Below are 72,089 nucleotides of genomic sequence, written 5' to 3'. Positions count from 1 at the left end.
TTTTTTATAAAATACGGTGTAATGTATTTATATTCTAAATAAAATTTTTTTCAGATGAATATTAATAATGAAAATAAAAAAATGTTGGAAAAGATCATAAATATAAATTCTTTGGTGAAAGAAAATTGCGAAACTTTAACTGACGACGAAATAGCATCTATAATTTTTGTTGAATGAAAACGATGGTGACTTTTTATTTAAAATACGAACAAATTTAAATTTTAAACTTATTTTTTTGTTCTTTTTTATCAAGTATACTTATATGTACTTTTATTCAAAATAAAAATACGTTTTTTTTTAGTAAATAATAAAAAAATGTTATCTTTGCAACAACAAAAAGCACTTCAATGGCTTGATGAAGGAAAAAAATTTTTTAATACTGGTGGCGCTGGATGTGGAAAAAGTTATATTGTCAACCAAGGTGCTCAAAGTGAACAAATTTATAAAACAATACATATTACTGCGAGTACAGGAAAAGCAGCTTTTTAATCAATGGTGTCACAATACATGCTTTTGCTGGTATAGAAACTGGTGTTCAAAGTGTAGATTATTATAAACGTCATATGCATCCTGACATTAAAAAAACGTGGTTGGAAACTGATGTTTTAATTATTGATGAAATTTCAATGAATAACGCTTCAACATTTGATTTATAACATTAAATAGCTTGTGAAATTAGACAATGTTACGATGAATTATTTGGTGGTGTACAAGTTATTGCTTGTGGTGATTTTTTTCATTTGCCATCTGTCACACTTTGTTTTTAAATCACAAATATGGCAACACTATATGAAAGAAGTGTTGGTTTTAACTCAATGCTTTAGACAAAAAGAGGATGAACAATTTTTTGGAGCTTTAAATGAAATACGTTTTAGTCAAGTTTCAGACCAAACTATTGATTATTTTATGACGCATTGTTTTGAAAAAGATGAAAATTTAAACAGTAAATATACGAGATTATTTTTTCGAAATATTGAAGTGGATGTTTATAACAATCAAAAAATGGATACTATCAAACAAGAAGGGTATTGGTTTTATGCTAAAGATGTTATTAAAAATCGAAATATTCCATGCGCGTTTCAAAATCCAGCAGCTGTTTATCTTAAAATAGGTGCTATTGTTATGCTTGTAAGAAATATTAATGTGGAAGAAGGTTTGTGCAATGATACTACTGGTACCGTCATTTTAATAGAAAATAATGCAGTTTGGGTGATGATGAATAAAAAAGAAGTCAAAATTGAATGTGTCAAAGAAGAAATTTTAGATTGCTCTCATGCTGTCGTAGGCTCAAGATTTGGTTTACCTTTAAATTAGCATTTACTTTTACTGTTCATAAAGCTCAAGGAAGTACAATGAATAAAGCCGTTGTTCAATTTAATTCAAAGGCTTTTATTAATAGTCTTTATTATGTTTCTTTATCACGAGTTTGTAATATTAATGATATATTTATAATTATTAATAATAAATTTGATTTACGAACAATATTTAAAAGTATTTCTGTTGATTCTGATGTTTTGGAATTTTATAAAAAATACATGTAAATTTTTTTTTAGCTCATAAAAAAATGAAATTTGAATATCAAACTGAGGAAACTCAATTTAGTAATAACAGTATATACACTGAACATTTCTTTTACATTAAAGACGATTATAAAGATAAAGATATTGTGGAAGAATCACAACTTTATTCAGAAACTCAAAGTCCTGATGAAATTGTTTATCACGTTGAACAAAAAACAATGGAAGGATTTGAAACAGAAATTAAAAACAGTATTCTTTTTGCAGACTTGTTCCAAAATTTCTTATTGGGTTATAATATTGTTACTTTGTGTTGCAAATCTATTGGAAATGGATATTGTAAAGTAATGAAACGTTGTTACAATTCACCTGTTTATTTTATTAAACCTTTAGAAGGACCGACTAATTTACGTTTTATTCAAGATGCCAATGTGCAAGCTGTTTTTAATATTTTAGAAAACAATAGCGGATGGAGGTTGATACGATTATGTAATATTAAAATTAAAACTCTATCCAATTTAACAGAAAGATCCATGATGAAATTACAAAATTTTGAATTGTCTGGTTTTAAAAGAAAAATGCTCATGACAGATGAGCAAATTAAAAAAAAGAAAAAAATCAACAAAACCTATTCCAAAAAAAATAAAAAGTTACTAAATCAACGAAAGAAACAAAAAAAACAACAAAAGAGAAAAGAAGTCGACGAATGGTTTGATGAATGGTATAGACCTCATTCTATAACACAATGGGAAAAATCGCTAAAAAGTCTATCTTTTACTAAACTCTCCTATGAACAAAAAAGAAAAATGTTTTTAGATTATAGCATTTTGTTCGAGTCAGGATTATGTTTTTATTCAGCTTTTCTCATCTCTTTGTTGATTCGACAATGGAATGTGTACACCGTTAAAGAATGGAATAAAAAAGTGTTGGAAAAAAATGCTACTGATTTATATTCTGAAGAAAATATTTTACAGCTTCTGTTTGAAGATCAAGAAGAGCAAAATATTGTAGCTTGGAAAAACGTTTTACAACAATTAAAAGAAAAATCTAAAAATATGTCATTTCAAAATTTGATTGATTTGTGTCATTGTTTTGCTTACGAAAATACTTTTGATCGTATTAACATTAAAATTTTTGCCTTTAACAAAAGTAACACCAAAATTCGTTTGTTGCATTATAAATTAAAATCACAATATAAAAGTTCTCTTGCAGAATTATTAAAAGTGGTTTACGAAAGCGCAAACATTACCAAAGACGATCAAGATTCTTAAAGAGTTTTTATTAATGACGAAGAAAGAAATAAAGCCAATCAACGGAAAAAAACAATCAACATAATCAAAATTTGTATTTTTCAAAAAAACAATTCTTTTCACGCTATAAGCATGTTGAATAAAAAATTTTCTACTAGGTATTTTTGTTCTAACAACTCACGTGTTTTGTTTCAATGTTCAGAATGTGGACAAAAATTTACTACAGAGAATCGATTAAATGATAAATCGAGTAATTCATTAAGGAACACATCCAAATACCTATTCGGAAACCAATAAAACTTCCATTTAAACGTGTTGGATCTAGAAAAGACGAGGTTATAGCTGCTTGAAAAATATTTATTACAGAAGAATTTACTCAGCCGACACTGTTAAATTAGAAATTATTGAAAAACCCATTATAAATGACAAATCAATGGAGGAACAGGAAATTTTTCTTTCTGATAATGATGAGGAATTTTTTGAAGCAAATGTAATTTATAAGACTAATCTTTCTGCTGATGATTTGAATGATATTAAAACCAATCAGATGTTATCAGACACTGTGATTCATTTTGTCCAAAGTATGATTAGTGGTGTTAGTAGTTTACAGGATCCAGTTTTGGGTCAAAACTTATCATTTCATGCCGTCAAAGAATTTTTTTTACAGGTGTTGCATGATAGGGATGCACATTGCCTAACAATTAGCACTTTTGGTTGTTCTGATGGTGAGGTGTGCCTGTTAGATAGCATGTTTCATGGTAAAGTCAAAAACTATGTTATCAGGCAAATTTGTGCAATAATGCAGTGTACCAAGGACATTTTAACTGTGCAAGTTTTACATGTACAGCAACAGGCAAATGGTGTAGATTGTGGTTTTTTTGCACTAAGCATTTGTGAAGCACATTGCTTTTACTGGTTTGAATCCATTTTATATTGGATTTGAAGATGTTGATATGCGAAAGCATTTACTTCAAAGTATTTCGGGAAACCACCTAAATGAATTTCCTAAAACTTTAAAAAAAATAATGTTTTGCAAAGAAAAGAAATTTGTATTTAATCTATATTGCATTTGCAGACAAGTTTGGACGGCTTCAGATAAATTTGTAAAAGATAGGTTAGTGAATTATCTATAATGGTGTTGTAGGACTTATTGTTTCAGTATTTCTTAAAATTATATTTTTATCTAGTCACCTTATTATAGTTTTAATTAACTATATTTGTACGCAAAGCAATATTAAATTTAGGCATATGGTACAGTGTGAAAAATGTGAATGCTGGTTTTATCGTGCATGTGAAAATATACCAGAATATATGTTGCAGCATGAAAGTGCTGAATGGTTTTGTTCAAGTGCTCAATAACTTTACAGTTTTATGTCAATAATTTATTTGCATAATAATTTAATTTTTTTTAGAATTTAGCAATTTAGAGTGTTACTATTTTGCCAGTTTACTAAGGTATTAATTTAGTTGTTTAGAGTTAATTTTATTTCTTTTTTAGAGTGAATCTTATTAATTTTAATGTTTAGAATTAATATTATTTAGTTGGTTAAAGTTATTTAATTGTCTTGACATAAGTTTATTAAGTTGACTAGAGTTTATGTTATTTAGATGATTAGAGTTAATGTTATTTAGTTGCCTAGAGTTAAGGTTGTTTAGTTGATTAGAGTTAAGTTTATTTAGTTGTCTAGAGTTAAGTTTATTTAGTTGATTAAAGAGATTTTATTTAGTTATTTAGAGACAAGAATATTTAGTTTGTTAGAGTTAATGTTATTTAGTTGATTAGAGTTAATGTTATTTAGTTGCCTAGAGTTAAGGTTGTTTAGTTGTCTAGAGTTAAGGTTATTTAGTTGATTAGAGTTAGAGTTAAGTTTTTTTAGTTGACTAGAGTTAAGGTTATTTAGCTGATTAAGAGGTTTTATTTAGTTGTCTAGAGACAAGGATATTTAGTTGATTAGAGTTAATGTTATTTAGTTGTCTAGAGTTAAGGTTATTTAGTTGATTAGAATTAATTTTATTTAGTTATCTAGAGATACGGTTATTTAATTGGTTAAAAAGGTTTTATTTAGTTGTCTGGAGACAAGGATATTTAGTTAATTATAGTTAATGTTATTTAGTTGATTAGAGTTAATGTTAATAATGTTGTTGTTTAGAGTTAATTTTTAACTTTTTATTTAGTTTTTAAACTTTCATCTAAAAATGTTAAACTTTAAACTTGTTTTCTTATTAAGCTTAGGACTTAAAATATACTTTTTATTGTTGTAAAAATGATTTACATTTTTTTATAGAGGTATTTAAGGCAAGTGTCACATTTGCAATTTTGATTGGCGTATATGGTTTTTCTAAGTTATATATGTGAAAAGGTAATTTTGTATTTACTACCTTTTACATTATTATAAAACGTTGTTCTATTATTATTAACGTCTTCAAAAACATATATGACACCTTTTGGATCTTTAATCATCCTTCTAACATGACAAAAGCCCTCGTAACATAGTTGCACGATGAACGGTATATTGTGTAAAAACAGTATGATGCATTAATTAGGCAATGTGAAAACACACATCCTAAAGGTTGCTTTTGTTGTGTTTTGTTGTTGTTGGTTTTTATTAGTTTATCCTACTGTTAAAATAGTGTTATAGCATGTTTTTGTTTATTTTGAGTTTTTTTTTATCATTAAATACCTTTTAATTACCTTTAAATACATTTTCTTTTAAATATTGTTATACCCTGTTTAATTTGATAAGTTTATTGTTAAAAAAAGTCATAATTTATTTACTTTTCGATTTTTTAAATAAAGATCTAATATTAGACATTTAAAAATAGAAGTTGTTTTTTATTTAAAAAAATACTGATTAAATTGAAATTTACGTAACTTTGTTTTTTATAGAGTGTTGAGGCTACGTTTGACTGTTTTCGGTTGCGTTTTAATGTTTTTCGCGCCAATTCCGACACTACCGATTGTTAAGTCGTAGGTAAAAAAAAAAATAAACAAGGTTCTTAATGCGTCCGCGGAGGTATGATCGGTATGCTCAAAAAATTTTAAATACGTCATTGTAGCTCAAGACCCTTTGAAAAATGGCGGATCCTTAAAATTTTGAAAAATAAGTTATTTTGAGGAATATTAATCTGGTACTCAAAACAAGCAAAACTATATAAAAATTTCAAAAAGACTACTAATTTTTTATAAAAATTGTTATTTTAAATTTAATTGCTTTTTAGATTTATTTGGTTTTAAACGATTGTATGAAAATGTTTTTTTATAGAAAAAAAGTTTCAATCCAATTTTTACTATATTTAGCACATTCAGGGTGTAGGAGATGATGTTTTTTAAAATTTCTTGTTTTAAGTGCCAGTTGTTAATTTTTAGACTGCTTACAGACGAAAAATAAGTTCTTGACATTTGTTTGCAAAGTGCAGCCTTCTACTCGGTCTTGTAACATGTGGCCTTGCTATTTTTAGCCTTATTTATAACTCTGGTTAGAGCCAGATTTACCAATAGACAGACTAGGTAAATCCAGCCCAGGGCTTTTCTAGTCTAGGACCAGATGTATTAAGGAGTTTGATAAAAATATTAAATGTTAAAAACGAGTGTCTTTGTTTTATTATGCAATTTAACTACATATAAATGATGCGGGCCCCAAATACTAATTCTACTGAAGGTCTTCGAGAATGTAAATCTGGATTTGATCGTTGATCATATCTAAGAATGTCTGAGTTAAGCAAAGCTCTCTGTATTTATATAAAATTAAAGGGAAATAGAAAATCTAGTAGTAGTAGTATAAAATTAAAGGGGAATAGAAAATCTAAGGGAATAGAAAATCTAGGGGAATAAAAAATTAGTAAAAGTCCGACTTATCCAGAGTCCGTGTTAACTAGGTTCTACTGTATTTGCAAGGTGTTCTGTTCTATATAACATACTAAAGAAAAGACAGTCGAATATTCTTCAAAATTTGGATTACTAAATTGACTGAAAGGTGAAGTAACTAAACTAGTTAACTTCGGAGTACATTTATGGTTATAATTCTTCTTAAATTTGTTCAGATTAGCCAGATCAATTCCGGCCTTAAAAAGCCAAATTCGACTGTGCTTATGCTGAAGAACTTTTTAAACCCAAGAATAAACAAAAAGGGATATGCAATTTGATTCTTTGAACTATTTCCATTTTTTTTAAAATAGCTCAAATTCAGTAGCGTAGAGAGAGAGGGGCCGAAGGGAAAATAGCCCCGGTCGTGAAGGCTTAAAGGAGCCGGAAAAATTATAAAGACCACATGATAACTACTTATAAAACGAATAACTCTGCTCCATCACTGATTCTGTCTACACAACACATTTACGCTAGACACTAAAGACAATTTAGTAGAACAACAGTAAATGACTCAGTGCAGCTTCACTAAAATGCATTGCATTTTATAAAAAAAAAAAAGTTATTGTTAAAAAGGCGCATTTTTTTCATCATTGCCAAGGCGCAAAATTCCTTGCTACGCCACTGCTTAGGCAGGAAATAGGGAACCAACATATTAAATCTTAATCTTATAAATCTGGATAAGACCATTTGGTTACTTTTTTTTTTCATAACATAGATGCAACTTTTAAATGTTCTTCTCTTTTTAAGGATCTCAGCTATCTTAAATTACCGACTTTCACAACAATATGACTTTCTTAACTGTTATAAATGGTTTTGATAGTTGAACCTCAAAATCCAATGTTTAACTATATAATTATAAACTAAGAACTAAGTTGAATTCAAAAACATTTTCATGTTTCTATAGCAAAGATATGCAGCATTATTTTATGGTAGGTTTTGATCAAATTCTTTATTTTGATAAAAAATACGAAAGTTTTTATAAGTTACTTATTTGTGGTTGTTTATTTATTCTTTTTTCTAATGTGTGTAAACTTTATCATTATTTTCATTATTTTGTAGTATTATTTATTTATCATGGTATTTTTGTTTGTGTCATTACTTTTTTCCAAGCTGCTATGTATTTTTTACACTCTCTAATTCGCTCCTAATAAGGCTGCAAACAAACAGGTTTAAGTTGGGAGTTTCTAGAAAATAAAGAATAGGATTAAATAGCAAGAAAATGGTTGACAGAAGACTTTAAAAGTTGAAGATTGTATGAGTTAACAAAAGAAGATGTTGGGAGAGAGTCTTTAAGCTTTGGTGAGCAAAAAAAAAGTTGAGTCCTCGACAAATAGAGTCACTTAGATGAAAGATTGTCAGGAAAATCATTAATTTAGATTAAAAAAGTAGGACAGATTATCTCCCTGTAGTTATTGGAAATGAAGAGAAGTGTAGGCTTTCAAAGATAAATAATACTGCGATTAGAAATGATTTAATAATCTCAAAAACGATCAGCATGTCTCATTTTGTCAAAAGTTTTTGATATGTTAGCAAGTCAGCCATAGAACCAGACGATTGAAATCCATATTGATTGTCAGAAGTAAGATATTAGATTTGAGTTAAAATGTTAGCTATTTGTTGGTTAAAAACTCAAAGAGCTAAAAATAAAAAATGAAACTTATTGAATGATAGTTGGATAATCTAGTGTTCTCTAGAGTTTGTAAAAAGTAGATCCACAGAAACCATTTTCCAGCAATCAGGAAACAAGATTCAGTCAAGTCACTTAATAATATTTTAGAAAGGATTATAAAGAGTTTTGGAGAAAAAATTTGTATTACCCGTACAATTTAAATAAGTAGATTAGGTAGTAGAGTTTACTTAGTAATGACTGAAGCAACAGAAGCCCTAATTATTTAGTGTGTAAGAATGGGTTAATTGGTTCAATATGAATGACAGAAAAAGGTGTGGCCATTAGATTAAGAAGGAAATATCTTCGCAAATACTTCTGCCTTATCCCGGGAATAGGTATGAAGATCAAATCTACAATTAGAGTTAAAATACTAGACTTACCTTTGTTAATCGCCCTGTTGAAGTTTTTCCAAAAGTCTCTGGAACCTAACTTCTGAGATAAGATACAAGATTTTGCATACTGAGAAAAATGAATCTAAGCATCACACTGTACCTTTTTATTGATTTTTTGTAATAATTAAATAAGTTTGTTTTTTAATCAATTTTTCAAAATCTTTTTCACTAGGAAATTGTTCTTTTGAAAAAGATCAAAAAGTTTGGATTTCTCGTTTGGATAAGGAATAAGATTTTTTGTCATGATTAAGAAGGTACTAGAAAAAGTTATTATCTGATGCATTTATAAGTAGAGATGGCCCGATTCCGAAAAATACCGTTTCCGATTTTAATTCCGATTCTCTGTTGCGATTCCGATTCTTTAGCGATTCTTACTATTTTAATTAAAATTGCTAGTTAAATTAATAATTTAACCGTTATATCATGTTAACTTAATACTTATGCAGATTTTAAAAGTGAAAACACCAAAATTAGTTATATTGATACAGGTGAAACAGGACCAAAGGCACCAAGGCCCAGGGGCATGCCTTTTTTAAAAAAAATTGAACTATAAATAGACTTTTTTTTTCAAGTAAGGGAGTGTTGCCCCTCTATTTTGAAAACCGTGTCGTCGGCCCGTGAAATAATAGCAATGAAACAAGTAACGTAATATTAAACAATATATATGTTTGTATGGAACTTATTATTATTAAGAAACAAATAATATAGTCATAAGTAATGGTAAAAGTGATCAGATAAACAAAATGTTGTCTTTTAAATCATCTTTTACATATGATAGTAGTACCGTTAGTACTGATAGTTGAGAAACGGAATAATTCCGTTGAACACAAGCATTTGCACTCGTTCCGGAGTTAACCGGCTTCTTATGCGGTCGCAGATAAGACCCGCAGTACTAAACAACCGCTCCGAAAACACTGTACATAGAGGCGTCCCAAATATATCTTTGTCGATGCAAAGATTGACACAGAGATTCATTAAAATTTTGTAGTCCTTGATGCGATCAATTGACATGTTAACTGCATTTATTATTGGGATAACTTCTGATGTGGTCACTTTCGATGAACTTGCAGTAGTGTTACCTCTTCAAACACTTTTAAAGCAGCAACGAGAGGAACCAAACTATCCCATTCTCCGGTTGACAACTCCTTGTTTTGTCGAGTAGCTTTTGGGAAATGTGGCGTTACCAACAGAACCGCATCTTTTGTTCAATTAAACGGTTCAGCATGTGGAAGGTGCTATTCCATCTAGTTGGCTCATCTTGAATAATGCTATGTTTAGGCAGTCCCAGAATCTCTTGAGATTGTCTCAAAGGTTTGTATGACTTAACCGAATATTTAAAGTGTCCTACTATTCTTCTACAGGTAGCAGTAAGTGAAGATATGCGTTCATTGTCGAGGCAGCGGCTTCTTTCATAACCAACAGAAGTGTATGGGCAAGACAAGGAATATTTGTCAACTTCTCGACTTCCATAGCAGAAGCAATATTTCTGGCATTATCTCTTACTACTACATTGAGTTTTTTAAGTAGTCCCCAACGCTCAAGTGATTCATTTATAAAGTTAACAAGATTGGTTGCGGTGTGGACGCATAAGGAAAAGGTACCACGTCAAGAAAAAATGTGAGTTTGTTTCATATCTTCTGTGAAAATGTGCTGTTAGGCATCAACATTGGCTGTTCAGCTCCACATGTTGGTAGTAATACTAACATGATTAGCTTTTTTTCGTGAAGAACTAAATTTTACTTGATACCTTCTGATAAATGCTAGGAATTTCAATAGTCGAGAAGTATTTTCTGCTTGGTATCGTATACCTTAGCTCCAGAAACTGTAGTAATCTCTTGAAACCGGGATTTTCTACTATGCTAACAGGTTGGTTATCTGTGCATATCATTTCAGCAATAAGCCTTGTAATTTTTATTGCCTTCGGATCTGTAGATGTGAGAGGCCTGGTCTTTGCAAACACTTGGTGTATTGTTGGTTGTTTAGTAGATGAAGATCTAGGCTTCATTTTTATCAAACTAATTGTGGAAGAAGAGCTTCTAGTATTACTTCCGCATCCTCAGACTTAGGGTTGAGACTTTTGAATGCGGATGCGATTATAGTAGATCGAGGTTCCCTTGGCATAGAAGTTTCAAAAGCAGGGTTAGGACTGGATTTACAACATGGTCCTGCGGTATACTCCTTGAATATTAAAATTGATAACGCTAGCTTTATCATGTTTCTGATTTTTAATTTCAGATTTATGAAAGGTTTTTAAATGCTTTAGCATGTTTGATGTTGTGTACTACTGACAAACTCTGCCACCACCCCTGGATATAACAGTTTTTCAAAAGTTGCATATTGCAGAGTTAGTGTCATTTGAATTGATCACAAAATAGTCCCATACCTCGCTTTTTTTACGTTTCGGCATGATAATGACACTATATATACATATATGTTTATATTCTGAAAATAAAACAGCATTTATAATAAAACAAAATAATAATGCTAACAATAATAATTATTATAATAAAACAAACAAATAAGATTTTTATGAAAATACTTACCGTCGGTAATTAGTTTAAAATAAATCAATTGAAATTTAGAGTACAAACTTTTATTTTTATTTTCAACGTTTACTGTTGTTAAGGTTTTCTTTCACAGTTACTTAACTTCAACGATGATATTAAATGCGAAAGTGAAGATTTAATGTAAATTAAACAAAAATCTCAACGACAAAGAGTGTATATATTAACTTAAATTATCAAGGGAGTATTAATAAAAGAAGTGAAGTCGTTACAAAGTCTTTTAAAAAAGAATCGGAATCGTTAAAAAAAGTTGAGAATTGCAATTCTTCGATTCCTTGAGAATCGGTGGAATCCGGGAGAATCGGAATTGGAATCGGACCATCTCTATTTATAACGCAATTCAATAACTTACTTTCTAACGATTAATATTGTTTCTGGTCTTAAGGTTCTACTGCTGATTTCTTAAGTTTTGGTAACTTTTAAAATCAACTACTTTTCCTATATCTTATATAAAAAAGGTAAGAAAGTTTTGGCTCCAAGTGTTCACAAAACCTTTGCATTGCGCATTAACAAAAGTTAGTTTTTTCATAAAAATCTCTCCATTTTCAGCATTAAAGTTATCCTAGGTAGACAGCACTCTTCTTTATCCAACCAAGAGATTTTATCTTTTAACCAAGAACACCTATAAATACCTCTGAACCTTTCTGACCGCTTTATTAAAGTCATCCTCAAAGGGCGACATTCTTCTTCATTCATTAACTTCTGGGTATCTTTAGTGATCTTTTCTTTGGTCCTGTTTTTGTATTATCTACATTAATAGTATTCCTGATTACCTTACATCTAAAGTGGCTCTATTTGCCGATAACTTAACTTTATATGTCTTGACAAAAAGTCTTCTCTTTTCTATTGGTTAAAACAGGCAGCGGATTTTGAATCTGATCTCACTTCTGTAACAGGTTGAGGCTTGCAGTGACTTTTTATATTGAAGAATGGGAATCTCTCACTGAGTTTTCTTCTTCACTGAGTCCTCTTCTTTTTTCTTGGATCATTGTTCACTTCTGACCTCTCATAGAAACCGTATATATGATCGGTCGCTAAGTTAGCATCTTTTAATGTTGCTTCTCTTTATCGTCATTGCCATTTTTTACTTCTGATTTCATCTTTACCTCTACAAATTTCTTATTCGCCTTATTGGAACTCTCTTCCATTTTAATGTAATCCTGACTCATACAACCTACAACTTTTCAAGTTATCTTTCAATCGTTTTCTTGCTCTTTGTCTCCATTCTTTGTTTTCTTGTAACTTATCACTTAAAAGTGGTTGGTTGCAGCCTTGCTGGGAGTGAATCTGAACAAAAAAAACATGATTCATTTGTTGCAGTGTTTCTTTATATTTTCTTGAAACACTAATATGGTGCTCAAATGAGTTCTCGACGTTTCAGCACTGGTTTTTTTATGCAAAACTTTGAATACATTTTTTTCTCTTTAAAAACAAGCAATTTAGAGTTCTCTTTCATTGTTGTTTTTTCTTGATTCATAAAAGATTTTAAGCAATTCTTCTTGTTAACTGTTTTTTGATTTGTAATCGTTTTTCTCACTTTTGTAATAATTCTTTATTAAGATGATGTATGATTACCTTATAGTTGTATTTTTTTACTTGCTGTTGACACAAGAGCATGTTTAATGAGTTCTTCTCTTTTTTTTGCGTCGATTTAAAAAATAAACTTTTAAATAAGTGCTGTAAAATATCCCTTTCTAAATATTTAATCCTAATTGACCTATTTGTCAGGGAGGGCTAGCAAGTTTTCATTCCGTCATGATGCAAACATTTTACAATGTTATCCTCAAGTTCTAAGAAATATATATAATAACAATATAACTGGGGCAAGTAGAAGACACAATGTCTTTTCATCAAAACTCATTGTGAGATAAAGAAAAATAAATTTTTACAAGTTATAATATTAAACAAAAGAGTGATATTAAAAAGTTTGGAAAAAAATACTAAAAAAGTTTGAAAAAAAGTGTAAAGTTTGCAAAAAAAAAAGAAAAATATCTTTAAAAAAAAAGTTACATATCGGGACATATACGTATTGTAATAAAAGGTAAATATAAAAATGAAAGCCTTAATAAACTGGTATTATCAGACTTTTAACCTAAAGTGGAATTGTTTGGTAATATTTGTTTTAAAAACTTTTTTTAAAAAGAAGCTATTTTAGCTTAGACTTTAGGGAATAAATAAGGGTTTTTGTTTTATTGCTAAGGCGTTGATAAGTCTCAAACGTATGAAAAATGCAATTTTTAAATATTTTATATTATCAAATAATACAAGAGTACAGATCGTTATATCAAATGAAAGAGGATAAAAATCGGAAAAAAATGAGTCCAAAAACTAAACTTTGACATTTTACTCCCAAAATTAGTATTTTTTTCAAAATAAAAAACAAACGAAAGTTTTTTAGAAAGCTGCCAGATAGAGTTATATGAAGTAGTTTATTTAGCTCTTTATATATATATACACTTACATACATACATTTATATATATATATGTATATATGTATATATATGTGCGTAAAAAGGCCACAACTACGCGTTAATTAATAAAAATAACATATAAAAGAAAAAAACACTGATTATTGTAATTGTAAACAAAAAATAGATTGCCCTCTAAATGGAAAATGCCTTTCGAAAAATGTAATTTACAAGTGCATTGTTAAAAATAACCCTGTTAAAAATAAACAATATATTGGCTTAACCGAGGGAAAATGGAAAAAACGTTATGCCAACCACAAGCAATCGTTTAAACACAAAAAATATTCAAAAGAGACTATGCTGTCAAAATATATTTGGGATTTAAAGAAAAAAATAAAAATTTTAATTTACAATGGTCTATTCTAAAATCTGCCCCTGCCTATAAAAACGTTTCCAAAAAATGTATGCTATGTTTGCAAGCAAAATTTTAAATAATTACTCATTTAAATCAGGAAAATTTATTGAATAAAAAATCTGAATTAATTTCCAAATGTAGGAACGAAAATAAATACCTCTTAAAAAATTATAATAACAAATGAACAAATTAAATTATCTCCATTCCTCATATAAATTTATTTAATAATTACTTTCTGTAACTTCCCGTTAATCAAAAAAATATACTAAAGAAAAAAATTCTTTTATTTTTATTTTTAGTTATAATAACCATATAATCTTTTAAGAACATTGACCACTCTATATATATATATATATATATATATATATATATATATATATATATATATATATATATATATATATATATATATATATATATATATATATATATATATATATATATATATATATATATATATATATATATATATATATATATATATATATATATATATATATATATATTTAAACAACTTTAAAATGTATTCTAAAAAATAGAGTGGTCAATGTTCTTATAAGAACAGAGCAGTCATAAATTAATAGAGAATCACCTAACAAATTTTTTTTTCATTTAACACTGTTTTATCAATAAAGACTAATTATTTCTAATGAGTCTTTTTTGATGAAACACAGTGTTAAATGAAAAAATTTTTTGTTTGGTGATTTTCTATGAATTTATATATATATATATATATATATATATATATATATATATATATATATATATATATATATATATATATATATATATATATATATATATATATATATATATATATATATATTTGTGCAATTTCTAAAGTGGCACTGAAATTGGTCTACCCATAAAGTCTTCCGATGAGTTTTTTTCTGGCTACGGACTGCAAAAGCCTTAAGCAAAACTCAGCTGTTGCTGTTGGATCAAAATTCGTTCCTATAGAGTGTATTTAATTATTATTATTATTTCATTTATTTAATACCAAATGTAATTTACAAGGTAAAAAGAAAAATAAGAAAGTTATTTCTCGTGATTTTCACTTAAGAGTTTTTTCTTCCAGAATTTGTTTAAAAATTCCTCTTTTTTCTTTTGCGAAAGCCGATAAGCGCGGTTGCTAGCTTTTAGCATTTTTTTAAGAAAATCAACAAACATAAAGTAGTTAGCAATAAGTCCAATCAACTAATCTGAATCTGCATTTAACTGAAATAGCAATAACTCGGAAATCAACTCAAAGTCCAAGCGGCTCAACTGAAACAAGAACTTCACTCATTAGGCCGGGTATAAAAAGCAATTGCCTTTACTCAGCGTTTTTAGAGTAATTCTTCAGCTTTACGTCAATAAAAATTTAAGGAAAATTAATGATATTTTCTTTTTACGTAAAGCTGACCAATTACTGAGTAAAACAACTGCTTTTTTTTATTTAATAGGCCTATCGCTTGGTATAAGTATGTTGGTCTGGGGTTAACTTTGTATTCTATACTATAGTACTTGAGGGAGCATGTTTTTTTCTAATGACCATTATAGACAAAACACTGATCAACTGAAAGTCTAACAATTCCCTAAACTGTCATCTATGACAAAAGTTTTCATGAATAAAATCATTTACTGTATTAAAATTAAGGCATAACTCTGTAGGCTTTCTTCCAAATAAAGATATCCATGTATCTATATATAAAAGCAAGTTGTTTTAGCAAAGTGAAAAGTTTTTCTAGACCACTGCATGTAGTTCTCTGTGCGTTTACAATTTTATCTGAGATGCCAAAAACATCATGTGTATGTAAGTCATTTTCTGAAACAATAATTTCACATTGTACATCATTATACCAAGTATGTATATCATATTTGCAATATGGGAATGATTCATGGGAATCGTGTGACTTAATTACAACTAAAAATTCAGAAACATCTGCAAAATCTTTAGCGTAGCTATAAAAAACTAAATCTTTTACAGATTTCAAACAGAATATAACCGCTATTGTCGTGAACGGGTCATTAGACGCGTTTTGTGAAACAAATGCTAAATGGTTTTAGTCAAACGCCGATGTCAAATGTTGTCCGCGTCTCGTTGCTAAATCTCGTCCTAAAAAATGCATAAACAAATGATTGAAGCCAAAATTGTTAATTTCATAAGCTGTGACTGTTTAATCAAAAGAGGTTAATTTCTTAAGCTGATGTCGCGTAATTAAAATGATTAATTATATAAGCTTTTAATGGCTGCATTTAATGAAAGTAATAATAAAAAAATAAACACATAAAAAAGCATGAATTAATAAAACTAGTATGAAACAATTTAAAAAAACAAACATACAATTTCATGAATATCTTCAAGGTTACTTACGCACCGTTACATAAATAATACGCTAATATAAATTAACCGCAATTAACAATAGTATTCTAAAAATTCTTTGAAGTTCATTATCGTTGTCAAACATCTTATTTAGCATTTATTCTTCATACTGCTTATTTCCCAAAAATAACTTTATGATTAGATTACGATAAGATCTCACACAGCCATTTGTTGTAGATACAAAACATTTAAGTTGAACGACTAAGTAGAAAATTAAAGAACTAGTTACTAAAAAAAAATTGTACAAGTTAAAACTATCTATTTTGGAAATACTATAAATCATCTGCTTGTGTTGATCCAAATAAACAAGAAAAAAAACAACCTTGAAAGCAAGAATTTTAACAACCAGAAGATTATATGTACCAGTATAAAAATACTACAACTCACACACAAGTAATCAGAAAGTTTCTGTCTGGAAGGTATTTCTTTTAAAGCACATGAACCACGTCAAGGTTCCTTCCTATTCACATGTACGCTTTTTTTTTATGCAGAACGATTGAAAGCATATGACAGAAAAATACACAAGCAATTAGCAAACTGCTTTTTCTTGCACATTCTCATTTCTATTTATAAAATTGAACATATTAGAACAGGGAGTGTAGTAAAAATGGACTCTAAAAAAAACTCTAAAAAAGTAAGCATAAACTTTTAAGCATATTAAAAATTAAAAATCAAAATTTTGGCAATGATATTAAACTTCGGATGGCAATCTTCTAGGAAGATTACTATGCAAGGTTTGCAAACAGTCTATATTGAATGTGATCTCTCTTATGCGACAGTTTAGGGCTCATTTTGATAAGAGAATTTTAACCCAAGCAAAACTCAGATGTTTGCTGCTAATAATTATCTCAAATTGTTGATATACCTATACTGATAAATGGACAACTCTCTCTCTCTCTCACCAAGTTCCTCCAGAGTTTATGTTCTTTTTGATTACCTTTTACTACTCACCATTAATGGAAACTTTAAATCTAATTCTTTGCTCATATTTAAAAAAATGTATACACAATCTATTTCTTATCCACTCGTGTATGGATAATTGTTGTCTTTATTAAATGACTCTTCTAAGATACCTTTATATTTCAGACTTATTTGAAAACCGCATTGAAAATGTAGTTGGACCAAACCAAGCTCCTAATCTTTATAGTGTTAATAGCCTCAAAGACCTGAAGTCTATTACTATTTTCTACAAATACTATCATGTTTGATGCTTAGGAGAGCTACTATCTCTTGTTCAGTCAAAAAAACTTGAGACCACCTAACTCATTTTCCAAGTCTTGATCCCTTTACTGTAACTGTTTTTTCACTGTTATAACACAAACATAAGACACAAAAAAAATGTATAAAGTATTCAGTTGAAAACAAATAACATTATGGAAAACTGTTTTAGCCACACAGGTGTGTAATAATGCAGAAACTTGCAAAAATTTTGTCCATTATTACACACCTGTGTAATAATGGACAAAATTTAAGTATAAATAATATAATATAAATTTTCTTTTTTTTATTATTTGTACATTAACACACACAGGTGTGTAATAATGGACAAAATAGTATTATTGCAACAACTCTCAAACAGGGTAAAGTAATATTCGAAAATGAAAATGTGCAAGTTACTTCTGTAAGCGTTACTCCATCAGGAAAAAGAGAGCTCCATATATAGCATTTTATCTGAAAAACTGTATTACAAGTGGATATATTATAGTGGACTAACTTGACAGTCCTTAAAATAACAGAGCACCAGAGGTTTAAACAGAACACGAACATACATATAGTAACTTACCAATGAATTTGACATTACTTTATATTCTTGGTTTTTCCTTCATTATATCTTTATAGTTCTCTAAAAATTAATAATTGTGAGCTCAGGGGCAGTTACCAGATAAAGCTGACCTAAAAATGAATTTATAAAAAGCATCCAAAAATTTTTCTTTGTTTGTTTTGAGTCTATTGATAAATCTACAAACTCAGTTAAACATGTATTATTAAGACAACTTGCAGTTTCTTTCCAAGCTTATATTTAAGTTCCAGTCTCATTCTGTTATTAACAACATGATTAGGGGGTTGCCACAAACATTATCATAAATAAGCATTTTAAAAACCAATTTATAATATGTGAAAAAACATATTATACAAAAATATAAGGTAATTGGTAGTTGCGTTTCAACAATATATATTTAAAAATAGGGAAAGCATATTTTAAATAATAAAAGTCTATTAGGTTTGATTTTTCATTTATTTAAAACAACTAATTTCTACAGTTGTTTCTAAAATTTTATTTTTTAATAATAATAACCTAACCTCTGATTAAATAATAATATTATACCCTCTGATTAAATAACATAAAGAAAATAATGCTGTGTAAACAGTTTATAACTTACTGAATAAATACAGATTTATCAAGTTTCACATTTTTGATAAGGTTCGTTTCTCCATTAATTAATTTTTTTTGAAGATAAGAACGAATGAAAATTGTTAAGCATTTAGACTGATTTTTGATTTATGACTAATTTTTCATTCATGTTAGTGAATACAATTCTTTTTTATTACAAGCTAAAAAAATCCATGACTTTTCAGCATTTATTTAATTGAATATCTTATCAGATACATTTTCAGGTTTTTTATGGTACCATTCGCTGCACATATCAAACTGTACCACATGAAGATTGGTATTTTTTGCATGATACCATTATTAATTTGAACAGCATGAGCAAGAAATTTCTAAAGTGATTAATTTTTCTTCATTAAAACATGATTTCGATTGGCTAACTGGAAAGGCATAAAAATGCCTTTTATTAATGTATTCAATAAAATGTTTTCTAATTTTGTCTTTGTCAAGAGATAAAGCTCCAATATCAAATTTGTGAAGTATGTTTAATGCATTAGCAATTGCAAAAACGCCACAATCCACACCATTAGTTTGTTGTTGACATTTGCGTACATGGATTGTTAAGATTTTCCCTTTTGTTTTATATATATTGTGTATTTGCTGCTTAACATGATCCTTCACTTGGTCATGAAAAAGACTGTCATAATTGTGAAAAATTGAAAATTGTGTTCGCTGGACAATCTACATAAGAAATGTTAATCGAATGATAATGTCCAGTATATTATACTTCAACAAAATCATTCTTTTCCTCACGAAACTCATATTTTTCACCTAAAATCTTGAAACTCAATTTCATATGAAACTGATTCATAAGAATTTTTTGGGCAGCATTGATACTTACATCTGTCAGCATATCATTGTTCTGAATAGCATCAATTTCAGTTTGTAATAACACAGGCAGGTTGTTATCAAGCATAATCCATTCAATACTTTCTTTTGTATTATCTTGCTGAAGAATTATATTTTCACTTGCATCTATGTGTTCAGACTTAACTACTACTTTATGATTTTTATTTGATTCAATTTTTAAACTGCTTGAGGCCCTCAACTTTTCTGCACCAACTCCATGCCTCCCCAAATATAATGCAACCTTCTTTCTTAAGGTAATGCCTAATGCTTGTAACTGATGCTTATTTTTTTGAACAGGCTGCAAATGAATACCTTGTTCATTTGGGATGCATTCTTCAAATGATTTTTAAACTTTTTTTAGAATATTAATTCCATTAATCCAATTTCTCTTTATTTTCAACAAGATATGACTCATTAATTAACTGCTTAGCTAGTTCTCGAAACAAGGATGCCTTAGTGATTAACCACGTTTTTTGTTTGGGAAGTGATTCCAATGTTTTTATGCTACAGTCTACTTCTCTCTGTCTTCTTTGTTGTTTGTAATAAACAGTTCATTTTGAGGCAATAAAGGTTTTCTTCAAAAAGAAATTTCTTTATCCAAGTTCAAAAACGGGGAGTAAATGTATAATTGAGATAAAATGTACTAAGGCCATGAAAGAAATTTATTAAAAACTCCAAAGAAATGCTTGCAAAGATACCCAGTTCTTTATGTATAAAGTTAGTTATTGTATAAAGTAACTTATTAATATCACAAAAAAACTATGTTAGCCATATCTTAGCAACTGACCTACTTTTTCTAAATTTTTTTATTTTTTTTTTTTACTGCCTAAATTTTGTCATAGTTTTGTATCAAAGCAAGTATTTCCTCGTATAATTCTGCACATATCCACTTTTCCGCTAAAAGATATCATAACAATAATGACTTTAATAGTTCAAAATAATAAAAATAAAATAAAAGTATCTAATTTGGAAAAATTACAAATGCACAAAATGCGTAAAATTATATAATATATATCAGAAATTATAAAATACCATAACATTATCAAATTACCCTTAATAAGACTTGAATCTTCTAACATACTTAAACTCTTTTCGTCTCCCGATATCTTATCATATGAAAAAGTAAATTTTATCCATTTTGCAGTTATTGTTTTCTACATAATCCTTTAAGTTAATATAATTCTTTCGGTTATATAGAACAAAATTTATAAAATTATTTATAAATATATTTATATCAAATAAAATAATTATTCATGTAAAAAATAATTATGCGGAATAGACAAAACATCCGGTTTGTGCAAAATAACAAAATAAAGAAAAGCTTTGATGAAGAACCTTTTCTTGGTAAGCTCATTTATATATATATATATATATATATATATATATATATATATATATATATATATATATATATATATATATATATATATATATATATATATATATATATATATATATATATATATATATATATATATATATATATATATATATATATATATATATATATATATATACATATATATTTATATATATATATATACATATATATATATATATATATATATATACATATATATATATATATATATATATATACATATATATTTATATATATATATATATATATATATATATATATATATATATATATATATATATATATATATACTAATCTCAATATTATATATCCATATAAATTTTACTTCTTTTCTTGACTTATAGGAAGTTGTGATATGTGATATGTGTTTTAAGAAGATCTTCAGCCTAAAAGCATATTCACTTATAAGATTGAACATTTAAAACAATGGTTAATATATCGTAGAGATACATTGCAAGGTGTTAATACTCTCAAAGATGCGCAATGAAGGATATATATATATATATATATATATATATATATATATATATATATATATATATATATACACTCTCGTACAAGATGTCAACATTTAAATCATATATATATTTATATATAAATGTATTATTATACATTTATATGTTTCCCAAATATATATCACATCAGTTACAGTGCAGAAACTTCCAGAATGGCGGACGCTTTTTTATAACGAATTATATAAATAAATTTAAAAAAAGAAAGATAAAGAAAAAAAAAAAGAAAAATAAATAAAATAAGTAAAATAAGAAAAATAAGTAAAATAAGAAAAATAAAAATAAAGAGAATGAAGAAAAGAAAGAGAAAGAAATAAAAAAGCAAAAACTAAAAAAAAAATTAAAAACCAAATAAAACAAATTAACAAAAAAAGAAAAGAGATATGAAAAAGGAAAGAAAAAAAGCTATAGTTAAAAGAAAAAAAACGTTCGATAATGGAAAGTAATTAAAAAGAATTAAAATAAAATAAAAAATTTTTCCGCTTTTGAAGAAAGCAAAAAAAATATTTTTTAAATTTTATTATTTTTGAAAGACTATATGTGTTTGTTTGATGACTTACTTTTTTATTTTATTATCTTCATTTATTATGAAAACTCTATACTTTTTGTGACTAAATGTTTGCGTGTGCGTGTGTGTGTGTGTGTGTGTGTGTGTGTGTGTGTGTGTGTGTGTGTGTGTGTGTGTGTGTGTGTGTGTGTGTGTGTGTGTGTAGGTGACACGTTTACTTATTGTTATTTTTTGATGAAATATTTATATTAATTTAATTTATATGATTATTGATATTAATATTATTACAGTATTGTGAAAAAGTTAAGAACCACTAAATAAAAAAAAAAATTTTTTCAAATAAATTTAATTAATTTTTATTCTAAAGATAATAAAATAGTCTTTTTTTTTCAAACATATTAAATATAGCATGAGAAAAAAGAAAATTTTTTTTTTTTTGAAAGTTAGTTAATAGAACCTATAAAAAATACGGATTAAATATTATGTGTTAATTTTTTTTTATTTTTTTTTTGTGAAAAAGTTAAGAACCACAAAGAATTTTTTGTGCTAAATGCGGCGGAAACGTCTTTTTAAATTTATTTTTCCTTTTTTTTAAAATATTCTTTTAATGACCTGAGTTATTACCAAAGAACCAATAAAAACATTTGAAAAAATTAATTTTTTTAAATACTTTTAAAAAAAGTATTTAATTTTAAACAAAAAAAAATTCTTTCCTTTTGAAAAAATGAGCAGAAAAGCTAATACCTATGAAGATCGTGTAAAAGTGGTGCATTTTCACCAGGAAGGTAAATCCGCTCGCGAAATTGGAAGAATAGTAAAGCGATCACATAGTTCGGTGCTAACAATCATCGAAAGATTCAAATCTTCAATTCAAATCAATGACGACGCCCAATGATGATCGCCTTTTAATCAGGTTGGCAAAGAAAAATCGAACCATGCCGTCGAATGAATTAAGAAGGGAATGGAAGCTTTCAAATGGACGTCAAGCCTCGGCATCACTTGTGCGTAGGAAACTATTAGCTAACAATATGTTATGGAAAAAAGCTGTTCTAAAACCGCGACTTACCAAACGACATATAAAAAAGCGAAAAGAATTTTGCCAAAGAATGGTCTAAACAAAAATGGAGGACAGTAATGTTCAGTGATGAGATGAATATCGAGGTTGATAACCGAAAAAACCGAATTATGATTATAAATAAATATGACATATTATGGTCTCGGTATGTTTAAATTATTTGATGGTCGACTCAACTCTACTTATTATGTCGATATTTTAAATAACAACTTGTTACCGTCAATTGATGCACTTGAGCAAAGCGTTCCGTTCATTTTTCAGCAAGACAATGCACCATGTCACAGGGCTAAAATTGTCTCTGAATGGTTCGAAAGTAAAAATATTGAGCGTCTAACTTGGCCACAAAATAGCCAGGATCTAAATTGCATTGAAAATCTTTGGAGTTGGCTTGATAAAGAGATTGCCAAGAAAGCACCAAGGAGCCTTGAGGAGTTGCGCAATATTTTACTAGCAATACTTGGAAATGTTCCCAAACATATTTTAGAGAATTTAATAGACTCAATGTCAAATCGTATAAATGAGTGCTTAAAAATTCATGGTAGAATTACGCGGTATTAGGTGGTAGAAATTATCGTTTTTTATTCTGTGGTTCTTAACTTTTTCACAATTTTTTTAAAATAAAAATTACCTATAAAACTTTAAATACATTTTTTATATTTGTTTAAAAGTTTTTATCACTATTATTATTTTTTATTTTGTTTGTCTATTTTCTAAAATTTATTATTATTATTATTTTTACCAAAAAAATATATTCGGTTAAAAAAAAATTTAAAAATAAAAATAAATTATGATTTGTTTTTTTTGTGGTTCTTAACTTTTTCACAATACTGTATATTTATTAAATCATTGTTACTTTTTTTTTGCAGTAATTGTTTCAGTTACATGGTAGGTTGTTACGTTTTGTCAGTACATAACTGTTTGTAACTTTCCTGTCTATGCATTATATTCAATTGTTGTTTTAAAATTGATATTGATTTATTATCATATAATTTTCTTATTACTCTTATAATTTATCATTATTATTATTATCATTATTATTTGTATTATTAATGCTATTTCATGGTATATACTTAAGATTAGTTTTAACTATTTGTAAATGACCTCGACTGTACGATCTTTTTATCGAAAAATATATTGATATATAGACACATTATAAACATACTTTATTGAACATAAAACTATTCAATTGAACTTAATATTGGGAATTTTTTTTTCCGCTTTACACTAAAAGATTTAGTTGCAACACCTTACAGCTCATTTAAATGTAGCCACATACAAAAAAATATTATGCTAATGTTCCCAATATTATTCCCAATATTAATTCACTTTGCTATGACATCGCAAACGGAGGAAACATTTTTTTAACGGTGAAAAGTAAAAGAGCAAAATAAAAGAGCAGGTAAAATAAACGAGCAAAAGAAAAATAAATTAAAATTGTTCAGAATAGAAAATTTGAAAAATAAAAAAAATAAAGTTAAAACAATTAAAATATTAAAGAATAAAAATCGAAGAAAAATATCAAATAAACAGTAGAACTAAACGCTAAGTTAAAAGAATAAAAATGTTCGTGACAATTTCGAAAATTAAAAACGTTATTAAAAGAAAACAAAAATAACATTTTTTAAGTTTTATTCATTTATGTTATTTGGATTGTTTATATTATTCTGTGGTTTTGTGTATTGTTTACAATGCCGTCTGATTATGTGTACTTTTTACACATAATCAGACGGCATTTTTGTCGCGAATTTCTATGTTTTGTTTATACTGTTGTGTAATTTTGTGCATAATTTATCTTACTCACTTCCTATACGGAAGTAATTACATTAAAAAACTACTTTTTATTGAACTTTAACAAAAAGTAGTAAAAATGGAGTTAAATGGAGTAAAAATGTGTAGTTGGGGCTCTTTAATCTATGGGGCAGCTTGATCTTTTAGCGCTACATCATCTATTTATAATTATATATGCGTGACGTCTTAAGTTACTATCAGCATAAACTTCTGGCTATTTATTTTCTTTGTCGTTTTGTCAAAAAATCGATTTAACGAATTTTAAGAAATAAAAGTTTGATTTTCACAATAAATGGTAAATTTGATAAACAGGAGAATTATTCATATATTTTTATTACTATTTTAAATATTTGTAAAATATCAACTGCAGTCTCTTGGTATTTCATCGGCGTATATTTTATGGTATGATTTCGCCGTTGAATGTTATTTATCAGCGAGATACAGCCATTATTACATGATGTATACCTATAGGGGTTCCTTGATCTCTCTTACACGGAGCTGGTTGATCTGAGGATCAAGGTGTCCCATACTAAAACTATGATAAGTATAATTTGTGGTATTTAATTACATTCGAATAACTATTGAAATGCATACGTTGCACAAAGAAAAAATATTTCCATTTGCTAGATAAATAAAATTAATAATAAAAAATAAAAAAGTAAATTATTTTAACAAGATATAGTAATAATACTCGATTTAATTTTGTTAAATTTTTGATAGACATAAACATGTAGCAGCTGCCGCTGGATTTGAAACTGTCAATACGAAAGGTCAAACATTTAAAGAAGATAATTGCGAACAAGAGTAATTTTTTGTCTCACGTTTTCCATGCCGTTCTCATTGAAGAAAAAGATCGGGCTGATGAGCAGTGTTGCACGCTTGGTGTCGGGGTTCGATACCCGTGCGTAGCAGACGCTTGGTCAATTTATTCTAAGCGTCTGTATTTGTAAGTAGCTGCTAAATTTATGTCACTTTTTCTCGTTCATTAAGTTTTACGTTGTTTTTCTTCATGTTTAGTTAATTAATACTGCTTCATTGATTGATATACAATAGTTATTATTTGCTTCAAGCTTCGAAGATGAACTATGGCCTTTCAACGAAAACAATTCGCTAATTAGCATATGAAATGACTGTTGCTAATAATAAAGTTTGTCCGGATTCATGAATTAAGAACAAAGTGGCAGGCATCGATTGGTTACAGAACTTTATGAAAAGAAAACTAGAATTATCTTATCGAGCTCCAGAAGCCACCAGCCACCGTTAAACGGCAATATTTAAAAACTTAAGTTTTAGATATAAAACACTTTTCGTATAAATGTTATTAGGGGTGTTCCGGACAACACTTTTTCATTATCCGACCGGATATTAAATACCCGGATATTTAAAATTAACTGACCGGATATCCGGATAACTTAATTCAAATCCTAAAATATATATTTTATAACGACAAAATATTATTGTGATAAACCTTCAAAAAAGCGATCTTTGTTTGACAACTTTTCTAAATTAAAGATAACTGTGATTTCAGAGCAATATGCATTGCATGTTGAAATCAGGTAAGCAGGGGTGTAATAAATCTGGTCAGAAGTCATTTTGCACAACTCCGCCGCATAATCACGCAAAAAAAATTTCATTGTAATTTGTATGAAGAGGAAAAAAAATCTATACTGAATCTTCTTCAGTTACACAAAGAAGTCCAAAACGTATTAAAATCTGATCAAGTCTCCTTTTTAAAAGCTGTTCATGGAGATGATGTTTTCATTAATCACTCGATTATAGAAAAAAATAATGACTAAAGTTTTAAATTATTGGAAACACGAAGAGAAGTTTCCACTGCTAAAAGAGTTAGCACTTAATTTACTAGCACCACATGCATCCTCTGTACTTTTATTTTATTATTTATGAGAAAAAGCAATCAAGGCTAAGTATGTTAGTTTCTCTACATTGAGGTAAAAAAATATAAATGAGTGATAAACGAATGTATTTATTGCGCATATATAATTTTAGTAGTATTTTAAATAAAACGAATAGGGGAGTGACCTAAAACAGGCCCCTTTTTAAAAAAAGATACAATCAACTAGCTGTAACCAACCAAAAACAACATAAAAATTTTCCGGATATTTAACCTATCTACAACTTAACATCAGAAAATTAAAGGTATAAATCTGCCTTATGTTAAGAAACAACCGTTGAACAAAAAAGCGCTAGGAGCCCATTTTCTGAGGAAGTAGCCTATAATCGGCCCCTTAATTTAATTTCTGAATAAAACCTGATTATTAACCAAAAATTGACTATAACTGATTTGTTGATGATACATAATCTTCTGTTCATTATCTACATTGAAAATTAACACTCTGAATAGAGAAAAATTGACAATAATTTTAACTATAGTCAAACTAAAAAAAACTTAGCTCAATAAAATTTTAAAAGTTGTGTTCTTAAATATTCATTTTGCCAAAAATTAACAATAAAAAAACTATTTTTTGGATGGTTCACTTAAATTTTTATGGTCAGCCGAACAATATTCTAAAGCCAATTTTGTAATAATCTATGTCCAAGAAAGAGATTTGGTAGGGGCCTATCTCACCTTTGGGGCCCGTTGTGGCCCACTTTGTCTCAATAATAACAATATTATAAAGAAACCATTAACATTAGATTATTTAAAAATATAACATTTTTAGGTTTCTTTCAATTTTCAAATGATATTAACATGAAATATCCATAACATAAAAAACCGGATAAAGTTATTATCCGGCCGAAAAATGAATACAGTATAAAATACACCCGAGACACCCCTATTATATATTATATAAACAACCTAATAATTCTAATATTACATTAAGGAATCGCACAATACGGATCGAAATAAGGATCAAGCTCTAAAGAACTTGAATACATTATCAATTAAGAAATAACTTTTTTGATTTTATTTTAAAATAAATGAAAATTCCAACTCCGAGAAAAATCAAAATTTTTTAAAACTATTAGGTTCCGAAGAAAAGCTCCGTGATTAGTTATAAGAAATCTTCCAAAATTTAAATGCAACATATGTTTATGAACAAGATCGTAATTTCTTAGGTCAAATTTTTTTGGGTTTCATTGCGTATAAGTTTGAAAAGGATATAGGCATAAAATTTATTTTACAGTGTATATAAAGCAAAAGATATTAAAAATATTTAGTTGATATATATTAAGAACATTCATTTCCGATAAAAGAGGTCTGGGATAAGTTTAACGGTCTTTAAAGTTTATTAATGGTGCGTGATGCTTCTGTTGGTCTAATTTTTTTATTTTTAGTACTACCTCATGCAATATCTGCATAGTTTACATTGCGTTGAATAAGCGAGTAAAAAAAATTGAATTAATGCATGTCTATTTAGAGAATTTCTTTCTTATTACAATACTTTATTATTTTTTAAAACTTTGTGGCTTAAAGTATCGATATGACTTTTACTTTTAAGATTTTCACCAATAAAAACACCAAGGAAATGTATAACATTTGATTGCTTTATTATTACTACATTAGACTGCCTAATTTTTGAATCACCAATATATTCGGCTAGGATGCTTCTAACGAAAAAAATACTATTAAACGCTATAAAAATAAAGGACTTTTTTCCACATTTTGTTTGTGTCATCATCATCATTTATTTGTGTAAAGCAGCACGTGATATATTCAGATGCTTTTATTTCAACTTCTCATGGTCTTGATTTATATTTTTTCAAAACTCATTTATACCAAAAGAACTATAAGGATATCAAGTTTGAAAATAAAAGAATATTTTATTTCCAGACCTGATATGAAGAATGTATTTTCAAATGCGGTATATCCATTTTTGAGATAATTGACTTTTGTCGCTACACAATGATGACTCATATGTTTTGAAAAACTATTGTTGCCTAATTTATATATGCATAGATAATATATTAGATAATGTTGAAAGTCAAAATATAGGTAAATAAAAAACATAAATAGTTTACAATGCCCAAAGAAAACAACGGTTCCTATTAAGAACAGACATTTCTTTGATTAGAAAACAATTGCCTAACGTGCATTCGATCTCTCGATTTGCAAAAAACCATAATTCTCTATGTCCGTGCTGAAAAAATAGAAAATATTTCCTTTATTGGTTCTAAATCTACTGCGTTTAGTTTATTGCACATTGGTGGTATCTTTATCAACATCAGCTTTTTTTAAAATATTATTGAGGATGAGAAAATTAAACCTAGTGACTAAAAACATAATCACTGATAGTCGACTTCAATCTTTTGCAAATGCAAAAAAAACTTACAAAGACATCAATAACCGAAAGATTTGGAGTATTGCTTCAAGCCACTGTTATGCTTAACGTAAGCTAATTCACTGAATTGAATACATCTTTAGAGATTGATAATAACAAATTTGCTAGGGAGAGGTATCGAACCATGGAAGAGTTTAAACTTGAGAGTTCGAAAATTAATAATAATTATATACCAAGTCTTTCCTTTAAAGGACAACGTGACAGAATATTTTCAACAGGAAAGAAGGTTGATAAATACTATCAAAGAGCATTTGAAGAGGAGTTATGATACATCAATTTCTAAAAAAATGTCTACCCTTTGCTGAAGCCTTTGCCCAAAGGTTAAAACCACGTTTTTGTTTTGTGGTGATAAAACTGTAATAAAACTGTGAAAAAACTGTTGTAAATAATGGAGTTTACAGTTGTCTCGAACTGAAGATTAGCAAAAAGCAGTAGAATGGGCAGTATGTCAACTACATTTTAACGATTTTTTTCTCCAATATCTATTCAAGAACTTCAATGGTTCCACTTCATAACGTACTTTCTACACTGGTTCTAAGCCTGAACTCAAACCACTGCGCCAAGGACGCACATAATGATGTAATTTAACAAATTGATGTTTATTATCACAAAACAAATATTTTGAGGCAAAGTATAATTGCTAGTATACGTAGACCAAGCTGTGATAAATGGTAGTGAGCTGTATGAATAATTGCCGATAAAATGTTGTATCTGCCAACAATAATAAAAAACGCTCTGTTACTGAGTTTTTCTTTTTCTTGTTGAAATAAAACAAACCTGGTTTAAAATTTTCTGGTTGTCAAAATAAAAAATCACCAATAAAAAGTCTTAACTGAAATTTTTCAGTCCTGAACTGCAAAATCTATAACCGCCCGACATCAAGCTGAAATAAAAAGTCTGAAATTTCTCAATTTGTTTTTGTTGTATAAAAAATAAAATGGCTTTAAAGAAAACTGTGTAATGTGTATTTTCTAAATGTTTGTTTTCATGTGTGCATTTTTTAAATAAAAAGCTTGACATAATAATATAATATTTTTTGACGATTTCTACTTATTTTAATGTCTCTAGTTATCGAATCGTATTAAAACTTACTAAATCAAAGTGGAAGTTATAAGTGAATGTTATTGATTTTTATAGTGATAGACCACGTCCATGTATATAATATCCAAGTATTTTTGGTTCGACGAGCAATATTTTTTGATAGTTAATTTTTTTATGCAAGTAAGCGCTGTTTGTGTTCACTTTGTCTTTGACCTGCTAATCCTTTAGAAAAAGTGAAATTTTTTTTCATTTACAGTGATTTTACCATACCTTTTACTATTTTGACTTTTTTAATTTAAAGTTAAAATAATGAGTAAAAACAAATTGTGTACTTATTAAGTAGGTGTCAAATTTTAAAAACTTGCATTAGATAAAAAATCTTTTAAATAAAATACTGCTTTCCCAGTAATTTTATCAATGTATAACTAAAACCTTTATCAAGGTATGTATAAAAGTTAGTTGACTGTACATATATTGTGAAAACTTAATCTCTGGAAATTTAAGTTTTTGAATAACGAAATTGAAAAACTTAACCTATTGAACACTTTGATTTTTTTTAAGAAATGTTGTGGTTAGGGATCAATATATATAGATAATATATAACTGATTGATATACTTATGATATATGATGATATATACCTGATTTCTCGATTTTTATTATTTAGGAATTTTATACAATTTTAATTTTCAAATTATAAAAGCTTTAAATTTTTCAAAACTTATTTTCTTACCTTAAACTTGCATCCAATATTTAAATATTGACATGGAATAATTGTATTAGCGCAACTATCAGTAATATGGGAAGACATCTATGAAAAGTTTCAAAATAAAGTTTTTACCCAAGTAAATTAAATGTTCAGTAAACACATGACGTTTAAAAGACGTGTTAAAGACGTGTTAAACATGTCTAGAAGTAAAAAGACGTTGTTTAGACGTTTTTAACGAGTCGAGTGTTTACTTCGGTAAAAAAAGGACACTTTGAATATAAAACAGCTATTTCACTTTTAAATCAAACCTCTTTACGCATAATTTTCATGCCACATTGATTTACACAACAAAGAGGTAAACATTCGCAATTTTCTTCATGAATCTAAATATAAATTTACGAGAAAGTTTAATTTTTTCTTTGATTTTATTAAACTTGACATATCTTTTAGCACATTCATCAATAAACATTATCTTCATCATTACCATCATCATCGTCATCATTATCATAAGGGCCGTCCCGAAGAGACGCGTCGGAGGTGTCTCACCCCCTTCCTTTCCCAACAAAAATTTTATTTAAAAATTAGAAGGAAAATTTGGACATTCGAGTCAGAAAAAAATAGCCATCAAGGATCTTTTTTTTTTGTTAATATCTTAGTTAGCAAATCTTTTTTCTAAGCCTTAAATGGCAAAGAACAGACACGTCAACCCCCTCCCCCACCCCTTATCAAGAACTTTTTGGGAAGGCCCTATTCTATTCTACTATTACCATCACTAATTACCATCATATTCTTGAAGTTTTATTACTTATAGCATATATTATTTTATTATGGGTGTTCTGAAACAAAATATTTGAGAATCGTAAAAACTTAATAAATATAAAACATATTTTACATTTAAAATCACATTTAAACCTTATCTTTTAAAATATGTATTTATGTTTATTGTATACTTTTTATTATTATTACTTGTTGTTAATTGTTGTTATTGTTATGTGGTGTTTTTCTATTGTTAAATATATTTGTAATTACTTATATAACGCCCTTTCAATAAAAACTGAAAACCAAATTTCTTTTATTAAAATAATAAAGCCATTTACTATTTTTATTTAATACTCAAAAACAACTTTTTTTCTACTTCTACCGCCTAACGATTTTTAAGCATATTAACCAACTTTAAAAATCTAATATGCCTAAACACCTTGTTATTATTTTTATTTTTTTAATACATAACGCAATATTTTTAATTCTCAAGATTTTTTTGCTTTTTGCATGCAATTCTTTAGTGCGATATTAATATTCATTAAACATGCATTTGGTAAAATAAATTGAATTATGCGCAGAACATCGTACATAGCTATAGTAAGACGTCACTTGAAAAATGATATACTAGTATGGTCACTATATTTGAAAAAATATTTAGAAATACTCAAAAAGATTTAGCACTGCTGCACACGTTTATGGACATTAATACAGTTCGAGATTAAAATTATTTCATTTAACAACTCTCGAAATAAGACGCGTTAGAATCGAATTAACTGTAATCTTTACATTTTTTAAAGGAACAAATATTAATAAAAATTAAAAATTGCTAAGTTTCAAAAAAGCACTAGAGGTCATGCATCAATATCCCAAAAAACTTGTAAAGTTGTAGTCAATGGCATAACTGTCTACTAAACCGCATTTGAAATTTTTTACAAAACGTTTGAAATCTCTCACAAAAAAAAATAATTTAATAGCAAACGTCATCAAAAGATAAATTTTAAATGCATGATATTTTGTAAATAGTTCAGTGCTAATAAAGTGGGATTTAGTATTCTAACTCAATTGTTTGCTTAGTAACTTATGCAACAAATTAATAATAATAATAAAAACAACAACTACAGGTAACATGCAAAAAGCATAGAAAACTTAAATCTTACCACCATATTTAACATTAAATATAACTTTATTTTTTTATTTGATATAGAATGATTGAAAACTTTTAAAAATATATTTATCAAAAGAATTCTTTAGAAGAATAATAAATTCAGATAGGCCTTTTGTTTTTTATAATTTTTTTAAAAAGGACTTATTTTTATGTCTTCAATATAGAAATATGTTTAGTTTTTTTATTTAGTAAACTTTCTTGATGCAAATAAGTAATAATTTCGAAATTTTCTTGTAAGTATGCCTTTTTTGGAAATGTTATTATAGGCAGGCGCAGATTTTAGAATCATCATCAGAAGCATTTAGCACGTTAAAAAAATTTTAGTTAATGTTTTTCCCTTGCAGAGCGTAGGAAAAATGAATGCACTAAATATATATCAACTTATTTTCAAACAAATTAAAGCAAGTTTTCCATTGCTTTTTGCGGACCATTTTTATGGAACAAAATAGTTTTGAAAATTTTTCTCAAGTTTTATTGAAAAATGTATTGATGATTTGTTAATATTATTTTATATATATTTTTTGGAGATTCTATTTTACCTATATATATATATATATATATATATATATATATATATATATATATATATATATATATATATATATATATATATATATAATATATATATATATATATATATATATATATATATATATATATATATATATATATATATATATATATATATATAGGGGAACATGGGGCAAGATGACGAACATTTTGAAAAGCACTTATATCTTAGTCAATAAGTGTTCCAATAAGTAAAACTTTATCCAGAAGTGATTAAAAACTATCATGCGCTACTGATGTATCAAAAAAATCTTATAAAAATTGAAAATAGTCTGGAAAAAACTCATTAACCGATGTTACCTCAAATCGTCATCTTGCCCCGTATGCGGGGCAAGATGACGATTTTAAGATAAGTTAATTCCATGATACCATTACTGTTTTAAATATCACGGTATCATAAATTCTAGTTTATAAAATAAGTAATATAAATAGTGGTGTAATTTTTAATAAAAATTAAGTTTATATATTTATATAGGGCTATGCCAAAAAACCTGCTAATCAGTTCATAGTAAAATCCAAAACAACAAAATAAAACAAATGTCAAACAAAATATTTTAATGCGCAATAAAACAATGTAATAATTGCTAAGCTACACAAGAGTAGCATACAGTACAAGTAAATTTACGTTCAACATATTGCCCACAAGTTAAATGACACCAGTGTTCACAGGATTTACACATATCCCAGTCATCATCAAGCAATGGATCATTAGGATCACCATAGATAACTTCACAATACCAACATGAAATTTCTTCAGTTTTGTCAACTATTTTTGAAACTTGATTTTTGGATTTTTTTTTCGCTCTTTTTTTGGCTTGGTCATTTTTCTTTCTATTGTTAGTTACAGCTGTTTTTTTAAGCTGGCCCTTCTTTTCTCTAACAGCTTTCTTTATTTTTTGATTCATCGATTTTTCTTTTTTCTCGAGTGCAGCTAATTGAACTGCAGCTTTAAAAGGGGAACTTGTTGCCACTTCTGCTCGCTTAAATTTTCGTTTACGGCTAGCACTATTTGTAACCCTACAAGCAATAGGATAAGGTCGAATATTCTCAGGTGATACAGTTTTTGGCACATCGTTTAACTCTATTTGGGTTCTATCAATATTTGCATCTGCATTCGACTGAATGCATTTTGGTTCAGTGTTAACAGTTGGCAAGGATAAAGAGTTGTTGTTGTTAAATGATATGGTCAATGCTGATGTAACTGCATTAAGTTTCACCTTTGATGTTGACTGTTGCTGGCGATCTTCAACTACTGGAACAAAATATTACAGAAAAAATTATATAACATATGTCATAAAAATGATCATAAAATTATTTAGGTTAATTTTACTTTATTTCATATTCTATTATTTAGCATACACACACACACACACACACACACACACACACACACACACACACACACACACACACAAACACACACACACACATATATATATATATGTATATATATCTATGTATATATATATATATATATATATATATATATATATATATATATATATATATATATATATATATATATATATATATATATATATATATATATATATATATATATATATGTATATATATACATATTGTCCAATATTAAGCTTATCCTTAATATTGGACAATATGTATATATATATGTATATATATACATATTGTCCAATATTAAGGATAAGCTGAAGTTATTAGCTTATTTAAATTATAAATTGTCAGGTAAAGAATTGTAGATAAAAAAAAAGAAAGCAAACATTTTTTAACTAGTTTTAAGAAACAAATAAAAAACCGAACTGTCTAAATAATATATAATTTACATACTTATTCCTGATTGATTATTTGATATAATCTAATTTTTTGGTATTGGGCTATCACTGGTCAATGATGGTGCAAAGTCAGTTAAAGAAAAGATCTGCGGATTGAAGGGCCAGATTCCAGTTTCTTCAAATACTTTTCTTGCAATGCCAGTTGTTGCTGATCGGTCATATGCATGTCTTACAAGTGCAGGAATCTGTGCTTCAGTGATTGGTCTACTTGGGTGATTTATCATCCAGTTATCACAAACTTGACCTTAGTAAGTTTTGAATGGTGAAAAGAAGGTAACATCCAGAGGTTGCATCATATGGGTGGCATGTGGTGGCAATGTTAGCATTACAATTGAATGTTTTCTGCAGTATTCAATGGCTGAAAAACTTATGTGTGATTTATGGTCATCCACAATTAACAGAACAGGATCAGCAATAGTTGGTTTTGTGTGATAAGCAAAGTGCTTTAAATAATCTACAAAAATTTCCTGCGTCATCCAACCAGAGTTATTGGCAAAGCCAACTGAATCAAGTAGAGAATTGTCCAGAAAATCATGCCGCATTCTTTTTGGTGGAAAAATAAAAGCTGGAGGTATGTAAGTTCCAACAGCATTCATGCTACAAACTATGGTTACGGTTTTTCCTCTTTCAGCAGAAACAACTTTGCCCACTCTTTTAATGCCTTTGACTAAAAATACTTTTGGGATTTTTGTTGGTACAGTGGGTAACCCACTTTCATCAGCATTGAAGATTCTTGAAGGTAAAAATTTATGCATTATCTCATCTCAAGAGATCTCGAAGTAAATCAAAAAATATTGCAACCTGTGGGGAGTTAAAACCTTGAATTCTACCCAAAGACGTCATTTCAAGAGTTCGTTATGAAATATTGTTGTGGCGTTTCAAAAATCCACTTAACCAATCAAGACCAGCAATTTTTAATTCCCTGTTAAAATTATGTTGAACATTATTATGTTCTGCAAATTCAAATGCAAATTTTCTGAGCTCTACTTTGGTCATACCAAAAAATCTTTTGCTCAACTCAATTAAATATTCTGCAAGTAATTTTTCCATTTCCATTGAAAATATAGGACAAAACCTTCCATTGCTGATTGGAAATTTGTCCGAAGATTTTCACGCAATGAAATGCGTGAAAATGGAAAACCTAACTCCATACGACTGTAATATTTGATAAATTATATTTCGATAACAAATTACGACTCTGTATAGCTAACACTATATCTGCGTTATATAACAATAGTAGCGAAACTCATTTCAAGGTTGTAAATCAAACTCTTTTCTTCTAAAGCTAGGAGTGAGGCAAGGATCGATTCTTTTACCTTACCTCTATAACAATTACACTAAAAGTCTTCTTAAAAGTATTAAAAATTGAGGTATTGTTGGCATATCTATAAACGGAAACATTACGAGTTTGGTAGCATATGCAGATGATATCATACTTTTAAGCTCTACTCTCTCTGGTCTCAAAAAGCTGATAAAAACATTCAATACTTACCGTAATTTAAATTTTATTAAAATAAATGCCAAAAAACTGAGTTCTTTATACCAGGTAAAAATACAAACCAATACGATAGCGATTTCTAGTAATTAAATAAATCTTCATAATAAACTTAGTCATCTGGGATTTACATGGGAAACTGAACATTTAATTTTTGCTTCTTTCAGTTATACAAATGTTGATAAAAAATCTTTAACTTTAGAGCTGTTGTTTAAACTCATATTTAATCTGGAATCCTGTTTGCCCACCCAAGTTCTATTTCCTGTAAATATAAGTTATTGGCAGTCCCTACCTAAACTTATGAAATGAAGCTATGTGAAAATAATTCTGCTTTGATGAAAAAGCTAGTTGTAATGCGAAGGAGTGCGCTAAAATCGCGTTTAAATGTTTCGAAACTCAGTAAGAATAATACCAATTCGCAATTTAAAATCCAGAAAATTTCAAAAAGTATTCATCAGAATAAATTAATCTTGTTGCTTCGTCTTCTTAATAATAAAACAACTGCACGCATTATCTTTTCACTACTGAAACACCCTTTATTTCAACATTCGTTTGTTGGCAATATCCAGGACCTATGATGTTTTCAGATGTTAAATTTTCAAAATTTAATTTAAAAAAAAAAAAGGTAAAAATACCACTTTCTAAAAGTGAAATTCCCTCCAAAATTTAACAAATTTTAAAGTATGCAATAGAGTGCTGGAATGCAAATAAATAAAGAGGAATTTTTAAACAAATTCAGTAAGAAAAAGTTCTTAAGTGAAAATCACGAGAAATAATTTTCTTCTTTTTCTTTTTACCTTGTAAATTACATTAGGAGTTAAATAAATGAAATAAAAATAAAGAAATAATACACTATAACAAACGAAACTCAGAGAATTTTTAAAAAAGTCTAATATTTATAATACCATAAAAACATCGGCAAAAAATTGTTGTGCATTTGCTATGATAGAAATGCTTAGGTAATAAGTCCTAACAAGCTGCGGATGGTCTGAAAAACATTATGGTCTGAAACGTAATAAATAAAAAATTTAATGAAAGAATGTATATTAAATAAAAAAAAACAGAAGCTAGAAAAAAACTTTTTTTTAACTATTGAAATTGTTTTTTTCTGTATGTTTTTTTTTTATATATATATATATATATATATATATATATATATATATATATATATATGGTTAGATTTCTTTAATAACTAAGTAACTGTTTAGAGACAAAGTTCTACAAGTTTTATTCATCACAAAGTTCATTATTTGTACACGAAAATCAATAAATTAATCAAAAGTATTAAAAAAAGTTGATTTCTTTCTGGATAAAACAAGTGCAACTCGACAAACTGTTGACCAAGCTGTATTTCGCTATCAATATTTTGTGGCGATTCCTTTGTTGTTGATTACAGCCTTGCATCTTCGAGGCATAGATTCGATTAGGTAATCAATAAAACTTTGTGGAATCACTGCCCAGGCCTTTTGGATTTGTTCAAACAGTTGATCCTTCGTACGAACACCTTCACAATTAATTCTGCGGTTGACGATCTCCCACAGGGTCTCGATAGAGTTGAGATCCGTAGAATGAGGCGGCCAATCCATCACTGATAGGTGGTTGTCTTGAAACCACTGCTTGACTACTTTTTCAGTGTGTTTCGGATCGTTGTCTTGCTGAAAAACCCATATTATTGGCATATTCCATTCAGCATGAGGTAACATAACATCTTTCAGGATATTTTTATACAAAAATAAATTTAGCGTAGCGTAATTTTTGGACGATAGGTTATATATTACTACAATATTTTTTTAAAATTGTCATGAACATTTTTAATGTTTTTTACATTGTTTCTTTTTAGATAATTTAGTTATCATTAATTGGCGGTAAAAATCCACCTGATACAATAAAAAATGTTTTGCTAATTATAATAAATATTATAATTTTTTATAAATTAAATTAAAAATTCGAATTTTATAAGTCATATTTGACAGAATGACATTTATCATCTTTTTTCCATATATGTTTGTGTGCCACAAAATTTGAAATCAATTTTTGAAAGCTTTTTTCTCAACTAATTTTGCTCAAATTTTGCTCACTTAATCATTTTCGATGATAATACAAGGAAATGGAAAATTTTGACCAAAAAAAGTTAATTAAGTTAACAAAAATTTAATTTGTATTTCCCCATACATTTCATTTATTTGATATGAATTGCGTATTACGTCACAAAAATCATTGATTTGCAAATTATTTGCAGTTTCGGAGACGTTAAAGCGCAGCGATTTAAAACCTATTGTTTTTTAAGTCTTAAGTTATTAAGTTAAAAAACAAAAATTTAAACCGCGCTACTTTTTTTCCACGCTTTATATAAGGTTACTTTCTATATATATATATATGTTTGTGTGCCACAAAATTTGAAATCAATTTTTGAAAGCTTTTTTCTCAACCAATTTTGCTCAAATTTTGCACACTTAATCATTTTCGATGACAATACAAGGAAATGGAAAAATTTGACCAAAAAAAGTTAATTAAGTTAACAAAAATTTAATTTGTATTTCCCCATAAGAACACTGAATTAATAAAAAAAAATTTAAAAACGTAACAGTAATTTTTCCTTCTACAAAAGATAACAAAAAAAGAATTTCTAGGCCCAATAGAATTCTGCTTGCATAAAGCATGGATTTGAAAAAAGAATTTTTTTTTGATTTACTAGTTATATTTGTAGACTGACAACAGACATAATTTTGTCGGAATACAGCATGAATTGTCTCAAAAAGAAAAAAAATGTTTAAAGAGTTGATAAGACTGTGTAACGCTATTACTGGTATTCTCATTAGCTTATTATTGTGTTTGATTAGCTTTTAAAATTACAAAGGATGATTTGATAAAAAAAATTTGAATTTTTTTAACATTTTTTTGGCTATGGAACATGACATGTATTTTAGTATATTTTATTGTATGATTTTATTGAACTATGAGTTGTTTTTATTATATGCTACTTTAAAGCCATTAAAAACTTAACCAAATAAATGCCATGCAAACTATTGGGAGGGTAAGGGTTCGTACATAAATTATGCCACACTGAAGGGTAGGGAGGGGGGTTTTCAAGGTTAGGTGACGACTCATATAAAACTTGCTACTTAAGAGTTACGATTTTGTGACAAGGGATGAGGGGGGGTGGGTTAACAAAGGTAGAAAATTGCGTTACTTATTTTTTGGACAACCTCTAATTAGGCGTTCTTCTGAACGAATAAAAAGAACATTTACTAATACTGATATCGATCAATGATGAAAGTGAAGATGTTAAAAAAAGTATATATATATATATATATATATATATATATATATATATATATATATATATATATATATATATTATACACTATTTTGACAATTGAGTTGCACTCTTATTTACAAATTTTATATACAACTGTTGAAATTTAGCCCAAAGAGCATAATTTTTGTTGTTTTTAGTTTTTACCGTTTAACCTTTACAAGCGTTATAGAGCATTGGGGCACATTTGTTTGTACAACTCTAACATGCGTTAAATTATTCGCTCATTCAACTTGCAAGAACTATCCACTTCAGTATCACTAGTTTCAAAACTTTTTTCTTTTTTTCCATCAACTTATGGTCAAATTAAGTTGCGTGTTCATCTTTTTGATTTAATATTTATTATCTTTAGAGTATGCATTACATCCCAGCTAATAAAATTAAAATTGAGTTTTAATTGAGGATGGTAAGACTCAATCGTACGTGTCTAGTTTTAAAATATCGTCATTATGTAAGATATTATATTCTGCACTTTAAAATGACTTGTTTCTACGATTCGTTACTAAATATATATCAAAGCTATGAGCCATAAATGCATTTTGATGTCTTGTATTGAACTGAAAACAAAATATATAAATGTCTAGATTTGCGATATATTGTTGTTGTCATTCTTATTTTATAATTATGAACCAATCATTTCTATAGTTTACTGAAAATCGAAAGATTATTAAATTTTTTTTTTTTCTCATGGTTAAATTACAAGAGTTGCTTATAGGTAGAACTAATTAATATAATTATGTGCTAGTATTCAACAATTACTAAGTCATTAGGTATTGCTTTTAGGTTGAGTTTCTTAAGATTATCTCTTGCACAATAAGTTCTACTAACTTTCTTTAAATTATATCAGTGTGTTTCTTTTTAAATGGGAGAGAGTTAGGGTGTTTGACTCAACAGTAGTATGTCCTGTCAAATCTTGCGACATAAGAAGGCTTTGACGGCTTAAGAGTGTGTTTTATTTGTTTATTTTGATGATGAGATACTTACGAGGATTTATAAAAAAATATGAAATTTTGTTAATTGTTTTGTTAATTGATTGGTTCATTACAGAATCCTTATATTTTATTTTTGACAATACTTTGAGAATTCCCGCCATACGTTGAATAATAAAAAATACTATCGCTGCCCAATCCCAAACTCTTGGTTGATGAGGTAGCTACTTCTGCTCACCCTAAAACAGTCAAATAGTATATAAACTATAGTTGTATAGAAACTAAGTATAAAACGATTATATCCACTAAAACGGTATATCTTATAGTTAAATATGTATTATGTTAAAAACAAACAATTTTACGAAAACGGTATAAATGCTGATTGAATAAAAACTAATTATATAACGAATATTTTCAGTTAAAGGGTGTTAATTAAAGTTAAATATAAACTTTATTTCCACTATTACCAATATTTCAACCAAAGCATTATAGAACAATGAACAAATAATATGAAACAATAATAAACTTAACCCTTCAAATATAACATACGTTTTTTGGTTATGAATATTTTTACGTCTAAATTTTATGCTTTCTGAACTTTTGTCCTTTTTTTATAAGTACTCGGTTACTACATACTTCAATATAGACTTTTGCATTTTCACTTAGAAGTTAACGACCGATGTGTTCCAGATATTGACAAGACTTTTGCTTTAGTTACAAACATTAATTAAAAAGTGCCGCGGTCAAGGATAACACGGAGTTAATGTCGTGAATGACATTTAATTAGAAGTTAAAAATTGTGATATTCAGCCAACTGCGAAATATAATCATTGCACGAATCTTAATTTAAATCTGGTTGAAAACTACGCTGTTCCTGGTCTCCGAGAAGAAAATGAGTTTTTTCTAATTTTACAAGACATTTACTTCTTTTTCAACCACAGTTATAAATAATAGGATATGTTATTAAATTTCAGCAGGAAGTTACAGGAAGTAACATGAAAAGAGCTTCTATAAAGTTATAAAGTTTTTTAAAGCTTTTTGGATATAGTTTGAACTTTAACAGAAACTTCTTTAAAGAAGTTCGAAAAGAGAGAAAAAAATTGAAGCTCTAAAATTAAGAGACAAAATATCAAACTTTGAATTTATTTTTATTTGGCTGATTTTGTATCAAATAATAACAAATGTAAGTTATGCGTTTAAAAATTTAAAAAAGTAGTCCGTAAATCTAAATAAAGCGGCCAAATTAGTTAATATGGAAATCAAGTTTATTTATTTAATAATGACTGTGTTTATATACAATAACCATGTACGTTCCTAATCTAGGCTTTAACAGCCGTTTTATGCTAAAAACAAATACAACTTTGATTTAAACTATTTAGCTGTTTTAGAATATACAATGTTTTGATCTGAGTTCTTATTACTGTTAATAACACTGTTTGTTAGGAAGTAGTATCTCTTTGGATTTTTTTTATTAATTCGCGACGTTAGACTTACTTTTAAAAATAAAAACTTTATGAGACGGCATAAATAAATATTGTTAAAAATTTATTTTTCTCTACAACTTTTTTACTTATAAATTAGGTTTTAATATAGAAGAAAAACATTATTCTGGGGAAACTAGAGCTATGAATAGCTCAATTTTTTCAATAAGTAGAGAAAGAACAAGATAATTATGTCGAGAATTTTTTTTTTTCTTTTTTAAGTGCCCCACGAAGACCTTACGGTCTTATCATAGAGCACCGCGGAGAATCATTTAATGGGAAGTTCACTCCTTCTTCCCAACTGTTATCTCAAAACTTACCCAGAGGTGGGGTTGGAACCACGGATCTTACGTTTCTGAGGCATGTGCGCTACCACTGCGCCACGGCTGCACAAATCGTCCACAATGCCTAATATTATGACCTCTTGTATTTGAAACTATTAAATCAGGTTGGTATTCCGAGTTAAATTATCTACATGAATTACCCTTACGTAAAATATTATTAGATCATGACGGTCTTTTTTTCAAGAGTCGTTAATTTAAAGTAGGTTAGTCTTGTTTCATAGTTTTTCCCTTAAAGACACTTTGTTCGACATGCTTTCTTTTGTATTTTTTCCGTTTTTTTTTATCTTGTCTAAGTAAACTTACCACACCGATGTTGTGTTGTTTAGATGCGCTCTTTCAAGAGAGGTGTATAATAGTTTAGACGCGTTTATATCTACGTTTTTAAAAGAATGTTTTATTATTGTTAACACTTTATAAGCTTAACTGAACATATAACTAACATAAATAGACCATTTTAAGTCGTTTGAAACCAGAGTTCCTAAATCTTTTTCAATTTTTGTTTCAGGTTTCTAAACTCTGGCTAACACCTAATAATACATTGTATATATGTAAACTACTACTTTTGCTACCGATATGCGAGCGTTTACATTTGCTAACGTTAAATTTTATTAGCTATAGTTTTGACTTTTTCATTAATTTGCTTTGAATTTTTTCTATATCCAATTATTTTGAGTCTTATCCAAAAATGATCTAATTATATTAATTAGTTTTAAATAACCAGCATATATTATACACTTAGTTGAAAACTAATTCGGTAAGTCGTTTATCTAAACAGTAAACATAAACGGAGCAAAGACAGAGCCTTGTGGCACTCCACCTGCAACTTTGAAAACCGATTTGAAAATTCACTGTTGCAGATAACACGTTGCACTCTTTTTCATACAAAATTTCAAAACATGCAAAACTTTATATATCTATTTTTTACTCTTTTTTCATTTCTTAAAATGCTTTCTGATATTTTATGATATTACGACTTTATTATTACTACGAATTTATTATTATTATCATAAGGAATTATTTTTTAGAGAATTTTTATAGTTTTAATCTTTGTCACTACATATTTTATTAAGTTTTCATCAAAACTATTCATAATTTTCGTATACTAAATGACTTTTTTTTATATATAAATTCAAACATTATCTAATTAAACTATTTTCTTTTATAGATGATTTTGTAATTGTTTTATTAGTTTGTTTACTTAATTATAATCATGTTAAAACATGATTTTAATTTAGTAAATTTATATATGATTTTAGATTTACTGAATTAATCAAAAGTCAGCTGTTAGATAAAAATAGAATTTTACATAATTAAGGTAAAAATAATTTTGTCTACTGGTATCATTGCAAAACTAACTTTATGTTTTTTTTTATCGCTATTTTTAACTACTTTATTTTATAATATACGAAAAATTTACAAAATTAGTTATTATGATATTAAATATTTTAATAAGTTTTAATGATTTGTTGTGTATCTTTTTAACTTTTTTTAACGCAGTGTCTTAGAAACGCCGTCAACCTCTCTCTCTTTCTCTCTCTCTCTCTCTCTCTCTCTCTCTCTCTCTCTCTCTCTCTCTCTCTCTCTCTTTCACTTTGTCTTTCTCTCTCTCCTCAGTATTCAGGTATTTCTTGGTATTTACTGATTTAATAACTGATGTTATCTAGTCTCTATGTCGTCATCTAAAAGCATGCAAAACTAAACAGTTTGTTTTAAAGATAAATTAGTATTTTATTATAATTTAAAAATAATATATCAACTCTAATTGCTACTATTAATTCATTTACTAACAACTGTAATATATGACTGCTTACTGCTACTCGTATATTACAGTTAAAAAAATGTTTCAGACGTTTAAACTTTCATGGAAAACTTGTAATTAAAAATACTTAAAAATAACGAAGTTAGCAACCTAGTTTGGTTATTTCAGCACAACAGTAAGTTAAATTCATACTTAAATGCATACTTACTTGCATACAAGATTTTTTAAAAACAATTCATTAAATTTAAAACATCATAAATAAATTTAACTCTGCATCCTTTAAATTCACGGTCAGGTACAATGATGTTATTACTCGCTATTGACATATAGCTTAAAATTATATCAATAAAAAAAGCGAAGAAAAACAATATTTCAACCACCGTTTCTTCAACAAATCCACATATTAAAAATATGCCTCTCAAAACTTCATAACTTATAAAATGAGTACTAACTGTTGTTAAAAAACGTAGTAGGAAAAAAAAAAATATATATATATATATATACATATTCTAAGAAAAAAAACATCTCAAGCTATTGAAGGGTAAAAATTAAAGACCATGCAAAAATATATATATATATATATATATATATATATATAAAAATATATATATAAATAAATATATATATATACATATATTTATATAAATACATATGTTAATTCACCTCCTCAATGCCGAGAAGGCTATTAAAGACGAGGTGGCTACTTAATTGTGGTAATAACCCTCTCTAAACTCTATAACTTCGAAACACAAACTTTGACAAACAAGGACACTTAACAAGTTGATGCGCGGACGTGTTGGGGATCGAACTCGGAGCCTCTCGCATATGAAGAGAGCACTCTACACTACACCACTACCGCATTATACCACACTTTTCTCTTTTTTATATAATTTTTGAAACTTTTTTACTACCCCTAATAATGATTTTAAAGAAAACAATTTTTGAGTCTTTAAATCAACTTTGCTCAATTGATTTTTGTTAAAAATTTCTGAAAAAAGTGCTTTAACCCAATATTGATCCTAGTTCTAATCTATTCTTGTATAAATTACTTAAATAAAGTTGTCAAAAGACAACATTTCTGTAAATTTTCACCAAAAATTTACAAAAGTGTTGTGTTTAAAAAGATCTGATTTGATGAATTTCGAAAAACTACCGATAAAAATCTTAACAATTCATGTTATTGAACTATGATATTCTTTTAACCTAAACAACGCATTTAATTCAAATTTAATTTCAAATCTAGTAAGCAAACGTATTTTTTAGGAGAATAAAAAAAAATAGTAATAATCTCCGATATTTTAAAATCGCCTTAACTACACCGAGTAAGAAGTCCAGAAAGTGTTTAAAAAACTCAAAAATTGTGTGTTTGTGTGTGTGTGTGTGTGTGTGCATGTGTGTGTGTGATAACAAACTTTAAGTTGCATTTTATTTTTTGAAAACAAAATATAAATATTAGCAGAATTAAAAATGAAGTAAAATAAATGAGTGCTTTTACTTGTTTCTCTCTAAAAATTATCTTCTGTTCGCAATATTGACAGGTAACCAAACGATAAATGCAATGTTTTTCCATGTGTTCTTTTAGATTCTTAAGCAAAAGTGAAGTAGAACACGGATTATTAGGACATTTTAATGTTTGATATTCGCAAGAACCCAAATGTTCCTTAAAAAAAAAGAACTTATTTAAATTGCTTTAAAATAACAGTAATTTTTGTCTGTATTTATAAAACCTTGTTTTATAAATACTAATAAATACAAATGCATTTTTTTTATCTCTGCTAAGTTATCTAAAAGAACAATCCCTTTAAAACATTTAAAATTAGATAAAATCTTTTTAGATTACATTAACTTAACTACTAACTAATTAACTACTTATTAGATTACATTATAATCAATTATTAGGTTACATTAACTTTACAAAATAAGCTAAACTGTTATAAATCGAAACATTTAGCCCTCTATATTTTATTGCATATGGGTTAAAAAACTTGTCATAATTGTCATCAAGTAGAGTATCATAGTAAATCAAAAAACTTTGGTCTGCTTAAGTTAAACTGTTATAAAATTACTTATACTTTATAATTCCATTTATAAGTGAAGAGCGAGTTTTTAAAGTGGAGCTAAGCTCCAAAATTGAGATTTTCAATGGTTCGGATTCTTGACTAAAGAAAAACTCTTACTATGTCAGTATTAATAAAAAAACTCTTCATCATCTTTGTTTACGGTTAAAAGTCTATTGATTTTCAAAACATATTTTGCCAGACAATTAGATTTTTTTTTTTTTTCCAAAACAATGAAATGAACGCTTTAACCCTTTTAGCAAAATGCTCTTCAAATAGTAATAATAGTCATACTAAAAAAAACATTAATGAAGAATGTTTTTAGGCCTTTCAACACCGAGATATAGTAAAATTGTTGCATCAAATATTTTTGAATAAAATTTAAATAACATACATTAAGTATTTTTAATTCTCCGGTCCATTCACAACCATTGGAAAAATTACTACATTTAACTTTTAATTGCATAATAACTCTTTTAACAGCTATATCGATAAAAATCTATGAGAAAACATTTTATCAATTGTTAGTAACAGACATATTTTTTGAAAAACAAAAAATGGATTTTTCTTTTTAATTACAATAAGTTATATAAATTGATTTAAAAAACTAAATTAATAAACTTAAATATAAAGTTAAAAATAGTTACTTTGCTAGAATCCATAATGCTATTGTCTAATGGACAAATTAAGACCCCCTCTTTTCTAAAAAAAGAAAAACTTTTATATACATATAAATACATATGTATATATATATATATATGTATATATATATATATATATATATATATATATTATATATATATATATATATATATGTATATGTATATATATATATATATATATATATATATATATATATATATATATATATATATATGTATATATAAATATATAGATATATATATATATATATATATATATATATATATATATATATATATATATATATATATATATATATATATATATATATATATATATATATATATATATATATATATATATATATATATATATATATATATATATATATATATATATATATATATATATATATATATATATATATATATATATATATATATATATATATATACAGCAGCGGGCGGTGACAATACACTTTGGTGAGGCCAGGAAATATTAACCAAACTATCTCGCGACGACTTGCTGCCAGCGTAATTGATGCTTTGGTGTTTGTTAGGACGCTAGCGTTATTTGATTAGTTGAGAGTTAAGGGCTAGCATACTTTCAAAATAAACTATTTTATAACATTGAATCTTTTAAACCTACGTAAAAACCAACAAAAACTGACTGAAAACTGCCCTAATTGTTGGAAGCATAACTTTTTTTAAAGTAATAAAACACCGTTCAGCATCAGCTGTAGACACAAACGTGACCAAAACAATCTCTATCAACTTTGATACTTCAGAAAATGTTTTAACCAGTTTATTTTCATTCATAATTGGGATAGGGCATTAATTGTGCCGATATCACTAAAAACAGCATTTTCAACAAAACGGTTAATTCCGACATCAACTTAACTTCTTAGTATTGGTTAGTTATTTTAATATTTTACATGTTTCCGAGAAAAATGTTGTATATTAAAATTGAAATTTTTCGGATCCAAAATTGGTTTATGGATCCCAATGACGAGAAACGTTAAGCCAATAAACTATCAATTTTGTTCATGTTAATTTATCTTCTTAGTGAACCTAAATTATTGATAAATAAGGTAACTTTAAACTATTTTGTAACTTTGACTTTGGTATGATTTAAAAACAAACTTTACCAACAGTAGTTTAGTCAAGAAGGGTTTCTTAATTACCAATCGATAAAATAATAAAAAGTGTAACATTACATACATTGAACTCTCTGATAGGTTCACATAACGTTTTCTGAGAATGGCGAAAGGGTCAACAAAAACAAAAAGTTATACAACATTAAAAAACTTTTTTAAAAATTTTTTTCATAATACAACACATATTTTACTTAATTAAATCCATAATTCTTAAATACAACATTTACAATCTCAGTCATAAATAATAGTAAACTTCACAAGATTATTTACATTGTCAAAGATGCTTCATGATTTCATGTAATTAAAGATAAAAACTTAACATCTGTTTGTAACCATAGATAACACTTTAATGTTTATATAGTTTTAGTTATTTGGCTTCAACTTTCAACAAAAAAAAAAACATTTCAATAAAATATTCTGATTATTTTATTTCCATGGTAATGGTAAATGTCAAACATGTTAAAATAATCTAAACTTTGCATATTTTTTTAATTAGTGTCTATTTGGAAGTATTAATTAATGGAGTTGTATTAAGAAATGTAACAGTACCACCAGTGGTACAGTTTTCGTGATTAAAAAAAATTTTCTTTATATCTTCTGTTGTTTTAGTTGTTTGTAGTTTTGTTAAATCAAACTAATAATAACATTGACTAATTTTAAAATATTTCTTGAAAACCCAGTTGCATTTTTTTGTTGATGAAAAATTCTTTAAAACTTGTAATTGATGTTTATCATCATGGTTGAAAATGGCTCTGGTTCAGCGTCGATCTAATTGGCAACTTAAAAGGTAGAATAACTCAACTGCCACCAAACAGTGTAAACAATTTTCAATGGCTGATTCATTATGCTGCAGAATATAATACGTAAGCTATTTTGAAAAAATAAACTTTCCAATCCCTCATTTAGAATAGAACAAGAATTTTAAAAGTACATACAGTTTGTAGCTCTTATTATATTTGTAGAAATTACGTAAGCTTTCTCATGTCACAATATATAAACTTGCTAAACATTGCCATACACTTGCTTTACATTTGTTCGATTAATACACAAATCAAGATTCTCATTAATATGGCTGAGCCACTATTTTTTCTCTGTAAAAAAAACAAACAAGCGTTATAAATTTAAAAAAAATAAAACAATATATGCCTGAAAATGTAGTTCACTAACAAAAGTTATAAAATGTACAAGATTGTTGATTATAAAAGAAATGCGAAACTTTTTCATGATATTTTAAAATCAATTTTCTAAACTGTTTAATTCCCCTAGAATTTCTAAACTTATAATTGCATTCTTTTTACCATTATTATTTCTGTTATAAATATAGAATAAAATGACTTGTCCTAGAAAATCTAGTTTCTGAAAATTAATAAAAATTAATTTTTATTTTATTAACTGTATCTCTTTAAGTTTTTATGTCAAACCAACATTTATACCAGTAATTTCTGTTACTTTATTTTAAATATCATGTTTTTGCCATGCTCCTATTCCTATTAATTTATACTCCTAATAAATACATGATAAATTTTATATCTACATATCCAGGTGAGGAAACCAATATTAACACTGTTAATATTGTAATATTAACACTGTTAATATTGTAATATTAACACTGTTAATATTGTAATATTAACACTAATATTGTAATATTAAGACTGTTAGTATTGTAATATTAACACTGTTAATATTGTAATATTAACACTGTTAATATTGTAATATTAACACTGTTAATATTGTAATATTATCACTGTTAATATTCACAGTAAAATTGCAATATTAACAAATGTATGATGTTTACAACGTTATTTCTACAAATAAGTGTTTACATTTAATGTTATAAAGTTTTCTAATATTACTGTACCTTATTGAGTCAACAAACTTCTGACTTTTTGCAGCAGTAAATTCTTCACTCTTTGAATCGAGAATTAAAAATAGTGGATGAAATTTTACAGCTTAGTGATGTTTTCAAACTTCTTTTTTCTAGGGCCAGGTTAATGAGGCTCTGCGGTGCGCTTTTTCGTCCCACCTGAAAGCATAATAACTTCTGCGCGCGCATCAAAAATTATATTTCTACAAACAAATTAAATGGAGCCAGTAAAAATCGGCCCAGCCGTTATTAGCAATGAAATAAAACAACGCTACAATACTTTAAACAAATTGCAAATAAAAGTATTACTTATAAAATAAAATGATTTAAAATTAAAACTAACTTAGAGCTATTTATTTTTATAAAATCTGTCTGCAAATAGTTTAGCTAATAGTTGCATATTTACATATATATAAATACATATTTACATTAACAAATACTTTATTTTAAATAAATCTAGCTGGGGTCGGGCCCCTATGGCCCCTATTGACGAGCCGCCACTGTGTGTGTGTGTGTGTGTGTGTGTGTGTGTGTGTGTGTGTGTGTGTGTGTGTGTGTGTGTGTGTGTGTGTGTGTGTGTGTGTGTGTGTGTGTGTATATATATATATATATATATATATATATATATATATATATATATATAAATAAAAATTTTGCAACATATTTAATTTGACAAAAGTATAAAAAATGCAGATAATGTAAAATAAAAATACACTGCTGCACCACCTCAGAAAATATTATTTTCAATCGCATATTTTGGAAGAATGTTGCTTTAAACAAAAGAAAACGGTATTTAATAAAAAAAGATTTATCAAGGTAAGGATTTCTAATTTAATATTTAAGTTTTGAAAAATACACAAAAAGCCATATTTTTTTTAATGCAACTTACAGTAGGTTAGAATTTACTTCTTACAGGACAAAACTAATAACTCCTCATTTTAAAAAGACTGCACTTTTGCTAATTTGAGGTTGCGGTATCAATGGTGAAATTAGTTTTAATTTTGGGTTGCTATGGATACCTAAATTGCTTAGCAACCACATATTTTATTAACGGTGATGAAGATAAATTGGTTTAAAGTAATAACTTTATCTGATTATTCCCATAATTACAACATACATTATTATTACACTGCAAATGTAAAGGTACTAAGAATTTTTATTAGCTTGGTTGTGATACCTGGAATAACTGATAACGGTATTCACGATTATATCACGATTAAGATTAAATTTCTTAAAATATCAAAGTTATAAAGAAGACTAATATTAATGTGGCATTCTGATTGAAAATTATTTTATGGATTTAAAAAATTAAACACGTATTATATTATTAATTTACACTATTTTCATGCAGTTCTAGGGCTCTTTTTATTATTTCAGGAAACCAATACATAATCCATATAAATAGGAACCTTAAAGCTTAAACCTTTTTTTGTTTATAATAGTATAAAAGTTTTGGTTTAAAATAATTTTTTATTCAAAAACTCATATATTCTTATAATTGTAAAGCAGCTTTAGCTTCTTTTTCTTTACCATCTTGGTGCAAACTACAATCTGATGCAAACAATAGTTAGGAAGATGAAAAAGATGCAACTAATGGTGCCAATCTTCTTTTCTTTGCTTTATTACTTGAAGAATCATAATTCACCTGGAATCTGGACACTACAATTGAATAAGAGCAGAGTTATCTTTATCAATGAAGGCAGTTAAAAGAATATTCTTACCAATTACAAATTGAACCGATTTTGGTTCATTTTTTACCCAGTGTTTGTTATTCTCTTCGAAACAAATTTAGAGCTTTTGCATATTTCACCTCTATCAAAGATGGTTTATGAAATTAGACAAGTTGTTATAAGCAGTTATGTTCGTACCATTTACAATTGCACCCAACATATTAGGATCAGCTAACTTCAAGTTTTCTTATTTTATATATGAATAAATATCGATATTTTTCATGTTTTAAGTATATATAAAAAAAATGAATTACACTTACAAAATCTTATAAATAGATATTTTAAGGTGTATCAATATTAAAACAAGTTTATAACACTAATCTAGACTCACTGAAACCCAATTATTACATTGCCATTTAAAACAAAACACATATCATGTTTTCGCCAAATAAAATTGAATACATCAGTTAATTTGTAAAAATCATTATTAGAGACCAGGCGGACATCCGTGGATTATAGACTAAATTTATATTGATAATATACATATTAAACAATGTATTTAAAGTCTCAAATTACTGGACCACCTTGGAACGTAAAAGTATTTGATTATATAACTGAAATTTTACCTTAAAAAAGTACTTCAAGTACGCCGTCATCTGAAATCATTTTATTTGACATAACTTACGTGGAAAATAGTGCTGTAATAGCTCAATTCAAAGATAATACTTGATTTTTAATACTTTAGCTATTCCAGCTATATATTCCAGCTATTTATTCCAGTAATAGCTTACTTTACCATCAAGAATGAGAGAAGAATCACAGATAATAACAACATCACATTACAGAAAATCATTATTTGAATCCTCTGAAAAATCAAAAAATTTAAAACAACAAAAAATAGAAATTGAATGTGGGTAAGGACAGTGTGTAGAAAGGGTTGAAATTTTAAATGTTGAAAACTGGGAATATTATGTTTTGTAATGGATTATGAAGTAAGGCTGCATGAAGAAAAGTGGAGTCAATGTTTAAAATGTACCATTTTAGCTCATTCTGACAGTTATATATTTCAAAAACTGGCGAAGCAATCTGTGGTTTAAGTGACAAGTGACAATGCGTTTGATTACATGATTGGCTAGTGACAATTTGAATATGTATTATGTTTGTTTGCTTATATCTTATATACTATTATTAGCTGCATTATACTATAAAATGATTAATTTATAGAACTTCTTAAAATTCTCTTTGGTTTATCATTATTTATTTGAATTGCTTCAGGAAAAATCTGTATTATTTTGCCTTGCATAGCGAGTGTAGGTGTTGTCAATAAAGTATCTCTGATGATCAAAGCAATGTAGTTTTAAAACTTTTATTTTGTTAGACTTTTGTAGAATGGTAGAAGATTTAAAAAGTATCAAGTTCTTTTTTCAAAAGTTATTAGACGGCCTGCATACTGCATAATGTATAACAATGATTACTGCAACAAGTTAAGAACTACAACTTTTACTGTACTTGCAATAACTAAATGTTTATAGCATTATAAAAATTTACGTTATTAAACATATTTTTGTAATTCTATAATAAATTAAATTTCTAAGTTTGTTTTTAGTTATATTTTACAAATAATTTTTTTTAATGAATTGTTTAAACTTGTTTAAATTAAACAAGTAAACTTTAAAAGCACCGATTGCCAAAGAACTGATATCAAATCACACAATATCCTTGTCACCATGTACAGCTCAATCACCATTAGCTGTTCGCATAAACCTCCTGAAGTACGTACTTTTAACTTTTCATTCAAAACCTCATTGTTGTAACACTTTGTCAAACAAAACGACTCTTCTTTTCAAAAAACTACAAACTGTCTTTACCAAACACAAACTGGCATTTTGGTATTAAATTGCATTAAGCTAGAGTAGATGGTTTATAAAGAAATAGTAGTTAACTTAAAAATAAAAAAGTTCAAATTTAACTAGTTACTATCTTCTTTGAAAAATAAGTTTAAAAAATCAACATAAACCGCTTTAAAGACACCATTTTTAGTTGAGTTACAAAAAAATGCGTCATTAAAAATATGTGAAGGTAAACAAACTAATTTTTTCCAGAGTTTTATTAATATATCTTTATGTGTCTATCTAAACCCAAGCAAATTGCAACCACGTTTTTTAAATCTAAATATATGGCTTTTATGTAAAACTACCCATTTATACAGGACCCAAACATCTCTAAAAAATTATAAAAATTAAATAATAAGTTATTTACGTTTTATAATGTATAAAAATACGCGGAAACAAGTTTTGCAGCAACATTCGTATTGAAATTCATTAATTATAACTCACTTTAGTTAATGTTTCATAATAAACTAAATAAAAAAAGTTAAAACGAAAGTAAGACACAATTGGGAGGACCTGCTACTTTCAAACTTTGCTGCTCACAAATGCAAAACACAACTCTTCTGTTTAAGTTTTTGAAATCACTTCAAATAAATTACCGCCGGACTACATAAGCTTGCCACCAACTACGCTCACTTACAATCTCAATACACAAGTCCCATTACATCCAACCTGTTTTCCTTCTTTACTCTTCAAAATAATTATTTCAAAATGTCTGTCAACAAATAAGAGGCATACTACTATCTCATTGACAAAATGTTGTTCATGATGGCGGATACTCCCCACTTTGCCAAATCATCTTGATCTTTAATGACACTCCAAGATATTTCATAATCACGCGCAACATTAAATCCAATACCAAGTCGTGTAAACTCAGTATGCGTTTTGATGCTTCTCTCCGCTCAAAAACATGGCTGATTTTATATCTTTATTTTGTTGAATAACATCAATTAAGAGAGCTTTTCCTTTGGAGAGTTCTATTTTGTTTTCGTCATCTTCAAATAACCATTTACGACTAATCTAACCTTCTAGTTTATTTTCGGATTCTGCACTTGCATGTTTTGGTATGTTGTATTGGGAAACTTTGTTAAATAATTGGTTGGAGCCTTCTCTACGTCTCCATTTCCGTTTAACTTTCTATTTGACACTATCAAATATTGATGATTTTCTTGATCTTGTTTTTTAATGCCAAAAACACATTTCTCTCCAACATTCAATTATCGTTTTATAAAAAGTTTGTACGCAGTACAAGCTTCTACAGAAAATGCTGCCAACAAACAACGCTCAACTTCCCTTTTATCTTGCTTACCTTCAGCGTTTAAAGCATCATATACTAAATTTTTCAAAAAAGGGTTGAAAAAATTAATTGCAGTTTTACATTCTGCATTATGACAACTACTTTCGGTCGTTGTGTCCAAACGGCGACGTCCGAAGTTCCATCATACGATTAAAATAAATCAAATAATTTTATAGTTGAATGTCATGTGCGGTTAGCTTGTAATTTTTTTTGTTGAAATAAAAACTTCCTTTCATTCCAAATAAATTATCATTTGTTTCAAACTACCCACAATATTCGGCGTTAAAAAACCGCTTCATACATAATTACAGTTAAAATAATTAAGAGCTGATTAAAAAAGAAACCACATAACTACCAAAGAATACTCTTGAACTTTCTACACACAAATTACATTTTATACATTGAATGAAAATAAACCCATTTACATTAAATGAACATTGGGTCATATATATTGGATCAATTTTGTGTTTATATTGTAAAAAAATCAACTTTTGCAAGATTAATCTGACATTGAATCAATATAACAAATCAAGCTGCTTTTAAAATTAAAGTTGATATTAGATCAACTTTGGGTTAGCGTCGAAACAAAAAAAGGCAGCATTAACAATAGTTTTACATATTTCGGTCAAGTGTATGCATGCAAACTCGGAAGTATGTAGTCTATTAAATGTATTTTTATATGCATGCCACATAACTTGCAATATCAATCTACAAAAGTTAATACCTTTTTCTCATTTCTTCTGCACATGACAAACAAAGTCGATGACCACATTGTGTTTGAATAGGCTCACGAAGAGCCATTTTACATACAGGACATTCATGTTCATCTAAAAGTTCATTTATAAAATACGCATCGTATCCACCGAAGTTCTCCTCATTTAGGCTTTCCATTTTTTTTCTTTTGCTAAACATAAAAATGTTGATATTAAACGTTTTTTTTTTTAACTTTTTTTAGTTAAAACAAATAAACTTTTAAACTATTTTGTAAACTGAAATATTGAAACTTTGATTTTGTATTCTAATACTTTAATGAATGTTTGCTTTCATTAAAGTGTCATTTGTGTCAAAACTTGCTAAACCTGTTATAGTGCATTTGATTTAATTTATTCTTGTTGTGTTGTTTAACATGGCTACATCACTTTTTTGGTTGGTTGTTCTAGTCATTTAATGATACTTAAAAGTAGGAAAAACTTATTTGTAAAGTTCAAAATCGTATATAAAAAGATCCTATCAGCTAACGCTCCTAACACTTTAAACCTAGTCTTTTTCCAACTAAATAAAAGATTAATAGCGTCAAACAATTTATAAATGCATTTATAAATTTATACAAATCTCAATGGGAATCTTCAAAATACTGTAAAAATAGTTTAGATTGTTTTTGAGATGAAAGGTTTTAATACCTTACAGAGAGATTAGGGTACAATTAGGTATGTGTATTAAAATTTTAAGTTTATCAAATACTAGATTATTATTATATATAATTAAAAAACTCTCAAATACAGTATTTTAAGGGTGAAAAAACTATCTAACTAAATGCAAGTAGATCTACTCAAAGTTAATAAGTTTTAAGTAACGAATTTTTGAAACATGGATTTATTGAAAAAGTTATGGTCATATTTTATTATTTATTTGTCTAAATTGTTATTAATTTGTTAATTTTCACCTTAAGGAATATAACTTGGTATCAAAAAATTTAACTTTTTTTAACCAAGCACTTTCGGGGACTACCTTCTTAACAGTAAAAAAGTACATAATCCTTTCCTAAAAGGATTTTTTTTTTAGCCAAAAAGTAAAATTAATTTTATTCCAGACCACAAAAAATAATGAGAACTGTAACTTAGATTTGCGAGAGTATGTGGTAATGATAGTTTTACATATCAAAGAACTGAAAAAGTTTAATGCTTATAAACTTATCTTTTTTTCAAAAGAATGGAAGTAAAACGCAATTTACAATACATCTAATAAAAGTTTTGTTAAAAACTTATTTCGCACAGTTTGTTTAAAAAATCATTTTGCAAATAATAGCTCATATTCAATAATGAGGTTTTGCTGAATCATTTCTAATTGTTTATTTATACTTTGCATAATTGAAAAACAAATACATTTGTTATTATAAAAAGGTTTCGGATAAGAAAACATACCAGATAAGTTATTTTTGCGCATTGTTAGTTATATTAAAGTCCAGTTGCGACAGAACACGCATAAAAGTACAACAGTACTAGTCTATCATAGCTGTAGAAGAAAGTTTGTGGATAGTCGTAAAGATCAATATTATGTGTACCAAGAAAGAAATTTACTTGAAGAAGTATTTGATTGGAAATCAAAAGGTTTTCTTTGTACCAAAAAGGTAGACCACGAGCATTTAGCAACTGCTAAAATTGAATCCATACCATTGATTAACAAAATGATTAAACGTTCTTTAAATAGATAGGAAGAATGTGGAAATGTTGTTGATTTTCGTTGGATGTCTTGTAATGACTGACTGCGAACTTTGTACCCTTTCGGATGTGCACATTAACATCAAAAAACTTAGTAATGGTTATTCATATTACTCAACGAAATCTTTAAAATGAATGTTACTTGAACATTATGGTGATCATACTTTTTAAAGAACTGTCCGGTCAATCTAATTTAGTTTGTGTTCAGAGACATGGCTTCTTTTGATATATTAAAAATTCAAAAATAGAAAGCTTGTACTAAAGACAATATTATTGCTCCCGCTGCAAGTATAATTACGAGCAAAATCAGAAAAATGGATGTAATTAAATCTGTATATCAATCACAAGAGGATATGGGTGACATTGAATATAGACTTAAGTGGGTTCCAAAGAGTTTACAGCAATTCTCAAGCCTTTTAATTATTGTAAAGCTTTGACAAATTAGTTTAGGACAATGAACTACTCAAGTTTTGCGACGAAGATTTATGAAAGCACCAACTCCATTTGGGATTGGCGTAAATTGATATATCTTTTGAAACAAAATGGCTTGTGAATCACCTTTATAAATTTAGATCTTCAATATCCACCGATGAACAGAAGTTATTTAAGTCATCTGCTGCAGTTAGTAAAGTAAATGCTGTGCAAGAACAAAAGCCGAATTTCTTACATTGAGTGGCTGACAATCTAGATCACAACATTGGCACATTGACCGGAAAAGGATCGTTTCACGGAATAGGTTTAATATCAATATGTTCATTTTCTAAATACAGTTATGAAAGCATAACGAGTTTGAAACACAAGTCTATTAAAAACATATCTGATGTGTCATCTAAAATAATGCCTTATCACGGATCAAGCTATCACGGTTTATTAAATGTAATAAAAGATTTGTATCTGGTTTAAACTAATAAAAGATTTGTATCTGAAGTATTTCGTGCGCCCGAAATTAGTGATATTGTTAGGTTTGTCGCATGGTTCTTTAGCTCAAAAAATAATCCTCGCCCGAATCGGTCAAGTTATATGATGCACACTACATCACAATCAACAACAAGTAATGAAAAAGCATTCATCAAGTTTTTACCTATAATTAACTCCTAAGATAAAACTTGCATATACTTATACTGCTTTTGATAACTGATAAAGCTAATAAATATAAAACAATTATTTCCTGCGTAGAGTTTGATCAGCCTTTGTGGCAGAAACCGCTCGGTGTTATAAATCATCAGAACCTCAATATAGTATGTCGACTCTTAGGGTTTCACACAATGATGGGTTTTCTCGGAAGAATTGGAAAACTAATGGCAGGAACTGGCCTAAAAAAGGTGTTAAAGCAAGTTTGCTCTGAAGATACGGTAAAGCATATGCTTAAAGGAAAAGCTGTTTCAAATTCCCTCAGTCATGTTATAGATATTTTATTTGACGATTAAAAACTAGATATATCCGGACTTGAATACAGTTATAAAATGATAATGCAAAATGATATGAACAAGAAAGAGTCAGTCAGACTTGGTAATACAGATGCTTTCAAAAATATTGAATTTGCCATATAAACCTACACATCATAGGAATGACACACTGCAAAACTTTGTATCTTGTACATATACTACATTGGTACCATAAAGGAACTTTTAGTTCCAGAATTTGTAACTGGTATTTGCATCTTCAAGCAATCTTAAAAATGTTTAATTATTTGCCGCATTAGGACACTATGCCAAGTATTCCAGGTTATACTTGCCAGAAATTCAATATCTTAGAGAAACAAACATGTAGTTACACAACAATTTTTAGATGGTTGTCACGTAGTGCACCAATCTGCAAGGTATAAGGCTGACCTATCTTCTGATCTTGTAATTTAGCAGACCCTGATGCGTTCTTTAAAATGCAAAGTTGGTTTAATATAAAATGGAATAAAAATAAATTAAAAAAAGAACATAAAAAAAATATATATTTATTACCCACGGGTGTTGTGTGAGTCAATGGTAAAGATCGTGTCAACTGCGACGAGGCTGAGAACATTTTCGTTTGTCTAAAAACTTTTTTTGACGGTCTTAAGTTCAATGAAGCAAAGTTTAAAAATAAGAAAAGGTTTTTTTCTTTGGATATTTTGACTAATAGCGTAAAACTAGACAATCAAACTAATTGTGTCGATTCAACACTTTTTAATAGGTTTGCAGCAACTGCAGAAAGATAGGATGACGCTTAACTATACTTTGACTATGCGCTCATTCATACCCCAAAAGTATTATTTAAAAATAATCTAACGCTGAAAGCAAACAAATCATCTTTACGCAAAATGATTCTTCCTGACAACAAAATTAAGTCTAGTACAAACGTTAGCTTGTGCATGTATGTCCTTCACAGAGGTTCCTTACTTCACAGAGTTATTTGGAACATAGGTATGAGATTTATAAAAATTGACCTACGTCAGATATATAAGAAAAAAGTATGCCACCACTTATATTATATTTAATGGTCATAATAAATGGTTTTCAATTAAATCTAATAAACACATAGATAGAACAAAATGCAATGGTTTTTCCCAAAATTTTGTTTAGAAAGAAAATAATTAGATTCCGAACTCACATAAGCGTTTTCAATCAAATTCACACAACAAAACACAGTTAATTTTATTTTGTCAGATTATCTTAAACAAGATGGCTAAAAAGTATATCTTTGCAAAGGGGATGCTCATACAAAAATTGTCTCTAAACTGTTGGAAGTTGCAAAAAAATTTCACCATGCATTATTTTTTCCAATGATACTGATATAGCAGTGATGTTAATTTATCATTGGAAAGATTAATTAAATGAAGTTTTTTTAATCATAAAAGCAAGAAAAAACTCTGAAGAATAAAAGATGCTTAATTTCGAATAATGGATTTTAGACAACATCTGTTATTTGTTCATGAAGAGTCAGGATGTGACTCGACATCTTCAATACTTTGTTAAGAAAAACGTTGTTTTTGAAAAATACTTTAAAATTCAAATAGTATACAATCAGTATCTGCTATTATTTTGGATTACTGGGCAACCAAAAAAGAAGTTGGAGAATCTGCTGTAAAGGTTTTCATTGAATTTTTTGGTGAAAATGCAGAATCTTTGTTTAGGAAAATGCGGTAAACATTTGAACGTTTAATTTTGACTTTTTCGACTTACGCCCTTCATTTAGATTGAGAAAATTTAGATTTAAACAGAAAAAATGTCATATTTTTATAGTATTATTTCTTAGATATTTTTGAAATATAAACAAATGGTTTGTGAAAGAAATATAAAACTAGAAAAGTTACCACTAACAAATCGTGCGGCTTTTTTTATGGTTTTAGAGTTCATCTCCAGGTTATTAAAGGAAAATGCTAGATGAATCTTTCAGCTCAATTCCAAAAAAATGGAGATGGAAATTAGATAATGGTTATCTTCTTTCAATACCTACAGACAAAGATGTAGCACTAACCAATATATCAAAGTGATTCGTTGTGTTTGTAAGACTTGGTCAAGAAATTTGCGCAGAATTAGTATATGTTCTTGCAAGAAAAACATGTCTGCATGCTGTATCTATCGCGGGCAAGACTGCAGTAATAAAGCCGTGAACTTTATTTTTGAAATATATTATATGCACATAATCTTCTTAAAATATATTACTCACTATTGTGATACGATTGTTTTACATTCTTAGAATATATTCTAAAAATGTACAACAATAATTACATTTTTAGATTGTTTTACATTTATATATATATATATATATATATATAAATGTTTTACATTTATATATATATATATATATATATATATATATATATATATAAACATTTATATATATATATATATATATAAAACTTCAAAAAAGTGTTGTACTTTGCCAACGCTAATAAAACGTTGCTTTGACAACGTTGAGAAAGTGAAACATTGACAATTATGTCTTTGGTCTCTTAATGGAAAGGCAAGGAAAACTTAATAGAATGCATGCAGATGGTATAAAAAATATTTTAATAAAGTTATGTTTTATAACCTATTTTTGTTGTGACTAATTTAAAACTTTTAGATTTTATATCAAAATGTATATAATATATATATATCTCAGCATAAATTCGATTTATTAAAGGTTGTTTTTGGTCATTGTTTTATTTATTTTAAGTTGACAATTTGAATAAAATGCTCAACTTTTTTAAATATATTATTTCTTACTTAGAAATAGTACTAAATTTTAATAAAATTAAGATGTATAAAGTGATATCAAAATTATTAAAAGTATATTAGTCTTAAAAGTATATAAGTATATAAGTATAAAAGAATAAAAAGTAAATAAGTCAGACTAAACTAACGCTGTTAACAGAAAAACACTTTTAATTTGTTCGAAAAACATTTAACACTTTAACCTAATTATCAAGTAAATACTTCAGTGTAAAATCCTACACAAACAATGAAAGTATGCAATATTAAGTTGTTTTTTTTGAATAAAAACACATTGGATAAGTAACTTCTTTTCCATTTTTTAAAATAACTTCTAATTTTATTACGAAAAGTATCAAGTCCTAATTATAGTGTTGGTGTTGTATATTGAATTCTAACATTTATTCTTTATCATATATTTTTATTGGTACAAATTTTTATTTATTTTAATAATATATGTTTATTCATGTATATATGGGTAAACTTATGAATATATATAAAAGAAATATATATTTTTAAATACGTATATACAATGCTGGCTGGTGGCGTCTGCGAAGTGTGCAAAGCACACTGGCAGAAAATATTAAGATCAACATAACTGAAAAATTGCCAAAAAAATTCTGTTTTTCTGATAAAATTTGATCAAAATTTTAGGCGGCAATATATTTTTTTGCACACACTAAAAATTGCTCACAAGCCGGCTCTGTTTATAATATATATATATATATATATATATATATATATATATATATATATATATATATATATATATATATATATATATATATATATATATATAAAATATTTTGAGTGAATATGTCTAAATATATATATATATATATATATATATATATATTTAGACATATTCACTCAAAAAATTAAAAGTTGTCTATCAGACAGAGCAGCAAAAGTTGTGTGAAAAACATGCTTCAGGAGGAGATGGACATTGAATTAATACAACTGCACTGCAATGTTTATCCACTGGAAACTATTGATTTAGAGACATTATCAGCTCTTAGAACAATAGATAACGAGATGAAGGTAAAACCAGCTAAAGGAACTGATGGGATTGCCATAACAGTTCTCAAAAATTTGTCAAAGCTAAGGTAATGGCTATTTTTATTTAACTTTATAAAATATTTAATAACAATTTTAAAAACTTTATTTTTTCTTTATTGTTTCACAAACTGTTATGAAAATATGAAATTGTAATTTTTTTCTGTTTGAAAATCAGGTATGGTTTCAAAGGAGATCTTGCTGCATTCAAAAGCTATCTTAAAAAAACCATGTTGCTCCAGGGCTATTCCTTCGATATGTTGTTAACAGATTTCATGTCTTGTTCCATATGGCAGGGATTGTTGTTACACATAAAAAACTTATATAAACTTTCTTGAAAGGTACAGATTTTTTTAGATAAATATTAAGTTTAATAGAATTTCATTACAACTTTGTATTATACTTGAATTTTTTTGTTTTTGTTTTGTTATTTCAGCAACACTAAAAATAAAATTTGCAAATTCTTAAGTCTTTCTAAAGTAACGATATGACACTTGTGCAATTGCAAGGATTGGGCTTGATTGGAAAAATAATAATTGGGCCATGGATGAGTCTGGTTTATAAAAATGCAACAGAAAAGAGTTATCTTGAGTTGGTAAGTTTTTAATGTTTTTTAATAAAGTAATAAAGGAATTTAAAATATGTATGAGAGTTTAATATTTTTTTATTTTGGGGGACATTTTCCAAAAATCAATAAAGAAATTATCCAACTTCATAAGTAATCTAGAATCAATTCTTTATACAGATGTGGATGTATTTAGTATTAAAGAAGATAATTAATCACTTTGTGTCATTAAAATGAAAAAATTTTGGTAAAGATTTTATCAGCTTTGAAAAGCTCCATACAGACAGCTTTGAAAAGCTCCTTACAGACAAATGGCCAGTCAAATGGTATTTGACTGGTAAACTCTCAAATCCATCTAAAGAAAGGATAAAAACCATACTATCTGCTCCACCACATACAATGGAGGCTGAGAGGATCTTGGACATGCTTGATTTATTTTACGTTGCGTTCCTAATGCATTTTTTGGCTTCCTGGATTCAAAAATAAAAGCCAGGGTAAATAAACATTTACATTGCCAGAACAAGAAGACCTCATTCAGCTTGCAATTAAGAGAGGAGCGTTAACATGCCGAGCCTCAAAAAATTTTAATAATCTTTTGTATGAAGAAATAGGAAAAAGATGTACCAAAGCTAGTTTAAAATAAGAACTACTAGAAAGAAAGCAACTAGAGAAGGATGTTAAAAAAGCAATAGCTGGTAATGCAAAAATAATACATCCTCTTTTTATTATTATTGATGAAAAACAAAAACAATTTTTAGGTATAATTTTGAAGAATGGAACCTTGAAAGGGCAGCTTGAATGGGAGCTTGATAATGGAAATAGACATTTACTTTTTGATAAGATTATTAATCAAAGCAACAAAGAAAAAATCATTTACATACACATTAGGGTATTGGAAAGTCAATGAAGATGAACCTGAAGATATTGACATAAGCCAGGAAGGAGTTGTGGCAGATTTAATACTTAAAGACCTAGAATTTATTTAAAACTTTCAGTATTATATTAGGCTTTATTATTATATTATTATATTAAGCTTTATTATTGTCCAAGACAAGTCTTTTGAAAATATTGTATACAAATTTTTTATATAATCTTAATTTCTTTAAATTTTCTATAGTAACTAAGACCTGACACATGATTATTCTACACTTTAGATAATGTAAAATAAAAGAAAAAGCAGATACATGACTTTAGGCTTTCTGAAAACTGTACATATAATGATGTTCATTTATATGTCAAATGAGAATGATTTGCAAAAAAATGCGATAATTAAAACTTGGGAACAAAAATATCTAAAAAGGTTAGCACCCTTGTCTCTGTTGGCCTAACTAACTGTTAAGCCAACGAGTAGTTAATTTTTCATCTTATACTAAATTTAATTTCATGGACAGCTTTCAAATTTAATCTAAACATCTTTTAATGCTCAAAAGTTATAACCATGTGATATTTACAACCCCCTCGTTTAGGGATGAGTGGAAACTTCACTTGGTCATAACTTTAGAAAAATAAAAGATTATTAGGTGAATTTGAAGTCTGTTGATGAGTTTAAATTTAGTATTGTATTTACTTAATCCCGTCACATATTTAAAAAAAGTTTTTTTCATGGTACTTGGTGAATATCTTATACGCTACATTTTAAATTCCACTTTTTAAAGTGCTAACCTTTTGGGGTATTTTTGTTCCTAGGCTCCATTCACATTTTTTTTTTCATAATTTTTTTTTTCATTCTTATTTGATACGAGCAAAAACAAACTTAAATTTTTGACAAATTATGACAATTTTTAAATAAAATGACTTGAATAGAATTTAACTTGCTTTTAAAATGGGCCCAATCAACCCCTTTTATATATATATATCTTTTTGTTAATCTAATTGTTACAAAGTTGGATATAATAAACATTTTTTATTATCTATGTTATGGTACATTGTGAATATCTTATGCGCTATATTTTAAAGTCCACTTTTATAGTCGTTTTCCTGTGTATCTTTGTTAAGATGTCCACTATATTTTCTTCACCTTCAAAACGCCTTATCTTTTTTTCTAGTTGGCCTAAGATAATTAATTTAGTATTAAAATTTGTAATTTAATAATCTCATTATAATAGTACTAATTTGGTTTAAAAATAAAAGTTTAACTATTTTATGAAGCTACCTATATACATATATAACATATATATATATATATATATATATATATATATATATATATATATATATATATATATATATATATATATATATATATATATATATATATATATATATATATATATATATATATATATATATATATATATATATATATATATATATATATATATATATATATATATGTATAAGAGAAACATATTGTATGTGTATAGTATATACATGCATATATATACATCTTAATAATATATACATAATGTATATGTATTATATATACATTTTGAAAATTTCAAAATGTTGTCCTGTCGAGACATTTTCATTAAAAAATATATATTGGCATGATTGTTTTGAAATATTATTAAGGAATTATTTTCAATACTTATGAGGAGTTTATTATTACATTTATTAAGAATTTAATATTTATATAGTTTAGCATTTATTTATTTTTTTATTTTGAGTTTAATATCTGTATACAGACCAATCAAGTCTCTCCCATTTTCCATTATCTCCGACCTGCCTTTGAAAATAATTTTGAAAAACTTATTTTCCTCATTAGGAAATTAAAATGTGGCAAGCTTTTTTTAACTTTTTAAATTGTTTTATTCTAGAAATTATCAAAATGGTTAAAGATTGTTAAAAATCGTTCAACACACATAAATATATATAAATATATCTGTAAATATATCTACTCAGCTCAGTCAGCGGCCAAATTTGGGCATTTTATAACTAGTTGTCAAAGCTAGAAGTTGTTAAAAAAAAGTTTATTTGATAGCATTTTAGTGGGCAAATATCCTGTCGTAGAAAAGTTTTTTCAAGTCACCCTCATAAACATTTTCAGAACATGACAGCTATGCATTTATACATACGTAAAACGTTTATATATATATATATATACATATATATGTAAATATATATATATATATATATATATATATATATATATATATATATATATATATATATATATATATATATATATATATATATATATATATATATATATATATATATATATATATTAGTTTATAATATATACATATATATATATACATTATCTACATATATATATATTTACATTTATATACATATATACATATATATATATATATATATATATATATATATATATATATATATATATATATATATATATATATATATATATATATATATATATATATATATATATATATATATATATATATATATATATATATATATATATATATATATATATATATATATATATATATATATATATATATATATATATATATATATATATGTATATTAGGGTGTCCCTAAAAACAGTTTTTTTGAAAAAAATCTGCTCCCACCCTTTAAATGTGTTCTATATAATACAAAAACCACTAGGTTTAAAATTTTGTTGAATAAAAAATATTTTTAGAGGTCCCCCAAAACCCTTTAATATTCAACGGGTCCCTAATATTTAAAAAAAAAAAGTTTCTCGAAAATAGGTCAACCTGGTACTCAAATGAAGCAAAATTATATAAAAATTTCAAAAATAACATTCATTTTAAAATAATATAGTTATTTTAGGTTTTACTACGTAAAAATCTTGTTTTTTAGCAAAAAATGAAATAAGTGAATTTTTCATGATAATTGTGATAAATAAGTTTAAACTTCAAATTTATTTTTCAAAATGAATATTAGTTTTGAAATTTTTATATAATTAGCTCATTTCGTTGCCGTTGACCTATTTTTGAAAAACTTTTTTTTTGAAAATATTAGGGACCCGTTGAACATTAAAGGGTCTTGGGGACCTCTATAAATATGTTTTTTTCAAAAAAAATTTAAACCTAGTGTTTTCGTATTATATAGAACACATTTAAGGGGTGGGAGCAGATTTTTTTCAAAAAGTATTAGGGCCACCCTAATGTATATATATATGTATATATGTATATATATATATATATATATATATATATATATATATATATATATATATATATATATATATATATATATATATATATATATATATATATATATATATATATATATATATATATATATATATATATATATATATATAAACTTACATATATATATGTGTTTCATAACTCACAGTCACTTTCAGAAATACATGTAATATATAATTGGAGAGTACAGTACAATGTTTTATATCAAATGGATCAACTTGCAATCCTTTCTTTTCAATACGCAGATTGAGTCTACGGAAAGTTGAACGTGTCATCATATTCATTTGGACGACCAGGATGATGTTTGTCAAAAATGGATCCAGTTTGAACTGATTTTTTTGACCACAATTTAATATATTCTGCACGAGGTGGTTCACAGTCAAACCGTTCACATAATTTGGCCTACATTGCTCATATGGCTGAAACAGATTTGTTACTCTCATAATACCATACAGGGGCCAAAACACGATACTCAATCGTATTTTCGCTCTGGTTAGCCATCTTAAAATGGTTGAATAAAAGAAAAGTCAGTCAATAAGACGGAACAAAACACATACTAAAACTTTTTAGTGCCTCTGTAAAAAGGTTAATTAATAAATAAACTTAAATAATTTCTTGACCAAGAGGTAATCCATGCTTCTCGTGGTAGCCCTCTTATTAAATATAAAACATCGGATTGAGCCATTGTCAGTCATTGGTGATTATAAGCACACCTTAGTCAACCGACCAACTTGCGGCTCTAGCAGGCAATAAGCCAGGCCGAGGTCAAGTCCCTGTGTAATAAGGTTTAGGTGATCAAGAAATTTTTCAACATGCCTCATAAAAAGCAAATAAAGGTGATTTAAACAACTTGAAAATGATGGTAGAAGCGTTAAAAAAAAGAGTTGATACCCTTGAGCAAGAAAATTCAGGTTTAAAACCAGGTTAGCAGCATTAGAAGAAAAGAAAACAACTTCAAGCAATATAAATCATTTGAGTTGGAATGCTATTGGTAAAGATAACAAAAATAAATAAAAAAAAAAATTGAATGTCATGAATGCTGTAGTCGCAGTCAAAAAAGATAATGAAAAAAGAGAAAAATATATAGTTATTGTTGGATTACCACTATCAACTGAGTCTGAAGGTGAGAAACGTAAAGAAAAGGATAGAGTTCAAGTTAAAGAACTATTCACAGAAATTAGTGTTGATAAGGATAAAATTCAACGTATTTTTAGATTTAAAGCAAAAAAAGATAGTAATAACAGCAAAAAAAGCAACAGCAATCCTATTTTAGTTGAATTAACAAGCAAAGATGATCAAATGAGTGTACTGAAATCAGCTAAAAACTTTAAAATAACAATAAATTTACAAATATTTATATCAATCCTAATCAAAATGTAGCTGAAAGAAACCTTACAAGAGATCTGGTCATAGAAAGAAATGAAAAAAATGCAAAGTTAGATGAAAATGGTTAGCTGAATAAACCCTTTCGATATGGGATTAGAGGTAACAAAGTTGTTGAAATCCTTATCGATAAACAACCATAATAAAAATAGCAATATTAAAAGATGTCTGTCTTGTTAATACACCAATGCCACGTCTTTAAATAACAAGTATGAAAAATTAATTTTAGAAATTGAAATAAAAAAAAATCAAAAGTAATGGTGTGTAAAACATGGTGGACAGATATCTCTTCAACAAATGTACCAGGTTATTCAATATATCGCAAAGATCGTTCTTATAGTAAGGGCGGTGGTGTTTGCATTTATGTTCACAATAGTATCAAATCATTTGAAGTATCAAATAGTATTTTAAACAATAATTGCATTGAGTGGATATGGTTTTCGATTGATATAGCAAATGAACTGATATTATGTGGATGCATTTATCGTACAGATAATAGCAGTTTTGAAGTAAATGAATACATAATAAAATCAATTAACTGTGCAACTGATTTAATTGAAAAAGAAAACTTAATGGTTAATTGCTATGAGATGATTTTGATTTTCATATGGTTAAGTGGAATGATGAAGATATTGGTATTGTTAATGACAATAACGAATCAGCTTCAGCATTTATTGAATGTTTACAAGATAATTTTCTGCATCAAAATGTAATAAAACCGACATTTCAAATAAATACAAACCAACAAACAAATGTTAGATCACTCTCCACCTCAAGGAAATATACAACATTATCATTATATATTAGACTTCATATTTTCTTTAAAATTAGAAGATAAAACAAAAAAAGTTAATTAATCAATAATTTATGTTCAATAAAGGAAATTTTAATAAATTATCTAAATATTTTAATGATTAGGGAAAAATTTTTTAAAAAACTCGATGTAAATGAGTGTTATCAAAAATGGTTAGAAATTTAAAATAAAGGATGTGATGGTTTTAATCCAAAGCTTCAATACGATGAAATAATTAGACGTAAACCTCAATGGATGACAAAAGAGTTAAAATGTTTATTAAAAGAAAAAAGAAAACTTTGGTATTCTTGCAAAACCAATAGATTTAAAGACAAAAAACTGACAAAAGAATATAAAAAAACAAGTAATATACTGAAAAAGTTAATTAAAAAAGCAGTTAAGAAATAAAAAACGCTTGCAACCAACGCTAAAAAGAATCCGAAAAGTGTGTATGCTTATATCAACTGCAAGACGAAGATAAAAGATACAATCAAAGCATTGAAGGACAAAAATGGGGAAATAATAACAGAAGGTTCAAAAATTGCGAATAAAACTGAATGATTTTTTTAGTTAAGTCTTTGTTAAATAAGAAAAAAATAGTCTACCAAGTGTTCAAATTCATGCAAATGTCAATGTCAAACTCCTTTATTCACTTTAGAAACTATAGAAAAACAATAATTAAAACTAAATGTTAATAATCAACTGGAGTCGACAAAGTACACCCAAGAGTTTTAAAAGTACGATAGCAAAAGCACTATCAATTATATTCAATAGGTCATATTCAACTGGAGTTTTACCAAAACAATGATTATGCACAAAGGTTACAGCTCTATTCAAGAAAGGCGACAAACTGGAAGCTACAAACTACAGACCAGTCTCTTTAACATCAATTGTATGCAAAGTAATGGAAAGTATTGTAAGAGATTGTATAATGGACCATTTAATTGGCAATGATTTGATTATAAGCGAACAGCATGGTTTTGTAAAAGGTAAAAGTTGCAGTACAAATCTATTGGAAACAATGGACTTAATAACTCTAGCTTTAGAAGATGGTTTCTCGATAGATAATGCGTTTTTGGACTTTGCAAAAGAGATTGACACTGTACCACATAAGAGACTATGTGTTAAGTTAGCTAGTTATGGTATAAATGGGGAACTCTTAAAGTGGTGCAAAGCATTTTTAAGTAATAGAGCTCAAAGAATTGTTTTGGGCGATAACGTTTCAGATTGGTTTTACGTGGCGTTTTTCAAGGTTCGGTACTTGGTCCGCTATTATTTATTATAAACATCAATGATTTGCTTGTAAATTTACAAAATCAATTTATGCTTATTAAACTTTATGCTGACGATATAAAAATAATTTCAATATTGGAAGGTGAGTCTGAGCAGAGTAATTTACAAGGTGATTTGATAAATTGTTGGATTGGTCAAGCAAATGGTTAATCAAGCTTAATGTAGATAAATGCAAAGTTATGCACATTGAACCAAATAATCCTCAGCTTATCTATAATAATTACGGCAGTAATGATGATGAGACAAACATAACAACAACCACTCTAGAAAGAGATTTAGGCGCTTATATCTCAAATGATTTGAAATGAGAAGAACATATCAATAATGCAGTTGGTAAAGCCAAAAAGAAGTTAGGATTGATAAAGAAGTGCTTCAGTTATTTGGATGAAGAAAAGCCCAAGATTGTGAAGCCATTATGAAATATTATCTAAATAGGCATCATTAGTTTTATTTTTAATATGTAATAATTTATATATATATATATATATATATATATATATATATATATATATATATATATATATATATATATATATATATATATATATGCATATATATGTATATATAAATATATATATATATATATATATATATATATATATATATATATATATATATATACACTACTAACAAAAAGTTTGAGGCAGGCTAGGAGTTTTTGAAATAAGTGAATGAACAAACCTTATGAAGTCTAATTTATAATTTAATAAATATGTTTACAAAAAGTAGATATTATTACACCTATTCGATCAATAATTCCTAATTTTAACTATTGTTTTAATTAAATTTTTGATTCGTCAAAATAACCACCTTTATTATTTATTACAGCTGTTCAGATCCTCGGTAAATGATCAATTAATTAGACAGTTTTACAGTTTGTATTGCGTCTCATTTTACTCTCAATATGTGCCAAAGGTCTTTTACAGAAGATGGCTGTTCTTCTCGCACGTTCACATCAAGTTCTTCCTGCAACAACTCGATTGGATTAATCTCTGGTGATTGTGGTGACCACTCCATTGTTTTTTTATTATTTTCTAGCTTTGAAGATCTGCTAATTAAGTTTTGTAGATTTTGCTGGCATGTTTTGGGTCAATATCG

At 27.3% G+C, this 72,089-nt stretch overlaps 1 protein-coding gene across 1 annotated transcript; it reads right to left on the bottom strand.

Moving 5' to 3' along the window:
- Positions 1-27,426: 27,426 nt before the first annotated feature.
- Positions 27,427-56,138, bottom strand: LOC136084379 (TNF receptor-associated factor 6-like). Its single transcript, XM_065804393.1, has 6 exons — positions 55,928-56,138; positions 47,333-47,387; positions 47,080-47,184; positions 46,124-46,288; positions 31,305-31,379; positions 27,427-31,098 (listed from the first exon to the last, which is right to left on the bottom strand). Exons 1-6 carry the CDS (start codon positions 56,113-56,115, stop codon positions 31,009-31,011), a joined length of 678 nt encoding a protein of 225 aa, XP_065660465.1. The 5' UTR covers positions 56,116-56,138; the 3' UTR covers positions 27,427-31,008.
- Between the last annotated feature and the right edge of the window lie 15,951 nt (positions 56,139-72,089).

This window comes from Hydra vulgaris, chromosome 08, assembly GCF_038396675.1.
Source record: "Hydra vulgaris chromosome 08, alternate assembly HydraT2T_AEP".
NCBI classification, from domain to species: domain Eukaryota; kingdom Metazoa; phylum Cnidaria; class Hydrozoa; order Anthoathecata; family Hydridae; genus Hydra; species Hydra vulgaris.
This window is presented reverse-complemented; position numbering and strand designations above follow the sequence as displayed.

Bases quoted from the DNA above. Each gene is read 5' to 3' on its own strand.
- LOC136084379 (XM_065804393.1), bottom strand. From the start codon at position 56,115: ATGTTTAGCAAAAGAAAAAAAATGGAAAGCCTAAATGAGGAGAACTTC. The intron at 46,289-47,079 runs GTATGTTATTTA...TTTTTTTTTAAG, and splicing joins GAGAATTAAAAATACTTAAT to GAACATTTGGGTTCTTGCGA. The intron at 31,380-46,123 runs GTAAAAGCACTC...ATTTATATTTAG, and splicing joins TAATTTTTAGAGAGAAACAA to ATTCATGAAGAAAATTGCGA.